The sequence below is a fragment of the Labeo rohita genome, chromosome 22, assembly GCF_022985175.1.
Source record: "Labeo rohita strain BAU-BD-2019 chromosome 22, IGBB_LRoh.1.0, whole genome shotgun sequence".
In the NCBI taxonomy this organism is placed as follows: Eukaryota; Metazoa; Chordata; class Actinopteri; order Cypriniformes; family Cyprinidae; genus Labeo; species Labeo rohita.
The window spans coordinates 35,900,625-35,972,713 of record NC_066890.1 but is presented as its reverse complement, the minus strand read 5'-3'; the positions used below and the strand labels follow the sequence as shown (position 1 = coordinate 35,972,713).

Genomic DNA, 72,089 nt, shown 5'->3' with positions numbered 1-72,089 from the left:
GTTGGATCAAATTTTAAGGCAGCTGGGTTACCCATTTGTTAAGTTTAGCAAACACAAATATCTAAGTTGTTACTTAGTACAACTTAACATTTCAAGTTGACTAAACTTATTTTAGATGATTGAACTTAAAATTTTAAGGCAGCAGGGTAACAAATTATTTTAAGCTGACTCAACAAATTGTGTTTTTTTGTGTATTTTTTACAGTGTACTACATAAAAAGCAACTTAGTTGCATTACTTTTACATTACTTTTTGTTAACAGAGTTGGGATTGCTTATTTGTTTTTAACAATGAAAACCCCCAAAGTTTATATTTGGCAACTGTAAAGTCCCTTTCACATTACCAAAAGTACCAAAATTAATAAACCTCAGGCTTAAGAAAGTGCCTCTGAATCTCACTTCCAATTTCTCTCAATATGGGACAGTAGAGATGTCAATGAACAAATGGGAAAACAAAGTAACTTGAGTTACTTATTTGAGTTACTTTACTACTTACTTAAAAAAAAATAATAATCTGATTACGTAACCCCAACGCTCATCCAGACTATTGATAAAACGCTATCAGACACACACTACTGTGTACAAACACAGCCAGTGCTCTGCTGCAGGCCGTCTGACCTGGCAAGGCATTAAACTAGGACACGTAACCTGACGAGAGCAGCCGCCCCTCCCGTCCCAAACTGACGGCGAGCTAAGCCTTCACTTCCTAGCAAGGTCTCAGCTCTGATCCTCGCTAATGCACAGGTAGCGCGCCAGACGTACTTTCTGACGCCGCTATTTTTACACACAAACACACTGGAAATAATCCACTTGATGACACAGCTAAATAAACACACTGTTTATTTGTTTTAATGGTGGGATACGTTATATGAGATGAGAAAATTTGTTAACGAAACAGGATTAGCTTGATTACTTCAGAAACACTTTAGTAGATTTTATAAAATGTTAGTCACATATTGCATTTCTGTACTTAAAAGGCTAAAGCTATTGTTTTTGCCACCATCTCTAAGCTGCATTTAACCTACATTTCAACATATGAGGTAAATTTTACATCTAGGCTGAAATCTAAGAGACAATGTAGGCATAAAATATCTGAAAATGCCTCCAGAAGAATTGCAAACCATGTCAAAATGCCCTTGCAGGAACAGCTGTGTATGTGTGAACACCTGGAAGTGAGATGATTCTGTAACAATATCTTCATTATCTTCTTCCACCTCATCGAGAATCGGTCAAACAACCGGCAAAACAGCTGATATTCACACAGAATTGCATGCTTAGAGATTCACTGCGACATATTTTGGCCTGCAGTGACTACAACACCAGAAAATGAACCAGCTGCTACTTAATGAAAAGTACTATGGTATTACCATGGTTTATTCTAGTATAAAAAAGGACGCAAAATGTGACGTGTCTGAAATGACTATTTACATTTACTGTTCGCAGGATTCGTTTAGCTCAAGATGGTGGGCATAAACTGGCACGATTTCACTGCAGCAATGCATGCGCAGATGCCAGTGTGACACACACACACACTCACACACACACATGTCTGGTTTATTATCTTTGTGGGGACTCTCCATAGGTGCAATGGTTTTTATACTTTCCACACTGTATTTTCTATCCCCTTACCCTAACCCTACCCCTAAACCTAACCCTTACAGGAAACTTTCTGCATTTTTACTTTCTCAAAAAAACTCATTCTGTATGATTTATACCTCAAGCCGGTCCCCACAATGTCAAAAATTTCAGGTTTTACTATCCTTGTGGGGACATTTGGTCCCCACAATGTAGCAAAAACAAGTACACACACACACACACACACACGTGGGGACATTTGGTCCCACACAATGCACACACACACGCACACACACACACACACACACACAGAGACTCACGTGTCAGCTGGTGCCGTCATGTCAGATAAACCTTGGATGTCAGCGAATCTGAGGTGATTCATTTTACAATCCCTATTAGAATTAGCTTTCAAAGGATTTGCGTTAAAACCAACAAAAAACACTAAACAAAGTAAAATTCACATTTATTTTAGTTTAAACAATGTTTGTTGACTATAAAACTTACCTATATACAATACATTATTCACATTACTGATCTAAAAATGCATATTTTAAAATTAAAAATTGGAAACCAATATTAAGGCCCGTTAATGTGAACGATAAAAAACGATTACGATAATTGCATTAGCGTCCACACCAACCGACAATAATGTTCTTTTTATTATAATCATGCACTGCAGATTTGTCATCTGCCACTTTAAATGTGCGAGTGTGGTGGGTGGATTCTGATTGGCTGTCAAAGTTTTTATCGTTCATCGGCAAGAAAGAATCATTTTGAAAGTGATTCTAACAATAGCGTTTCTCTGTGCCATTATTGTTACAGTTGTGATGTTGACTTTCGTACTCCCATAAAATCCATAAAATTCCGTAAAATTAAGATTATTAAAACTTTATAGTTTTATCCTCACAGTTTGTCATTGGTGTGAATGGGCCTATTTTTTATTTGTACTTTTCTTTTCAGAATTATCAAAGTGCAACCGAATTAGCAAAATTTGGGTGAAAATTTTTGCAACATTTTTGGATATTCAGAACAGAATCCCCTGTTGCTTGTCAGAGATCGCCATCATGGCTAGTAACACAGAAAAGATACTTTTATTGGTGGCATTTTGTTTTAAAGACCAGTTCTCACTATTAACTGGTTTCATATTATTAGCATATTAGATTTCAAGTGCAACGGAAACAGCAAAATTTTGGCGCAAAATTCTAAATAGTGCAGCGGTGTGTGAAACACGTTCACACAGATGTCACTTTTAAACCAATCAGCTTTCTGTTGGTTAACATGACAAACTTGAAATTTCGAAATCTGCATGGGAAACATTTACGGCATCAACCAATATTACGCCCTGTTAACACGTCATGTTGCAACATCAATTATATTAGCGTCCGACAATAAAGTTCTCTTTAATATAATCGTGCACTACAGATTTGTCATCTGCCACTTTAAATATGCAAGTTGGGTGTAATCTGATTGGCTGTCGATTTTTTTTTTGTTCACTAGCAAGAAAGAATCATTTTAAAAAGTGATTCTAACGATATTGTTTCTCTGTGCCATTATTGTTATAATTGTAATGTTGACTTCCCATCAAATCCGTAAAATTCCCGTAAAATTACGTAAAATTAAAGAGATTATTAAAACTTTATAGTTTTATCCTTACACTTTGTCATTGGTGTGAATGGGCCTTTAGAAGGTGATTTTTTTTTATTTTTACTCTTTTTTTAAAACTCTTTTCAGAATTGGCAAAGTGCAACGGAATTAGCAAAACTCAGGCAAAAAAATTTGAGCAAAATTGTCAATAGTGTAGCGATGTATGAAACACCTTCACAGAGATATCACTTTTAAACCAATTAGCTATCTCACACAAGCGAAATCTGCATGGAAACATTTGCGCCATTAACCGATATTAAGGCCCATTAATACAGGAGATAAATATAACAATTACGATAATTATATTAGTGTCCACACCAACGGTCGATAATGTTCTGTTTATTATAATCGTGCACTGCAGATATGTTGTCTGCCACTTTTAAATATGCAAGTTTGTCAAAGTTTATAGGCAAGAAAGAATAATTTTGAAAGTGATTCTAATTATATTGTTTCTCTGTGCCATTATTGTTATTATTAAATATTGTTGTAATTATAATGTTGACTTGCGTAAAATTCCATAAAATTTAAGAGATTATTAAAACTTTATAGTTTTATCCTTACAGTCTATCATTGGTGTAAATGGGCCTTCAGAAGGTAGTTGTTTTTTTTTTTTTTTTTTACTTTTTTTTTTTTTTTTTTTTTGCTTGTTTCTAAATTAGAAAAGTGCAACGGAATTAACATAATTTGGGCGAACATTTTCGGGCGAAATTGTAAACAGTGTAGCGATGTATTTTCGTCTGCCACTTTAAATGTGCGAGTTGGATGGATTCTGATTGGCTGCAAAGTTTTATCGCTCATCGGCAAGAAAGAACTAAGTGATTCTAACAATTCTATCATTTCTCTGTGCCATTATCGTTCCAGTTGTGATGTTGACTTTCGTATTCCCATCAAATCAGTAAAATTACCGTAAAATTCCACAAATTTCCGTAAAATTAAAGTGACTATTAAAACTTCATAGTTTTACCCAGTCCCACCAGTTTGTCATTGGTGTAAATGGGGCTTTAGATGGTGATTTTTTACTCTTTTTGCAAGCTAGGTCTAGATAGCTAGCAAAATCTTGGTGAAAATTTTCAGGCAAAATTGTCAATAGCATAGCATTTTTAACAATAAATGTGATAATATTGGAATATATTTTAATGCTTGAGTTTACCAATATAACTCACTCTGATTGGTTGCCAGAGCGTTGCTATGTGGTTGCTACGGTGTTCTGGAGATTAAATGTATGTGTGAATTAGAAAAATCTAATTCAAAACACTGATTATTTGTAATGCAAATATATCAGAATAAACACACACTTTGTCTGGTGTAAAAAGGAAGCTATCAAGAGGCCACATGCTGGGTAAACTCCCTCAGGACAGAGCACATGTGCCTCCGAAACCTGACACCACGAATTACAGTGTAGAGAATAAGAGCTAGACGCTGCTAACATGTCTGAGAGCATGATATGATGCTTATGAACACAATCAAAGTGAAAGTGAGATGTGTAGAGAAAAAGATTTAAAGAATATTGCATTCACAAATGAACTATTGGTGTGTTCAATCAGTGAGCCAATCAGTTGGGCTAAAAAAAGAAAAGCTGACTTCATAGAATTAACCCAGCATCTGGCCGAATGTGAGGTTGCCATTGACAACCAGCTTATGTCAGTGTCTAATGATTACTTAGGTGTGTTTCAAATCCTAGTGTGCCGACTACACAGGCAACATTTTAGGCACCATATGTGTGATCCTGAAATGCCAATTACAGAATGCATTGCAACAGCTTCATTTAAAATCTCAATACTGTATGGCATTCAGAAATAAAATAACTGAAACGGGCCATTTTACTCAAAAATTTTTATTCATTTTAATGCTTATTTGAATATTACACTGTTAGCTTGGCAACATGCTAACAACAAACTACTACATTCAATTGTGAATCATATCTCTTGTGTGCTCTTTGGTTATTTTGGTATTACATTGTGAGCTTAGCAACATGCTAACAACAAACTACCAAATTCAATTGTGAATCGTATCTCCTGTGTGCTATTTGCTTATTTCACTATTACATTGTTAGCTTAGCAACATGCTAACAGCAACTGTACTAATTCAGTTACGAATTGTACCTCCTGCATGTTATTTGCTTATTACGCTGTTAGCTTAGCAACTTGCTAAGAGCGAACTCTACTGAAATCAAATTCTGAATCACATCTTCTGTGTGCTATTTGCTCATTTCAATATTACGTTGTCAGCTTAGCAACATGCTAACAACAAGCTACTAGAATCAATTGCGAATCGAATCTCCTGTGTGCTATTTGCTTATATTGTTGTTAGCTTAGCAACATGCTAACAGCAACTGTACTAAATTCAATTACGAATTGTATCTCCTGCATGCTATTTGCTTATTACGCTGTTAGCTTAACAACATGCTAACAGCGAACTTTACTGAAATTAAATTCTGAATCGTATCTCCTGTGTGATATTTGCTAAATTCAGTGTTACGCTGTTAGCTTAGCAACATGCTAACAGCAACTGTACTAAAATCAATTGCGAATTGTATCTCCTCTGCTATTTGGTTATTTCAACAATTCGTTGTTAGCTTAGCATCGTGCTAACAAAAAAATCTACTGAAATCAATTGCGAAACGTATTTTCTGTTTCCTGTGTGCTGTTTGCTTATTTCAGTATTACGTTTTTAGCTTAGCAACATGCTAACAACAAGCTACTGGAATCAATTGCGAAACGTATTTTCTGTTTCCTGTGTGCTGTTTGCTTATTTCAGTATTACGTTTTTAGCTTAGCAACATGCTAACAACAAGCTACTGGAATCAATTGCGAATCAAATCTCCTGTGTGCTATTTGTTTATATCGTTGTTAGCTTAGCAACATGCTAACAGCAACTGTACTAAATTCAATTTTGAATTGTATCTCCTGCATGCTATTTGCTTATTACACTGTTAGCTTAGCAACATGCTAACAGCGAACTCTACTGAAATCAAATTCTGAATCGTGTCTCCTGTGTGCCATTTGCTAATTTCAATGTTACATTGTTAGCTTAGCAACATGCTAACAACAAACTCTACTAAAATCAATTGCGAATTGTATCTCCTCTGCTATTTGGTTATTTCAACAATTCATTGTTAGCTTAGCATCGTGCTAACAAAAAATCTACTGAAATCAATTGTAAAACGTATTTTCTGTTTCCTGTGTGCTGTTTGCTTATTTCACTACTAAACTGTTAGCTTAGCAACATGCTAACAACAAGCTACTAGAATCAATTGCGAATCGAATCTCCTGTGTGCTATTTGCTTATCGTTGTTAGCTTAGCAACATGCTAACAGCAACTGTACTAAATTCAATTGTGAATTGTATCTCCTCTGCTATTTGATTATTTCAACAATTCGTTGTTAGCTTAGCATCGTGCTAACAAAAAAATCTACTGAAATCAATTGCGAAACGTATTTTCTGTTTCCTGTGTGCTGTTTGCTTATTTCAGTATTACGTTTTTAGCTTAGCAACATGCTAACAACAAGCTACTGGAATCAATTGCGAATCAAATCTCCTGTGCTATTTGTTTATATCGTTGTTAGTTTAGCAACATGCTAACAGCAACTGTACTAAATTCAATTTTGAATTGTATCTCCTACATGCTATTTGCTTATTACGCTGTTAGCTTAGCAACATGCTAACAGCGAACTCTACTGAAATCAAACTGCGAATTGTATCTCCTATGTGTTATTTGCTCATTTCAGTATTACATTGTTACCTTAGCAAAATGCTAACAACAAACTCTACTGAAATCAATTGTGAATAGTAACATGCTAACAACAAACTCGTAAATTGAATTACGAATTGTATCTCCTGTGTGCTCTTTGTTTATTTCAGTATTATGCTGCTAGCTTAGCAATATGCTAACAACAAACTATTAAATTCAATTGTGAATGGTATCTCCTGGGTGCTATTTGATTATTTTAGTATTACGTAGTTAGCTTAGCAACATGCTAACAATAAACGCTTCTATATTCAATTGTGAATCGTATCTCCTGTATCTCTAATTGTATGACTAGCGCTGTTGTTCACGTAATGCATTCCAAATTAATCACTTACTGTCTTAAAAGGACGACAACATAGCTAGGGTAACTCTATGTTTCGGATTATAAGTATTATTAAAACGTCAGCACTGACAATATTTCCCTAGACGTAAACTTACAGATGCTACAATAAACCGAGACCTGACCTTCACTAGTCGCTGACAGACAGATGGAGAGAAAGGCTACCCCTCTCTCCAAGGACAAACACTTCCGCATGCCAAATGAATGATAGCAATGCATGCTAAAATGACACATACAGTGCACACTCATAGTTTAACCGGAGAGCAGAAGATTCAGAGCAAAGGTTTTCAGAGGAAACCCTCGTTTCGACACTTCCGAGCTTTGAATGCCGTCGTTACAGGAAGAGGAAGCGGCCGATCTGGCAGTACAAAAACTAACATGCTTTAAAAGTCAATAACCCCGTCTGAACCCGAATGATTTAATACTTTCCAAAGAGATTTCGAGCCTGATTCAGAGTGAGTGATTTCTAAAAAATGTAAGTAATATATTACTAAAACAAATGATATTATCATAAAAAATAAATATAAGCATTTTGAATTTTAAAATATATAATAAACAATTAAAAAAACAATTATAACATTTAATGGAAATAGAATAAGATGGCCTAAAATATCCATATTCTGCACATGTTAATCAAAAATATAGTAAAATATAGTATTTCTAAAAGCTGTCAGCTTGGTTTTAGAATTGGACAAGGATCATCATCAGCTGATTTTAATCAGTCTAACATTAACTTATGTAAATAAAGATATTTTTGAAAATAGACAAGTCAATACAGGTTGATCAGGTATTGATTCTTAACATTTGATCTCCTCTCCAATATTTTGGTTAAATACATCTGAAAGCTTCTAGAACATTCCACATGTCCACAATCCCGATTCGCACCAAGAAACACATTGTTTGAATAAAAAAAAATGCTTGAAATGTATCAAAACCCACCCTGAGAGCCCAACCTTTCCGATTATTCACAGAGGACATCAGAGAGGCCTCTGGGAATCTGGCCCCCGAACGTTGTACAAGCTTTTTCTCTTTGTGCACTGTGTCCTAAACATCTCAACCACCTTGTAGTTTATCTAAAAGACCTAAAGCTATAAATAAACCAGTAGTAAATCAATCACATCCATCAACGTGAACTAGGCCTGGGAATCATTTGTAGGGGCCCCATATGAATGAATGAAAGAATGAATGGATAAAATCCATTCAATTTTACAGTGAAACCAAACCTGATGTCAGTAATAGAGAGGCTCATGGCTAACTGAGTTTTTGAGCTGGTTTTCATCACTACTCACTTGTCGGTGGTCGCATCTGTCTGCGTACACAGAGCTCGTCTGTATGAAGATGCGCATCCTCCGGCGGCTGCTGTAGTATCTGTAGTATTTTTCCAATGGCGCCTTAGATTGGGTTTGCAAAACTCCTTTAACGCCCTCGAGAACCTAAACTGTAACATTTCAAACTCGACAGGCTACACAGGAATGATTTCCGACAATAATGCTGGTAATATTACACTGTAGGTTATGAGAATATCCGGTTTTTAGACAGTCGTGCCGGTTTCTTCCCTCGCCTCTCGGTGTGTATTCACGCGACAGAATGGAATCCGCCCACTGAAACGTTGCTAGCGCTTCATTGGTCGCCGTGACGTCACGGCGAACGGTGATTGGTTTAGGCGTGCGTCAATCATGATTATGACGCACTTCATAGAGAAGCTGGCCGTGTGCTGCGTGCTGTGCACTATACAATGCATACTGTTGTGTGTGAGAAAATACTATGTCAGACAGTGTGTAACAATAAACATGCGAGTCCAGTTATGGTCTCGGAAATAAATATTTTGAGCATCATTTCTGTATGGTCATTTCAAACGGCAAAAATACAGTAACAAATACAAATATTATATTACATTTAATTAATAATAATTATATTTATAAATATAAATATATTTATTATAAGAATTAATGATTGAATAACGTAATTAGATCTAATAAAATATAATTTGAATATTGTGATCCACTTTTTGTGTCAACTATATGTGTGTACATAATTGTTAAATATCTAAATATAAATGATTATAAATTATACTATAGATAATTAACGTTCACAAATGATAATTCGCAATTAAATGTTTAATATTCAATTTATTTTAATCCGTTTTTTTTGCATACAGTCTGAGCAAGTCAAGAAGACTACAATAATTGTATTATAGTTATAATAATAATATTTTAGTTATTAATAATAGTATTAATTCTTTTAATAAATATAATATTAAACGAATAATTTATTCTTATAATTAATATATAATAAATAATATCTAATCTAATCTAAGAAATTCTTATAATACTGATTCTTATAATAAACATTAATTCTTAAAATAATATATAATAAATCATGATGATATAATACATTTGTAAAATAAATAATATTATTAATTCTTATAATAAATATTATTTATTAATAATAATATATATTTTTAGAATAATATATATTTGTATTGATCCTATAGTAAACATTAATTATTAAAATCGTATATAATAAATCATATATTTTATAATATAATACATTACAATAAATAATATCATTAATTCTTATAATAAACATTATATAATAAATCATATATTATATAATAAATTCTTAAAATAAGTAATATTATTAATTCTTATAAAAATATTATTTATTAAAATGTATTAAATAATATATAATATAATATAATATATAATTTTTATAATACTTATATCATTGATCCTATAATAAACACTAATTATTAAAATCATATATAATAAAATCACATGTAATATAATAAATTGTTATAATAAATAATATAATTAATTCTTAAAATAAATATTTATTATTAAAATCATATATACTAAATCAAATATTTTATCAAAATATAATACAATAAATTATTTAATTAATTCTTATTATAAGCATTATATAATAAATCATATGACATAATCAATTAAATTAAATCATATTATTAATTCTTATAATAAATATTACTTATTAAAATAATATATAATAAATCATATATTTTATCAAAATATAATAAAATATAATATAATACTTTTATAATAAATAATATTAGTAATTTTTATATTAAACATTAATTAAAACCATATAATATAATATAATATAATATAATATAATATAATATAATATAATATAATATAATATAATAATTATTATTGCCTAAAAATTAAATCTATTTATTAATATTAATATATGACAAAATTCATTAATATTTACTTTTTGCAGTCTGAACGAATGACTCAAGAAGATTAAATTAATATATGGACTAATAGCCTAAATCTAAGCATGATACTTTAATATTAATTCATTAATATAATTTTACTGACTAATTATAAATACGTTTCATCAGACATTATTCATTATTATCTTCTTGATCTATATGTATTGGACTGCAAATGCAAATAATATATCAGTATATTAAATAAAATTATTAATATGATCAAACATAATATTTATTATAAGAATAGAAGGCAGTGTACAGCATTTATTGTACAGTTAAAGGTTAAAAAATACACTTGGTTCATTTATCACTGAAAATACAACGTCAAGCTGAGCACACTGCATTGTGGGATGCATACTGTCCACAGTATACATGGCAGGCGTGCAAAAATAGTAAGAGCAGTATGCTAATATATGATTTTAAACACATTCATGTAACGCTCTCCCATTGTGGCATTTCTTAAATAATGTATGACCGAAAAATGATGGCGTTCAGAAATAATAGTATGTTAATAAACACGCTGACCTTTAAATGAGGGGAGTTTTAGCCATTTGCTGATTATAACTGTTGCACATTTGTGAGAGTTTGCACATTTGTGAGACAATATTATGCTAAATTACAGACGTGCTGCCAGTTCACAGCGTGATAATGACTGCGACGAGAACCTGTGCATTCAAACTGTTACTCACTGGATGATTGGACTGCTATTATGAATATTATAATAGCTAATGCAAACACTGAATTCCTCCGCGAGCTCTAAAACTGTAGGTTAAACGTCAGACTGAAGAATGTGGCGGGACAAAACGGAGTTGTTGTTGAATGTGATTGCGAAACACTTATGAAAGCCTGCTTTGATCCAAAACAGCTACTTCTAGTAGACAGAAGTCACATTTAAAGGGATTCCTAACTAAGGTGTGTTTGTTTACAATTGTGCAAATCTGGTTTGTTCTTTTCTTTCACAGGCTCACAAAAATATATATACAGTTAGATGCTATTACTCATCATGCACATGTGCTTTGTACTGTATTTGTCGTTTAGGAAAGCGTTTAGGAAATCTTAGGCTATCTTGCCACCTTGTGGGCAATTTAGAAAATGACAGAATTTGACTTTTTTTAATAACTAGAAAATTTTGTTTATATAGTCAAATAGAGAACATACGTGTTTTAAAAGCTATATGCAATAATTATGTAGGATTAATTTTACATTTTTAACATTAAAAAGAATTTTAATAAAAATAATGACTAAATAATAAAATCTAACTGTAATATGTATTTATCTATTAGTAGATCGTTTTACTATTTTAGTGATATTTTAATATTTTAGTATACATTTATATATAAATAATTATGTAAAATATACAAGTATATATAATTGATTGTTGGATGTTTATTATTTATTATTTATTGCATTAAATATATTATGTATAATATTACGTTTAATACTATAATAAATATTTTTTGTATTTGTTTATGTCATATTCTTTATTACATTATATCTTTATTATATTGTATTATCATTTTAATGCACAATTCAAATGGATTTTAAAAGTGTTTAAAAGTATTTATACATATTTTAATATTTAAATATATACATATTTTTCTATTTGTTTATTTTGTATTCTGTATTTATTTTGTATTATGATTTCAATGCACAATACAATTCAAGTGGATAAAGTATTTATACATTTTTATACATATTTGTAATATTTAAATAAAAAAAATATATTTTACAAAAATACATTGATATATATTTTAGAATGGAAGGTTGTTTTTTTTGCCAATTTTAAATAAATCAACTAAAGTATAAAAAGAAAATCAAAACCATATTCATATTCTTTATTCATATTCTATATTATATTATATTATATTATATTATATTATATTATATTATATTATATTATATTATATTATATTATATTGTTATAGTATCAGTTTAATCACAACACAGTTCAGATGGATTTAAAAAAAATATTTGTAAATATTTATAAAAAATACATATTTTATATATATTATATAAATCAGTTAAATTATAAGAAAATCAAAACCATATACATATTCTTTATTATATTATATTATATTATATTATATTATATTATATTATATTATATTATGTTGTATTATATTATATTGTATTATATTATTATCATTTTAATGCACAAGACAATTCAAGTGGATTTAAAAAAATATTTATAAGTATTTATACATATTTTAATATTTAACTTAAAAATATATATTTTATAAAAATACATTGATATATATATTTTAAAAATACATACATACATGGAAGGTATTTTTTGCCAATTTTTAAATAAATCAATTAAATTGTAATAAGAAAATCAAAACCATATTCATATTCTTTAATATTATATTTTATTATATTATATTATATTATATTATTTTAATCCACAAGACAGTTTAAGTGGATTAAAAAAGTATTTATAAGTATTTATTTATATTTTAATAATTAAATAAAAATATAGATTTTATAAAAATACATTGATATATATCTAAAAAAATACATATATACATAAATACATGGAAGGTATTTCTGACAATTTTAAATAAATCTATTAAATTAAAAAAAAAAAATGACACTTTCATTATAGAAACTGTATGCAAAATATGTGCCAAAACTGAAAATGAAATTTCAATGTGACTGTGACTGATTGTTAGATACTGTTCATTTTTTATTATTTACAAATATTTTTGTACTTTTTGATTTCATTTTCTTTATATTGTATTATTATATTATATTGTATTATATTATATTATATTATTACAAAAGACAATTCAAGTAGATTTTAAAAGTAGTATATCCTGAATAAAACAGCAAACCTTAGCTCACCCACTTTCACAAACCCAGTGTTTCCTCCATCATCCCACATAGACAAGATCTGCAGAGTGAGATATCAGGAAACACATGCTCACGGTTAAACCCAGTCATGTAGCAGAGGCTTGGTGGGAAACCCTGCAAACCAAAATAAAGTTCAAGAAACCTTTATTAATCTTTTTTCTCCTTCTCCTTCGTCTTGAGGGGGTGCTGATATTTAGCTTTTTGGTTTTTTCTTTTATATGTATCTTTAACCTATATCTAAAAAAACCTAGCGCTGCATACGTAACTCAATCCCACTTCCACCAAGACAAAAGCCTGTATCACAGAGTGTTCACTGTTCGAAATGTTTCCGCCCACATTCAGGCACCGCCCACACATCTGGGTCACCACAGTGATCTAACTGCTCACACACACACGCACACGCACACACACACACACACGCGCGGGTTCTGTAGGTGCGTAGTGACGTCTCTCCTGAGGAACACCCGTGTAGGGCTTCTGTAGATCTGAGAGACGATGAACGCACAAGAAGTGTGTGTGTGTGTGAGTGTGTGTGTGTGTGGAGCGTGGGCGCATTTTTAGCATTAACGTATGTGTGTGACATAAACAGCACAGGAAGCTGCTTGGATCAGCTCGATTTTATAAACGCCTTCCAGATTATGAGCCGTGTTTTTTTAGGCCGCCTCTATAAATAAACAGTTTTAAGTTGTTATCTTGCTTACATAAAGTTAAACGGCGATGATAAGTGAAAATGGATAGTAAAGTTTTTTATTATCTATATCTTTTCATCCACCTTATTCTTTAAGCCTGGGGGTGAGACTTCCGGTTTATTAGCCGCAATATTAGCAAATGATAAAACTGTTTGCACTGCAAACCAGTGTGTTCATAATAAGATAATACATTAAAATATGTGGTAAGACACCAATTTGCAATATCAAGCAGCAAAACCAGTTTTGTACAGCTAAAAATAGGAAAAATAGAACGGCCATTCTTACGGAAAGAAAAACGGAAAGGTGGATATTTATTAATTCATTTATGTATTTATATACACAAGAGATCTTTCTGGTCCTCGAATCTGATTGGCTGAGAGGAGTGCGATATTCTAGTGATAGCGTTTTACCGTTGTATCACTCCACTTGCGGTTTTTCTCACTGCGAATGTTATGGCAGACGCCCAAATCCACTGTAATTTTATAAATAATACTGTTTTTGTGTCACGGAATGTAGTTTTTTTTTTTTTTTTTTTTTTTTTTTTTTTTTTTTAGGTGAGAATGTATCATTGTTATTATTAAAATATGTATTTATATTTATTTATATTTTTGTTAGGTAAACTATGTAGTTATTTGCTGTAAAATACGTAAATATTGTAAATACTGTAAAATAATGTATTTTGAATTATTAATAATAAAATATATATGTTATATATTAAATAAATATTGTTCAACATTTTATTATTCATTGTAAATATATACATTTTTTGGCCGCTTTGTTTATTGGTGTATTATCAACGCTATTTTGTATGTATTTTATGAGGTGACAAAATCATACAACCTCACTTTTTGATTTCTGTGACGGTTAAGTTTTAGCTGTGGTCCTTCATACGAATTCCTACGAATATGCCACCTCATAAGATGTGCGATTTTCCACAAATTGTATGAATTTGTACAAATTTGTACGAGGTTTTACAAATTGGTATGAATTAGCTACCTTGTCAAAAATATACAAATTGCTGTGAGATCGGGTTATATTACATGTAAAATATTAAATACAGAAATATAATTAATAATAAAGTATATATTTTTAAATCATTTAAATATATTTTTATAATTATTATTTGCTGTATTGGCTTATGTATTTATTTATTTTTTTCACAAATTGTCTAAATTCATACGAGTGAGGTCGTACAAATTCATATATATTAGCCACGTTGTCAAAAATGTACAAATTGCCATGAGATGGGGTTGGATATTAAATACTGAGTCATAATTAATTAATAATAAAGTATCTATTTTTATATTTTACAGTTCTTTCAGGTCCTTGAATCTGATTGGCTGAGGGGAGTGTGATATTCTAGTGATAGCAGAACTCCAACCGTTTTATTGTTTGCATCGCTCCGTTTGCAGTATTTCTCACAGTGAATGTCATAGTTGGTGCCAAATTCACTATGATTTTATCAATAATACTAATTCGTAAGAATTTGTACAACCTCACTCGTACAATTTTGTTTGATTTCTGTGACAATTGAGTTTTGTAAACGTGGTCTTTTGTTCGAATTCCTATGAATTTGCCACCTTGTAAAACACGCACGATGGTGCCAAATTTATTATGTATATTGATTATACATTTTATATACATTTTAAATATTGTTCAACATTTTATTATTTATTGTAAATATATTGCAATTATTTGTTGCTTCTGTTTGTTGCTGTATTATCAACACTATCTTACTGCCAATTTGTACGCATTTTACGAGGTCGCTAATTCATACAAATTCATACAACCTCATTTGTACAATTTTGTTCGATTTCTGTGACGATTAAGTTTTGTAGATGTGGTCCTTTGTATGAATTCCTATGAATTTGCCACTTCGTAAAATACATACGATTTTTTACAAACTGTATGATTTAGTACGAGAAAGGTTGTACGAATTTGTATGAATTAACCACCTTGTCAAAAATATACAAATTGCAGTGAGATTGGGTTGGTATTATATGTAAGATATTAAATACTGAATCATAATTAATAATAAAATATTTATATTTAATATATCACTTAAATATTGTTTCATATTTTATTATATATTGGATTAAATATATTATTATAATTATTATGCGCTATTTTTGCAAAACTACTGCATATGACTTAATTCTCAAAAGCATTGAAATATAGTTTCCTCCCATCACAGAAGTAGTGTGAGTGAATGCAAAGTTTTTCAGGAAACGCAAAAGTTTTGCGAGAAGTGTCATGTTTTCTTTTCCATTATCAGGTTTCTATAGAAAACATTTCAGGATTTAGGTTTCCATATTTTAATTTTGAAAATTAAGAAAACACTTTTCCAAAAAATCAGAGAAAATTCGTGAACTGTTTTTTTCCAGTTTGGTTTTATTTGTAGAACAATTTCACAAAGACAAGATAAAGAGTGAAACACACAACAAATGTGCATAGAAATGACCAGAACGACGGATTAGCACAGCTAACTAACAAAATGCCCACGTGTGACGAAAAAAAGTTTGGAAACTTTTTATTTTTCTGAAAAATTACAGTCACAATGTAACAGTTAACGCTTAACGACAGCAATATCGTACGCTGAGAATAAGGCTAGAGTTGCTGGTAACAAACACACAATAAACTTTATTTCCTAGTACTAACATCGAAACTGACGCAATCGCAAAAACACGCAAAGCTAATTCTACATATTCAGTATGCTTTTACGCTAAGTTCATCCTCAACGACAAACTGGTACGAACAGATGAATGTCATCATTTAACCTTATCAACTAATCTAAGGACTACACAACTGTTTTCTACGAAACTCCAGTGTTTCCGTCGAATAACGAATATCTTAAATAAAAATAGTTACAAATAAGACATGCAATCAAATAAACAAACAGATTATGTACAGAAAGATGCACTCTTGGACAATTTCTCTGTGTACACCGACCGCAAGACATTCATGTTTCTTTTTTTGTTCTAAAATTAGAAATAAAAATAAATCTTAACAATTAAAAATCTAAATAAATGGATCTCTAGGCATTTACAGTTCGTAAGGCCACACAGTTTCAGTACTAAATCCACTGAGCAAACAAAACGCAGGTTTCACTTGGAGGCTGGAGATGTTATCTGGAGTCCTCTGGCTCTGATTTAATGGTCTTCTTGTCCAGAAGCCCGGGCTCCTTTTGAGACCCATTTTCTGAAATAAAAATATAAAAGTTTAGAATTCTTTCCAGTTTAACATGTATCTTCAATTCTAAAATGAGGCAACAGTCAAATCAAGCAGAAGAACAACAAATATTTACTCTCCCTCACGCTATCTAGACGGCAAGAAAAAAAAAACCCCAAAAAAACAAACAAACAAAAAAAAGCGTGGATCCAGGACTTAAGATGTTTAATAATATGGGAACTCCTCAATTTTTTTTTCTTCAAACTTCAGTTGTAAGATGAGGCAATAGTCAAATTATTAAGAACAACAAATATTTACTCCCCCTTAGGCCATCTAAGATGTAAATGAGTTTGTTTCTTCATCAGATTTGGAGAAATTCAACATTACATCACTTGCTGACCAATAGATCCATTGTAGTGAATGGGTGCCGTCAGAATGAAAGTCCAAACAGCTAATAAAAACATCTCAAGTAATCTGCATGACCAGTCCATCAATTAACATCTTGTGAAGAAAAAAGCATGTTTGTAAGAAACAAATTCATCATTAAGGCGTTTTAACTTAAACCCATCATTTTTGACCTAAATATAACTCCACAATTTAGAAGTCCATCTTCTGTTGCCTTTTCACATCAAGATCTACCAATATCTTTGTTTAGAGCTGTTGCTTTTGCCTGTTTCTGTTTGTAAACTATGCTTGACCTGTGCATATTTCACTCCTGATTCAGACGAAACCATACTTTTGAAGTTAAAAACATCTTAATGGACTTGTTTCTTATAAACATGGTCCTTTTCTCTTCACAAGATGTTAATTGATGGATTGGAGTCATGTTTTGGATCACTGTGATGTTTTTATTAGCTGTTTGGACTCTCACTCTGACGGCACCCATTTACTACAATGGATCCACTGGTGAGCAAGTGATGCAATGCTAAATTTCTACAAATCTGTTCCGCTGAAGAAACAAATCTTGGATGGCCTGAGGGTGAGTACATTCTTATTTTTGGGTGAACTGTTTCTTTAAATTGTATGTACACAGTAAAAAATAAATACATAAATATAATAATGGAGCATGTTTTACAAGTTAATATTTTCTTTCCATTTTCTACTAAAAATTGCAAAAGAACAACAAATATTTACTCTCCCTCAGGCTAAGATGTAAATGAGTTTGTTTTTTTAGCATTATATCACTTGCTCACCAATGGATCCATTGCAATGAATGGGTGCCGTCAGAATGAGAGTCTAAACAGCTGATAAAAACATCTGATAAAAATGACACCAGTCCATCAATTAACATCTTGTGAAGGAAAAAAGCTGCATGTTCGTAAGAAACCGTAATTTTCAGAGCTGTTTTTCTTGACTGTTTTTGTTTGTAAATGATGCTTGACCTGTGCATATTTCTCTCCTGATTCAGATGAAATAATGTATTTTTAGCCGGTCTGAAGTTAAAAACATCTTAATGATGGATTTGTTTCTTATAAATATGTGCTTTTTCTTTTCACAAGATGTTAACTGATGTTCTGGAGTCATGTTTTCGATCATTGTGATGTTTTTATCATCTGTTTGGACTCTCATTCTGATGGCACCCATTCACTGCAATGGATCAATTAATGCGCAAGTGATGCAATGCTAAATTTCTACAAATCTGTTCTTATGAAGAAACATCTAAATTTTTTATTTTTGGGTGAATTGTTTCTTAAAATCATATGTACCCAGTAAAAAAATAAATAAAAAATAACAATAAATAACAATAAAAGACAATAATGGAGCATATTTTACAAGTAAATATTTTCTTTCCACGTTCTACTAAAAATCATTTCTACACACTTTTTTCAGTGTTTCTTTTAAATTGTTTTAAAAACAATTAATCAAGAGTAAAAGTCCAAATTTAACGTGTATTGAATCTGCTTGCTTACATAAGATTAGACGGCAATAATAAAAAAAAATGCATGGAACCAAGATTCAAGAAGTTTAATAATATGGAAACTCCTCCATTTTTTTCTTCAAACTTCAGTTGTAAAATGAGGCAATAGTCAAATTATTAAGAACAACACATATTTACTCCCCCTTAGGCCAACAAACTCTAAATGAGTTTGTTTTTTCATCAGATTCGGAGAAATTTAGCATTACATCACTTGCTCACCAGTGGATCCACTGCAGTGAATGGGTGCCGTCAGAATGAGAGTCTAAACAGCTAAAAAAAAAAACATCTCAAGTAATCCACACGACTTCAGTCCATCAATTAACATCTGGTAAAGAAAAAAGCTGCATGTTTGTAAGAAACAAATCCAACATCCAGGCATTTTAACTTGAAACGTCATTTGGCCTAAATATGTTTTGGATCATTGTGATGTTTTTATCAGTTGTTTGGACTCTCATTCTGACGGCACCCATTCACTGCAATGGATCCACTGGTAAGCAAGTGATGCAATGCTAAATTTTTACAAATCTGTTCTGATGAAAAAATACATCTCGGATGACCTTAAGGGTGAGTGCATTTTTAGTACATTTTAATTTTTGGGTGAACTGTTTCTTTAAATTTTATGTACACAGTTAAAAATAAATAAGTAAAATAATGGAACATGTTATACAAGTAAACATTTTCTTATACTTTCTTTCTACTAAGCGTATTTTCTACACATTTTTTATGTTTCTGGTGCATTGTGTGGTTTTAAAAACAATTAATCAAAAGTAAAAGAGCAAATGATGCAGGACAAAAAATCCAACTTCATTTTTAACTGTCTCAATTCTCATAACAGTTTCACTCTGCTGGAATTTTCAACACATTTCAGTCGTTTCCAGTAAACAAACACCTCTCGTAAGAGCTTACGCCAAAATAAAAGATGGTACTTTTTAGTGTTTCAAATCTATGTCACCAAATTGACAGTTGAGGCTATTAAGCGTATTTTTCAGATATTCAAATCAGTTCAAAAGACCAGTGTGATCAGTAAATGACACTGATTGACATCAGGCTCTGCCCACATTGGGGCGGAAGAAAAACCCGAAACGTCAAAAAGACGAGTAAATCCTCACCCCCTTCCTCACCTACTCGCGGTGCACGAACGCAGCTTGCGCAGGCAGGTAGGAGTTTCAGAGAGAAAGTGTTACCTTCATCGAGGACATTTGCATGCAAGAGATTGCATATATTACAAAAAAGTTCTCTGAAGCTCTGTTGATACGTGTGTTACGTTGACACATCAGGGTTTAATGGAGTGGTGTAGGTGTCAATGTGCCAGGATGATACTGAGATAAACCTGTGCCAATCCAGGCTACAGCATGCATGCAAAAACAGGGTCCAACCAGAGCCATTTTAATCTGTATACAGCGTTTCTTCGCCGGTTCTTTAAAGATTAATGCTCTACCTAGACAGCATTTGAAGGTTGTTCCAAAATGTAGGCGGCAACATTACGCTGCCTTCAGAGATATCACGTTTTGGCCAAATTTGAAGGCAGAACCACACGTATGCTTAGTGAATAGTGTGGCAGTCCCAGAATGCATGTCGACTAGAGTAAAACGGCACCCTGTGTGTCGCCGGTCATAGATTATGCACGTTATTTAAGGACGTATGAACGCATAGTATAAATAGTAAATAAACAGTGATGTCCCTACTGAAAAATAAATATACTAAAATGTATTTAAAATACATTTATTCCATACTAAGTATACTACAAATGCATTTACATATCATGTACTTAATAAAAATATCCTGCAATTGCACATTTAGTACTAAACTGGTATATTTAAATAAATATAATTAATTAATAAAAAAGTATATTTGATTGTGCTAAAGTGGAACTATTGCAAGTATACTTTAGGTAATAACATCGGTCTTTAAGTGCAAAATATTTAAAGATCATACAATCCTCATCAATAGTGACATTAAAACACATTTTAGGCTTAATATTAATAAATTATTTCTTTGTGCACAAGTAGTACTCCAAATAAAGGTTAATTTTTATATCAGTAAGTCTCAAGCGATTTGTCAGTAAATACGCTAATTGACTTGAACTATAAAATAAATGCATTTTAAATCTATTACTTTTTTACTAGCGGTAATACTGCAAGAAAAACAGTATTGCAACTTTTCAATTTTTTATAAGTTTATATACACTATAAAATAGTAAATTTTATAAGTTTATATACACTATAAAACATTGGTAAGATTTTAAAATATTTAAGTCTTTTCTGCTCAAAAGCTGCATTTATTTGATTAAACATGCAGTAAAAAATGCAAAAATTGTGAAATATTATTACAATTTAAAATAAATATGTTCGATTTTAATATATTGTAAAATGTAATTTATTCTTGTCATGCAAACCTACATTTTTTGCATCATAACTCCAGTCTTTATTGCTCCATAATCGGAAATCATTCTAAAACGCTCATTTAGTTTTTAAGAAAAATTTCTTATGATTATCAGTGTTGATTTTTTAGTTTAAAAAAAAATAAATTTATTTGAAACAGAAATCTTAGGTCACAATGCAAAAATCTTTGCTGTCAATTTTGATTAATTTAATGCATCTTTGGTGAATAGAAATACTAATTTCTTTCAATCTACAGTAGGTTTTGGAACAAAAATCTAAGATTTTGATGTTATGTTACAGGTTCTTTGCATTCTAGGTTCTTTAAAGAACCTGTAAATAGCATGCTTTTTATAGAACTTTTTATAGAACAAACATTTTAAACAAACGTTTGAATGCAGTTCAAACAAGTTTGAAACAAAACTTCAAAGTAATTCAAAACTACATACAGAATTCTTTTAAAAAATAAACATTTTTAAAAGTTAAAACAGTTTAAAGAAAAAAAACTTTTGAAACTAACTTTCAAGTGCGTTTGAAACTAAACTTAAAAGATTCAAACTTTGTTTCCAAACATCGTTCAAGCAACTTTGATACAAACATTTTAAACATTGTTTAAAAAGTATTAAAGTTCAAAGTAATTTAAAAACAGTTTCAAATGTTAAAACAGTTGAAAGAAAAATGTTTTGAAACAGTTTCAAACACATTTGAAACTTTCAGACAAAACTAAAATCATTCAAACATACATTGTTTACAAACAAGCAATGCTGAAACAAATATTTTAAACACTGTTTATAAACCATTCAAACCAAGTTCAAACATGTTTAACATAAACTTTCAACTAGAGAATTAAGGGCCAGATTTACTAACAGCTTGCGCCAAAGCAAACCGTCTTTTGGCGTTAGAATAGTAGGATTTACTAAAGACACACAGTGAAGAATTAGCGCTGAAAAGGCCTTGACCTTATTAAATATGCATTTGTGGGACTTTCCCTTCCAGACGCAAAATTTATGGGAGGAGAGTATTAAAATGAATCACGCAACGTGATTTACTAATGTTTACGCTCGTCAAATTACTGGTATTTGCACCAATTTTTAACGCCCCAAAAAAACATGTCTTAAAGCAGCGGGAATTTGCACTGCTCTTGATAGATTGCACTGGTCATTATGGAATTATGTGAAGAACTCGTGTTTTTGTGAGTACTAACCTGTGGTTGCCGTCATTCTCTCTTCAGACGTTTGTTGGTTATGATGTCGTTCCTCTGCGTTTTGTTTGTGATGTCGTTTGAGCTCATTGGCCAATTGCCTGCCCAGCGGCACATCTGTTAGGCGCAAATTTAGGGGTCTCTCACCTGTATTTAAGGATAGAAAGTTGCGTAAACTCAACTACTGATACGAACAATTCCAACAAATGCTAAGCAATGGTAAGCAATAAAGGAGAGGAGGAAAAATGTACCAGAGAGATGTGAGAGGCTGCTGTTGCAGTGTTGAGCAGTGGGAGCGAGGTATTTCAGTGCCGCAGTTGGAATCCGCCAGTCCAACGATTTGAGTCTCTCTTGGACCGCAGCGTCACGCAAGAGCTCCACCTGCTTGGCCAACAGAGAGTCCAGCTGTACCTGAATTTGAGAAAATGTTTACAAAAAAAGGTTTTAAAAGCAAATATTTTTTTAAACTAACATTTTAAACACACATATATTCAAAAGAATGTTCCAAACTAAGTTCAAACAATCTAGCTTTTGAAGAAAACTTAAAACATTCAAATGAACATTGTTTCCAAACATAATCTAGTTCAAGCAACTAAAAAAAAATAAAACATTTTAAACACTGTTTAAAAAAATGAAATTCAGACAAGTTTGACATAAACTTTCAAAGCGCTTTCAAAGTTTTTGAAAAGTTTCAAAAAAATGTTCAAACAATGTTAAAACGAAGTTCAAACAAGTTTAAAATACACTTTCAAAGAAAACTTTAAAAATGTAAAACAGTCTAGGCCACTTTGTAAAACTTATAAAACAAACATTATTTTGTTCAAACAAGTTTAAAATAAACATTTAAAGTTTAAACTATTAGCTTTCAAAAAACATTTAAACACTTTCAAACAACGTTAAAACAAAGTTCATATAATTTCGAAAGTACCTTTCAAACAAAACTTAAAACATTAAAATCAGTCTAAGCAACCTTGAAACAAACTTTTTAAACAAACGTTGTTTAAAAAACAAAGTTCAAACAATTTTTAAATAAACTAAGTTTAAACTAAAAAGCTTTCAAAAATCTAAAAAAATGAAATTCAAACAAGTTTGACTTAAACTTTCAAAGCGCTTTCAAAGTTTTAAAAAAAATCTGAAAAGTTAAAAAAAAACATTTAAACAAAATTATATGAACTTTATTTTAACGTTGTTTGAAAATAAACCACATTAAAACAAGGTTTATATAATTTTGAAAGTAACTTTCAAACAAAACTTAAAACATTAAAATCACAGTAAGCAACTAATTCTAAAAAGCTTTCAAAACATTTGAACATTTTCAAACCATGTTAAAACGAGGTTCAAACAAGTTTGAAATAAACTTTCAAACAAAACTTAAAACACTAAAATCACAGTCTAAAACATTTCAAACAAACATATATTCAAAAGAATGTTTCAATTCAAACAAAGTTCAAACAACTTTGAATCTAACTTTTAAAGAAAACCTTAAACATTCAAATGAACATTGTTTCCAAACATACTCTAGTTCAAGCAACTTAAAAAAAACACATTTTAAAAACTGTTTAAAGAACTTAAATTCAAACAAGTTTGACATAAACTTTCAAAGCTCTTTCAAAGTTTTAAAACAATTCTGAAAAGTTAAAAAAAAAAACATTTCAACAAATATATGAACTTTCTAAATTCGATGAACTTTTTAACGTTGTTCGAAAATACATTTTAAAAACCATGTTAAAACAAAGTTAACATAATTTTAAAAGTAACTTTCAAACAAAACTTAAAACATTAAAATTACAATCTGAGCAAGTCTGAAAAACTTTTTAAACATTGTTTAAACAATTTTGAAAAAAACATTAAAAGTTTAAACTAAATTATAAACGCTTTCAAAACACATTTTAAACATTTTCAAACAATGTTAAAACGAAGTTCAAACTAGGTTAAAATAAACTTTCAAATAAAACTTAAACATTAAAATCACAGTCTACGCAACTTTGTAAAACTTATTAAACATTGTTTAAAAAACAAAGGTCAAACAAGTTTAAAATAAACATTCAAAGTTTAAACTAAATTCTAAAAAACTTTCAAAAAACATTTAAATATTTTCAAACCATGTTAAAACAAAGTTCATATAATTTCGAAAGCACCTTTCAAACTAAACTTAAAACATTAAAATCAGTCTAAGCAACCCTGAAACAAACTTTTTAAACAAACACTGTTTAAAAAACAGTTTAAACAATTTTTAAATAAACTAAGTTTAAACTAAATTCTAAAAATCTTCAAACAATGTTAAAACAAATATCATAAAATGTTAAACTTTACAAAACTTTAAACATTAAAAATAGTCTAAGACCTTTGCAACAAACTTTTTAAACAAACATTGTTTAAAAAACAAAGTTCAAACAAGTTTGAAATAAACTTTCAACGATCTTTGACAGAACATTTAAACGAATTCTTCTGGAATTTTCAAACGTTGAAACAAAGTAAAAATAACTTCTAAACAAAGAAACATTGTTTCCAAACATAGTTCAAGCAATTTTAAAACAAACATTTTAAACAAACATTGTTTAATAAACTTCAATGTAGTTTAAATGAGTTGTGTGAAACAAACTTTCAAACAAGTTTGAAACGTTCAAACAAAACTTAAAAATTCAAAAAAACTTTTAAAATTTAAAAGTTACCAAATATAGTTCAAGCAACGTTGAAACAAACATTTTAAACAAACTTAGTTTAAAAAACATTTAAATTAAGTTCAACCAAGTTTGAAATGAAGTTTTAACGTTTTTTTAAATTAACATTCAAACAATATTCTCCTGAAAATAAAAAAACAATGAGAAAACAGTTTAAACTATTTTGAAACTATCAGACAAACAAACATACGTTTTGTGGTACATCCACTCAAAATACCTGTAGACTATGTCTGATTGTCTCCTCTCCTTTAGATTTAGCGATTGCTAGCTGCTCTTTCACCGTCTCCTGACGCGTATGAAGAACGTGAAGGGCCTCCTGTAGATCGTAGACCCCATCCTAAGAGAAAAGGAGAAAAAGTGAAAGAAAAAGATGAGCTCATTGAAACTTTCAATAAAATTAGCTGAGACTGAAGTGAGACCCTGAAGTGTATCTTCATGATGGCTTCGTTTATTTGCATCCCTGGTGCAACCATGACATTTGCACAAATGGAGAAAGCTGTTAGCACAAACTGAGTCATCACATCTGTAGTCCACAGTGCCTGAGGAGGTAAGTCACGCTGCTGCAGAGATGAACCATCCGAATAATCATATTTTATACTTTTGTAGCATTTACTCCCACCCCAAAAACTCCACTTATAATGTCATTCAAGGTTTTTGCACTAAAAATTTTTTTATTAATTAGTTCATGACCATTTTCCATCCTGTCTCTGAACCAAGAGACACACAATTACGCAAGCAAAGACCAAATATTTGGTAAACAGTTCTTTGCATAATATAGTAATGCATATAAAATTTGTTGTATGAAAATATACTGCTTAAATCTATGTGTTATATAAATATAAAACCATTTAAAAACCAAAGCTCATTGACCTCAACTATAAAGGAAATACTAAGGCTAATCAAATATACTATTTTATTTTTAAATAGGAGGCATAAAATCCTGAATATTTTGTGTAAGCTGTTTATAAAACCATTCAAATTTTATTTTATTATTAAAATTATATTTACTTTTTGTGAGTTTTGGAGGCATAAAATCCTAAATATTTTGTGTAAGCTGTTTATAAATTTATTCAAAAACACCAAAGCTCAAATACAATAGATCAGCAACATAAATACAGTATTTTATTTCTGAATATTAAACTAATACTTATATATATATTTTTTTTTTTAATTTGGATGCATGAAATACAAAGGAAAAAATCTGGTTCATAAAAACATTTTCAACTATTTTAAATCCATAAAGCTCATTGATATCAAACGTAAAAAGAAAAATAGTATTTTATTTTTTTATTTAAATTTAGTATTTTTTAGATCTTAAATGCATAAAATATTGAAGAATGATTTCTGTGTAAACTGTTTATAAAACCATGTTAAAAGCAAAGCTTACTGACGTCAAATATAAAGGAAATAGTAAAGTTAGGTAAAAGAGTATTTTATTTTTACATTTTATATTTATTGTAAAAATTATATTTACATTTTTTGAGTTTTGGATGCATGAAATCCTAAAGATTTTTGTGTAAACTGTTCATAAAACCATGTTAAAACCAAAGCTCACTGACCTCAGATATAAATATAAAATAAGTATAGAATTTTATTTTAAAATTGTAATTTATTATAAAAAATATATTTACTTTTTGGAGTTTTGGATGCATAAAATCTTAAAGATTTTCATGTAACCTGTTTATTAAAACAGCCCAAAAGCTCAAATATAAAAGATCCAGCTACATAAATACAATATTTAATTTGTGAATATTAAACAAATATTTATAACTTTTTTATTTGGATGCATAAAATCCCAAGGAAAAATTTTCCATAAAAACATTTTAAACCATTTTAAATCTATAAAACCCGTTGACATCAAATGAAAATAGTACAGTATACTAAAGCTTAAGAAATATAGTATTTTATGTTTAAGTTTTAAATTTAATATTAAAGCAGTAAGTACTTTTTTAGGTCTTAAACGCATAAAATTCTGAAGAATCATACATTTGTGTGTACATTTTTTATACAACCATTTTAAAACCATTTAAGTCAAATAAAAGAGTCATAGTGAAGCTTAGTTTTTAATATACCGGTAGTTTAATATATGTTTTAGCTTTTTTTATTTAAGTTTAGTATTTGAATATTTTTAGTCACTGTTGGATTCTTGAAATGATTTGGTCCATGTGCAATGTGCCAAAGTTCCTGTTTGTCTCTAACCAGTATTTTTGTTGTTATTCTAACAGATCTGCCATTGTCACCTCTGAACGAATTTTCACTTCGTGTCGCCCCTTGACAACCTCCGCATTTTCCTCTGAGGTCATCACACATGTGTGTGTGTGTGTGTGTGTGTGTGTGTGTGTGTGTCCATATATGACGTTAGACTCAGGCAGAGACAGCCACAGCCATGCGTGGGTAATTCAGTAAGCACCCACAGGATGATGTCAATTATGTGTTTCAGTCCACTGTGTACTTCTCCGCCTGTGCGAATGAATGATTGCACGTTTGTGCGCTAAGCTCTTCTTTATCCAGAGAACCCCACGAAAACAACTTCCGTTAAAAACAAGCTAAAATCGATCACAGAGTTTTAATTTGACGTCTTGAGAGCTTTGTTTGCAACGGTTTTGTTGACTTAGAAGCCCCACGGAGCTAGGAAAACAACGATAGCATTTACTTTTAGATGTTCACCCAGAGGCCCAACCCGTCACTCATGGGAAAAGCTGTGTGAATGCGACATTTCGGAGTGAATCATGACAGTAATTACTCTCCAGAGATTATTAACAGAGAGAGTGCACACACAAACACAGCGCTAATTCACACACAACGGGAAGGCGGCTGGCAATAAATATCATGACAGGAATGCAAAACTAATAAAGAAGTCTCGAGAAACCACCTGGAGCTCGAAATGATTGCAAAGCTGCGGCGTCTCATGCAAATAAAGCAATTTGTCACAGTGGGGTTTATGAATATGAACTGAATCTACAGAACTTACTTCAGATTTGATCCTCTTGGGAGATGGTTCATCTTCGTCGCCGCAGTGGGACCTGCAATGAAGATGTATTTTGAGCTTCCTACTTATTTTTAAACGGTAGGACTTCTCAATTAAATAACAAAAACTAGTGGAAGTACTAAATAGCTGACATGTGCAAACAGATGCTCTTTATACACTACCAGTCAAAAGTTTTTGAACAGTAAGATTCTCTCTTGCTTACCAAGCTTGCATTTATTTGATCTAAAGTACAGCAAAAACACTAAAATTCTAAAATATTTTTACTATTTAAAAAAACTCTTTTCTATTTGAATATATTTTAAAATGTAATTTATTCCTGTGATTGCAAAGCTGAATTTTCAGCATCGTTACTCCAGTCTTCAGTGTCACATGATCCTTCAGAAATCATTCTAATATGCTGATTTGCTGTTCAAGAAACATTTATTATTATTATCAATATTTAAAACAGTTGAATAAATTTTTTCAGGATTCTTTGATGAATAGAAAAATTCAAAGATCACCATTTATCTGAAATAAAAAGCTTTTGTAACATTATACGCTATACCATTCAAAAGCTTGGAACATTTTTTGGGAAAGAGATGATAGAAATTAATACTTTTATTTAGCAAGGACGCTTTAAATTGATCAAAAGTGATGATGAAGACATTTATAATGTTAATGTTTCTATTTCAGACAAATGTTCTTCTGAACTTTCTATTCATGAAAGAAACTTGAAAAAATTCTACTAATATATATATATGTATTTTTTTTTTTTTTTTTTGAGCAGCAAATCAGAATATTAGATCATTTGACTGGAGTAAAAATATTTAAAAATGTACTGTTTTTGCTGTAGTTTGGATCAAATAAATGCAGACTTGGTGAGCAGAAGAGACTTCTTTAAAAAACATTAAACATCTTACTGTTCAAAAACTTTTGACTGGTACTGTATGAACAAATAAAGACCACGAAAAGTGTCTAAAAACCAAAAACTTGAAGCAAAAAAGCCTTTGTGAATGTACATTTAGTAACGTGACATTTGCAAATGCTAGTTGATTTTTAAAAATTTGTTGTTATTGAACAAAAAAATATTCTTGTTTGTCCACTAAAATGCTCTTTAGATTGAGAACGTTCCTCACCCAATATTCCTGGCTACTATTTAAACAAAACAACTGTAACAACTGTTTTTCTATAGAATCAAAAATTGAAAAGAATTGCGTCTTACCTGCTGCTTCTGCGGTTGTATTTGTAAGTAACTTCGCGTGAAATCTGCCTGGCCAGTGAGAAAAGTTCATCTCTTCGGGTCAGCAGCGACAGATCTTTCATGCACAGTTGAGCAGATGCTTCATTGACCGTTAGCTACGCAAAAAAAGAACCAATGAAAATATCAATCGTTTAGTTTACACTCTTCAAAAATAAAAGTTCCAAAAAGAACGATTCGCGAAAAGTTCTTGAAGCAACCATTATGAAAAAGAACTTCTAAAGGTAAAAGGTCAATCAGTGACAATAAAACCTTTGTTTTCGAAGAGATAGTTCACCCAAAAATCGATAATGGTAGAAGATGTAATTTGGAGGAGAATAATTTTTCTTGGCGGACAAAAAGTATTCTCGTAGCTTCGTAAAATTATGGTTGAACCACTGATGTCACATGGACTGTTGCCCCGATGTCCTTACTACTTTTCTGGGCCTGGGAACATTTCGGTTGCATTGCTGTTTACGCAGGGTGAGAAAGTTCTCAGATTTCATCAAAAATATCTTAATTTGTGTTCTGAAGATGAACAAAGGTCTTACAGCTTTGGAACGACATGAGGGTGAGTAATTAATGACTGAATTTTAATTTTTGGGCAACTATCCCGACTTTGCATCTACCAGAAGAGACAAACCTACCTCGTGCATCGTAAGCTGTCGCCCGTCCCGCCTCTTAGAATCGAACCGCCCGTAGATGGCGCTGTATTTCCGAATCTCCGCCTCCTTCTGTGGATCATCTTCGCTCATCTCGCAGATGTGGCCGATCATCTTGCTGAGCTTCTTATTGGCGCGAATGTGTTCTTTGACTTCCATGGGGACGCTCTTGGGCAACGTCTGGGCTAGTCGCTCTACGCACTCTGTCACGCACTGGACGGCGGCAGAATCGAGAACGTCGAGAGCATCGTGAGGTGAACATGGAGAACAGGCTCCAGACGGAGATAGACTATGCTCGCTCTCGCTTCCCCAAAAACGACTCTCGCTAGCCCCTTGTAGAGGAGAGCACCCTGGCGTCCCGTCCCTGCTGAGATCCAGTCTTCCAGGACTGGGGCTTGTGGGTAATAACGCCCTGGGAACCGCAAGCTGGTTCTGTTGCCCATTGTTGTGGGAACCTTCGGGTAGCTTGTATACCGGTATACTGCAAACGGGAAGAGAGGTCAAGGGTTGGTTGAAGATGGAAGGGTTGGTGACCCAATCCCGTAGAGCCTTCTGGAGTCTTCGAACGTGAAGGGGTTTGGTCGCCATTCCGACAAGGGCCATAATCTCGAGGAACTCTTCCTCGCCAGCCTCACAGAGCTGTTGCACATCATCACCACCCTGCTGGATGAAGGCTTCGTAGTAGCAGAGCAAGTTGGCCTTCTGCAGGATTCGGTACAGTTGCAGCTCGCCCAAGGAACGTGGCAGGAGCACTGACATGGCTATAAATGCAAACACAAAGCGTTATCATTTCAAGAAAGTCACCATGAAGCAATTAGTCTCCACTTTTAATGTACTTTTATAGAAGAACCATTTTTGGTTCCCCAAAGAACCTTTCTTACCCATTTCCACCAAGGCAGTTCAAAGTGCTGGCTTGCAGCCAGAGCCTAGTTTCAAATTGGTTCTTTGTCTTTCGACACCCAAAGCACCAGCTTAGAACCAGGAAAAGTGGTTCGTAAGTAGCACCAAAACATTGCTGGTCTAGAAGTAAGAACCGCTTCTGTCAGGGGCTAATGCCAGGGTTTCCGTGACCAACAAGACGAAGAGCAGCTTTTGAAACAGCAGCTAAACATAAACATGTTGGATTCGCCTTGTTTGGATGCCGCTGCAGGTTTGCAAAGCCTTTGTTGATATTAGGCTTTTTTGGGATGTGTTGGCGCTGTGCAGACCGCTCGACGTGTGGTGTTGAAGTACCACGAGAGCAATTCTACAGCTTAAATCAGGGGAGCCCAAACTCAGTCCAGGAGGGCCAATGTCCTACAGCTAGTTTTGCTCCAACTAGCCTCAACACACCTAGCAGGAAGTCTCTAGTATGCCTAGTAAGAGCTTGATTAGCTGGTTCAGGTGTGTCTAACTGGAGTTACACAAAGCTTTCTTTACACAAAGCGTAGGAACTGGAAAGGTTCTTTAAGGAACCTAAAGCGGTTCTTCTATGGCAGGGGAGCCCAAACTCTGTCCTGGATGGCTCCTGTCCTGTAGAATTTAGCGTCAACCCCAATTAGACACCTGAACCAGCTAATCAAGCTCTTACTAGGCATACTAGAAATTTCCCAACAGGTGTGGCCTTTCAGGCCTATCTACGGCATAGCAGCGAAAACCCCTTCCAGAACCTTCATTTTTGGAAAAATCATTGCCAAAACTTTTGGAGAGAACATTTTATGGACTGTCCAAGGCTATAACAACAAAATAAAAAATTAACAAAAAAAAAAAGAGCAATGCCATAGAACAACTATTTTAGGTTCCCCAAAGAACCTGTCAGTGAACAGCTCTTAGAAGAACATTTAAGTTTTCTAAACAGTCTTTTTGCAGTATAAAGAATCTTTCATGGATGTTAAAGATTCTTCATGGATTCATAGCCATGACAGTAAAGAATCTTTATTTTTAAGGGTTTGTGAAGCTGATGTGTTTTTGTTTGCATCTCCAGTAATGGAGAGTGACATCAACAGAAGCTTCTTTACTAGTTTCAGTGGTTTGATGAAGAACCTTTAACATCCATGGAAGCTTTCCATTGCACAACAGCTTCTTTATAGTGGAAACGGTTCTTCAGATTATTACAATGTTCTTTACACAAAAAAAACCCTAAAATAGTTCTTGCACAGCATTGCTGCGAAAACCTCTTCCAGAACCTTTAGTTTTATGAGTGAAGAGCATTTATCCATCTCTTGTTGACCATATAATTAAGCTTAGACCATATAATTACACAAAACTTTTAGAGTGAACATTTTATGGACTGCCCAAGGCTACAGTATATAACAACAAAATAACAAAAAAAATGTGATAATTCTGACCCTGGACCACAAAACCATAAGTCATAAGTAGCACAGGAATATTTGTAGCAATAGCCAACAAACCGCTGTATGGGTCAGAAAAAAGCGTTTTTTCTTTTATGCCAAAAATCATCAAGATATTAAGTAAAAAACAGGTTCCAAGAATATATTTTGTAAATTTCCTACCGTAAATATATATAAACTTCACATGCATTGCTAAGAACGTCATTTGGACAACTTCAAAGGCGATTTTCTCAATATTTAGATTTTTTTGCACCCTCAGATTCCAGATGTTCAATAGTTGTATCTCGGGCAATTATTGTCCTATACTAACAAACCATAAATCAACAGAAAGCTTATTTATTCAGATGCATAAATCTCAATTTCCAAAAATGTACCCTTATGACTGGTTTTGTGGCTCAGGGTCATATATTTCAACTTTGACAGGAATGAAAACAAAGCTGTGAGGGATAGAAATACAGTTTGTTCAATGCATGACAACTGATTAGCTGATGAAACATCCTTCCAACAAAACTTTCAGCAAACAAAACCTCTAAAAACACTTTTAAAATTGTGAAAATTACACAATCTAGTGGCAGTACACAGTTTTCAATAATCTAAAATTCAGTCAGCCCTAAGGTCTATACATCACTTCACACAACTTGTAAACTTTCAGTGCATTCAACGCTCAAACTGGACACGAGAATCCTGCATTTACAAAAACTGGAAATCAATGCAGTCGCTGCCCAACTCTTCAACTGAAAACGAATGACCTATCAATTTATCTAATGTTTACAGTAAGCAGTAAAAAGATGTTTACATCTGCATTTTAACATTGTTGTTTTAACATTATAAAAAAAATTCTACACTTTTCTATTAAAGCAGTTATTTAGCATTTGTTTTTATTCCAATTGACTTCATTTAAACCTCAAGTGCACATAGGTAAGGTTCAAACCCATTAACCCGATCTTTCACCATTACACCACATTTAAATGCAATTGCGAATAACCTGTCACACATAAGTTGCAAACACAGCTGTGTTCTCCACAGAAACACGGACAGGTTCCTAGAAACTCACCTGAGAAGATCTCAAAACTATTGCTTCACATGCACCTGGGAATCTCTATGACATCAAAGCATGCAAATAACTCGGATATTGAGTCTACATACACGCAACTAGGTCAAATCATCTTGCTTCGATTGCACGTCTATGTATTAAACGTTTATATTAGTCCTCGGGTTGACGTACCTCTCTTTCGCAGCTGGTGCGCCCGACTACTCCCGGTGCTCGCCGCTGTCTCGAGGCAGCGCTCCGCCTCTTGCACAGGAGAGAAAGCGCGTTGAAGGCTCATCTGTGCTGTCTCTCTCTCTCGCACTCTTTCTCTCTGTCTTGTGCGGGGATATTCCGATGTAAGCTGCATTGCTCTCTCACTCCCACGCGCAGGTTTGACGCAAATCCTCGCGTGGGCGGTGCTGAGCGCGTGGGACGGAGTACCGAGAGAGAAACAGAGAAGACCTAAACGGTCACACAGGGTAAAACACACATTCATGATGACATATTGAAAAATATTAATCTGTAATACAGTGTTTTTTTTCGTCATGAACCCACACAGCCTTCAGTACAGCATATGCGTGTTTTTGTGGCGGCCATGTTCATACATGTAAATAAGGGAACCCCGGGAAAGTTGGCGCACTTTTTACTACAGTAAATGTTTATCATGGTTAGGTAGGTTTGGTTTTGATAGTCAGTTTCAGCGTAAATACATCCTTGAATGACGGTTTTCGGTGTTGTAGTTCAGTCAAAGATTAAAATATGATGAAATTTTACTCACCCTCAGGTCATACAAGACGTAGATGAATTTGCTTCTTCACGAAACAGATTTGGAGAAATTTAGCATTACGTCACTTGCTCATCAATGGATCTTCTGCAGTGAATGGGTGCCGTCAAAATGAAAGTCAGCTGATTTAAAACATGATAATAATAAGAAATCCAAAGGACTCCAGGCTGTCAATAAACGTCCTATGAAGCGAAAAGCTGCGCTTTTGTAAATAACAAATTTATCATTATGGTGTTTTAAGTTGCTTTTAGCCAAAAGAGTCAATAATCTGACGCTTCCTACGATTAAAAAGTCCATCCGCTGTTGTCTTCTAACATCAAAATCCATCCATATATTTGTTTAAAATAGTTTTGGACTGTTTTCACTTGTAAATGGTTCTTAATCTGTCCATATATTTCTCTCCTGATTCAGCCCGGCAGGCACTGGACGTCTATGTAACGTCAGGTTGATGTTGGACATGATGTCGGACAGACGTTGCATTTTGGTTGAGAATGAAAATCGTCAGTATTTGACGTCAATTTGACGCTGACTTAATGTTGGATTTTGGTTCCACGACCTAAAAACAACAAAATATCAACGTCAGCTGACATTGGTATTGGACATCAATTTAACGTTGACATTAAACGTTGAATTTACATTGAATTTTGGTCAGCCGATGTCGCAACCGAAATTTAACCAAATGTGACCCTGGACCACAAAACCAGTCATAAGGGTCCATTTTTCAAAACTGAGATTTGTACATCATCTGAAACCTGAATAAATAAGCTTTCCATGAATGTATGGTTTGTTGGGATTGGACAATATTTGACTGAGATACAACTATGAGAATATGTGGAATCTGACGGTGCAAACAAATCAAAATATTGAGAAAATCGCCTTTAAAGTTGTCCAAATGAAGTTCTTAATAACGCACATTACTAATCAAAAATTAAGTTTTGATATATTTCGAGTAGGAATTTTACAAAATATCTTCATGGAACATGATCTTTACTCAATTTCCTAATGATTTTTGGCATAAAAGAAAAATCAATAATTTTGACCCATACAATGTATTTTTGGCTACTGCTACAAATAAACCCCAGTGACTTAAGACTGGTTTTGTGGTCCAGAGTCACAAATATCAACGTCTTATGACGTTGTGTGCCTGCTGGGAGATTAGACTTTTTCATTCTGACAACACCTGTAATAATCCACAAGTAATCTACACAACCCCAGTCCATCAATTAATGTCCTGTGAAACAAGAAGCTGCATGTTTGTAAGTAACAAATCCATCATGGCGTTTTAACAAAAAGTTGCTTCTAGCCAAGAGTCGATAATCTATCTATATGTTTGTTTTGGAATTGTTTTGGGCTGTTTTCACTTGTAAATAGTTCTTAATCTGTCCATATATTTCTCACCTGATTCAGATTTAACTTGAAAAGTTGTTGACAGCACCTATTCACTCCAGAGGATCCATCAAGTTAAAACACCATAATTACCATAATAAGTACCATAGATTTGTTACTTATAAACATGCAGCTTTTCACTTCACAGGACATTCACTGATAGATTGGAGTCGAGTGGATTATAATGTTTTTATCAGCTGTTTGGACTCTCATTCTGACAGCACCCATTCACTGCAGAGGATCCGCTGTTCAGCAAGTGACGTAATGCTAAATTTCTCCAAATCTTGTTCCATGAAGAAACAAGCTCAGACACATCTTGGAAAGCCTGAAGGTGAGTAAATTTTAGCATTACGTCACTTGCTCGACAGTGGATCCTCTGCAGTAAATGGGTGCCGTCAGAATGCGAGTCCAAACAGCTGATATTAACGTCATAATAATCCACAAGTAATCCACACAATTGCAATCTATCAATTAATGTCCTGTGAAATGAAAAGCTACGCATTTGTAAGTAACAAATCTATCATTATGGTGTTTTAACTTTAAAAGTTGTTGACGGCACCCATTCACTGCAAAAGATCCATTGGTGAGTGAGTGATGTAATGCTAAATTTCTCCAAATCTTGTTCCATGAATAAACAAGCTCAGACACATCTTGAAAAGCCTGAAGGTGAGTAAATTTTAGCATTACATCACTTGCTCGACAGTGGATCCTCTGCAGTAAATGGGTGCCGTCAGAATGCAAGTCCAAACAGCTGATATTAACGTCATAATAATCCACAAGTAATCCACACAATTGCAATCTATCAGTTAATGTCCTGTGAAATGAAAAGCTACGCATTTGTAAGTAACAAATCTATCATTATGGTGTTTTAACTTTAAAAGTTGTTGACGGCACCCATTCACTGCAGAAGATCCATTGGTGAGTGAGTGATGTAATGCTAAATTTCTCCAAATCTGTTCCCATGAAGAAACAAGCTCAGATACATCTTGAAAGGCCTGAAGGTGAGTAAGTTTTAGCATTACATCACTTGCTTAACCGGGCATCCCCTGCAGTGAATGGGTGCCGTCATAATGAGAGTTCAAATAGCTGATAAAAACATCATAATCCACACGTCTGCAGTCTATCAGTTAATGTCCTGTAAAGCGAAAAGCTGCATGTTTGTAAGTAACAAATCCATCATTATGGTGTTGCTGACGGCACCTATTTGCTGCAGAGGATCCATTGGTGAGCGAGTGATGTAATGCTAAATTTCTCCAAATTTGTTCCCATGAAGAAACAAGTTCATCTACATATTGGAAGGCCTGAATGTGAGTACATTTTAGCATTACGTCACTTGCTCAACAGTGGAAGGGTGCCATCAGAATGTGAGTCCAAACAGCTGATAAAAACATCAAAATAATCCACAAGTAATCCACACAATTGCAATCTATTAATTAATGTCCTGTGAAGTGAAAAGCTATGCATTTGTAAGCAACAAATCTATCATTATGGTGTTTTAACTTTAAAAGTTGCTGACGACACCCATTCACTGCAGTGGATTCATTCGACTCCAGGCCATCAATTAGCATCCTGTGAAGCGAAAAGCTGCGTGTTTGTAAATTACAAATCCATTATTATGGTGTTTTAACTTTATCATACTGACTTTTAGACTTTTCATTCTGACGGCACCCATTCACTGCAAAGTATCCATTGGTGAGCAAATGATGTAATGCTAAATTTCTCCAACTCTGCTCCCATGAAGAAACAAGTTCATCTACATCTTGGAAGGCTTGAACGTGAGTAAATTTTAGCATTATGTCACTTGCTCAACAGTGGATCCTCTGCAGTGAATGGGTGCCGTCAGAATGCGAGTATCCACACAACTGCTGTCTATTAATTAATGTCCTGTTAAGTGAAAAACTGTGTTTGTGAGTAACAAATCCATCATTATGGTGTTTTAACTTTAAAAGTTGCTGATGGCACCCATTCACTGCAGAGGATCCATTAGCGAAGGCTAAAGTTCTCCAAATCTGTTCCCATGAAGAAACAAGCTCAGATACATCTTGGAAATGCCTGAAGGTGAGTACATTTTCAGCAAATTTAAATTTTTTGGTGTGAACTATTTCTTTTTCTAATTTTAACATTTAAATTCGCAAAGCAACTACATATTTATATTTGAATTGCCCTATGTTAAAAATGCTACCAGTTTAAGAACACTATGTCATCTTCTGTGTGACTTTTTCATTTTTGTTTTCAGAACTGCATGCTGTAATGTCCAAATATTGCATCACTTTTTGCAACTCATAATGCAGGCTGCATTCATGCATCGTGTGACAGTTGTTTTCGTCCCCAGACAGTAAACCCCACAGGAAATTCACTCACGCCCTCGAGCGCAAAATCCCCTCGAAACCCACTTGAGTATACAGCTATACAAATGTACATTCAAAATAGTCCGAATTTTTTTCCGTCATGCACCTCAGTAAATTTACAGCTTTAAATAAACACCTAAACCAACATCACAGCAAAGTCTACCAGAAAAAAACTTAAATAATGCTTTGTTTTTCCCCCACACAAGCTTGAAAAATGCACAAGCTGCATATTAAAGTGAAACATAATCATGTATCTAAAGGCTGGATCTTTAGATAGAGGGGCGCATCAGCAGCCTCCCATCTGCCTGAGCATCTTGAGCTATTTTGGGAAGGAGGCTGGGCACAGCAAACAGCCCCTGGGAGGAAGTGCGTGGTGGTTGCTGTCATCCCCCACTTTCGTGTTGGTCTATTCCTCAAAACAAAAGCTTTTCCAAGGCGGTTTCCATCTTATGTGACAAAAATGACAAGCGACAGCACTTCGCCTGCAATCACGGATCTCTTTACTGGGGTTTCGTAAAGCGTATCTGCTCTCAAGGGAATGTGATGATTTTCTGTTTTGCTATCACGGTGTCTTCTCTTGCTCTTGTAAACAATGTGCATATTATCATTGTATATTCATTCATGTAAATAACATTTGTGGAATGTTTCACCTGAAACGTGTTGCAAAGGATGTGCTAACAAATGGGATAACGTTAAGAGCGTTAAGTATAATTATACATCTTAAACAATAATTATACATCTTAAATAACGTAAAATGTACATTTAGATGAAAAAAGCGCATTTGAAGAATGACTACAATTTTTAGTTTTATCACAAAAATTAAGTATGTACATAAACGTAAATGTACATTAAGATAAAACGTTTTAAAAACATTGTAAAGAACGTGTTAAAAAATGGCATTACGTTTTTTAAATATTGTGAAAATGTACATTTAAAAAATACCTAAACGTAAAATGTACATTTAGGTCAAACGTTTTAAAAACATTTAAAACGATGCGTTAACAAATGCCACAACGTTTCTTCAATGTTGCGAAAAAGCGTATTTGAAAAAAAAAATTGTTGTATCTGAAAAATGAAGAATATGTACATACCTAAACGTTAATCTACATTAAGATAAAACGTTTTAAAAACGTTGCAAAGAAAGCGTTAACAAATGCAAAAAAAAAAAAAAAATGTTTGAAAATGTGTACATACTTAAATATTTTAAAAACGTTGCGAAAGGTGTTAACAAATGGCATAACGTTTCTTAATGCGAAAAACGCATTTGAAAAATGACTATTTACATATCTTAATGTAAAATGTACATTTAGGTTAAACATTTTAAAAACATTTAAAACAATGCATTAACAAACGCCACAACGTTTCTTCAATGTTGCGAAAAGCGTATTTGAAAAAGAATTATTTTTTTGTGTGTTAACAAATGCCATACACTGTAAAAAAAAACTCATTTTTAAAAAGTTTTCAACTTTTTAAGGTTTCAACTTAAAAAAAGTAAGTGTTAGTGCTGCATTAAAATTTTAAGTTTAGTCAACATGAAATATTAAGTTGTACTACATGAAAACGTAGATATTTGAGTTGAGTAAACTTAAAATTTTAGAGTAGCATGAACACTTAGTTTTTAAGTTGAAACTACTTTTTTTAAATGTTTTTTTTAGTGTAACGTTTCTATAACGTTGCGAAAAACGCATTTGAAAAATTACTATTTACTTATCTTATTGTAAAATGTACATTTAGATGAAAAAAGCATATTTGGAAAATGACTAAAAATATTGGTCTTTTGTATCTGATACATGAAGACGATATGTACATACCTAAACGTAAAATGTACATTTAGGTTAAAAACGCAAATTGCGCAGCATTTCTTCAACATTGCGAAAAAGTGCATTTGAAAAATGACTACAATTTTTTTTTGCATTATCACAAAAATGAAGACAATATGTACATACCTAAATGTAAAATGTACATTCAGTTGAAACCTTTTAATAATGTTGAAAAGTATGCATCAACAAATGGCATAACTTTACTTCAGTGTTTCAACTAACAAAACGTATAAAACTACTTCAGCGCTGCGACTAAAGTATTTGAAAAAAAATTCTGTAGTGATACAAATTTACGATAATATTTACATACCTCAAATGATGTAAAATGTATTTGAAAAAAATACATTTTTTCGGTTGTATCACAAAAAGATAATATGTACATACCTAAACGTAAAAGGTATGTTTAGAGGAAACTTTTTAAAAACGTTGCAAAGGATGTAAAAAAAAAAAAACGTTTCTTCAACGTTGTGAAAACAGCGTATTTGAAAAATTACTACATATCTTCTTACAAAAATAAAGACATACATATCTTAGAAATGTAAAGTGTACATTTAGATGAAACATTTTAAAAACATCACAAATGATGCATTAACAAGTGGCAAAACACTTCTCCAAGCGCATTTGAAAAATGACAACAAATTTTCTCTATTTAGTACAAAAATACGTACATACCTTAAAATGTACATTTGGATGAAACGTTTAAAAAAAAACGTCAAAAATGATGCCAACATATACACCTACATACTTACATTTAATATTTAAATACAAGATCATGTATATGTATATATACAAATGTACATATATATATATATATATATATATATATGCACACCGTACATGATCTGTTTCCATCTGGAAATAGATGACCTCTAACACAAACCTGAGAAACATAAGGATAGAAAGGGAGCGAGAGAAAAAAGGGGGGGTGGCGAAGAAAAACAAAACAAAACTAAGAATCCTTTAATTTGCTCAGCCTATGCGAGTCAAGCGTGTCTTCCTACTCAAACACACCCACGCACACTTGGCCGCCCACGTATATATGCACATGCACATAAACATAGGCACTCACTAGCAGATCAGCTGGGACCAGTCACAGCCAAAGGTCCCAGCTGATCTGCTATCCACAGCAGGTGACTGGCAGCTGAAGGTGGACCTGGGGAGGCAACTGAAGTTTCCAGACCACATCACCAGCACAACACTCAGGCCAGACATGGTCCTAACATCAGAGAGTACAAAGCAAGTGGTGTTACTGGAACTCACAGTCCCCTGGGAAGACAGGATTGAGGAAGCTTTTGAGCGGAAAAAGGCGAAGTATCTGGATCTGGTGGAGGACTGCAGGCGGAAGGGGTGGAGGGCCCGCTGTGAGCCAATTGAGGTTGGCTGCAGAGGATTCCCAGGACAGAGCCTGCACAGATCACTCAGGCTGCTTGGAATCAGAGGTGCTCAAGAAAGGAAAGCCACCAGAAACATCTGCGAGGCAGCGGAGAAAGCCTCTAGGTGGCTGTGGATTAAAAGGGGAGACGTATGGCTTAGTGCGCTGCTTGGACACAAGTCGGGGTCTGATCATCCCGGCTGGGTCGCCCAGGTGAGGGTGTCTGATGATCTAAGACCCGAAACACCCTGTGACCCTGGGTTCATCACTGAGGATGTGTCCAAGCTGCACCACTTAGGTGTTTCTTATAACTATCTTTCTGGCACAGCCAGTGACATCCAGGAAAGGCTGGATGACGACTACGAACAGTGTAGTGACGGCTGGAGAGACAGTGGACAGCTCGGAGAGACGGCAACCGGGGCAGCAAGGGTTAGCACCCCAAGCTGCAGCTCCCGTGAGGGGTGCACCCAACTAAGCTACAGAAAGCCCTAATGAAAGATACCCCCAGGGGTGCCCGAGAGGGGGGGAGGATGAGCACCCCACACGGACGGACCTTTTGGTGCAGAACATGAGCAACGGTTTAACGACAATGAGAGTAACCTGTATGTGTGGCAAAAGCTGCAAGAACCTTAAAGGTCTGAAGATCCATCAGACGAAAATGGGCTGTATGAGGAGGGAGCAAGCTGAACAACGCACAGAGGCAGTGCAAAGCACGGCCCCTGGTGAGACGGAGGAGGAGCAGGACCCGGAGTCAACCCACAGTGTTCAGAACCTCCAAGCTCAGCGTGCTCCACCCAACAATCCATCCGAACATCGCAGGGTCTTGTGGCCAGCGGCACACAAGGAGACTGAGTGGCGCCAGTTCGACGAAGATGTAGATGGTGCCTTGGAAGCATCATCGAAAGGGAGTGTGGACCAGCAGCTCCAAACGATGTGCACCTTCATCATCTGCATCGGTGCTGAGCGGTTTGGTATCAAACAGCCAAAGGCCAAGACCATAGCTAGACCCAACAGGCGAGAGAACAAGATCACTGCACTCAGGAGAGACTTGAAGTCCTTGAAACAACGTTTTAAGAAGGCGAGCGAGGAAGAAAAGCCCGCCCTGGCTGAGCTCCGGGACATCTTCAGGAAAAAGCTCATCTCCCTACGTCGTGCTGAGTGGCATAGGAGGAAGGGTAGAGAGAGGGCCCGCAAGCGCACTGCCTTCGTAGCTAACCCTTTTGGGTTTACGAAGAAGCTGCTTGGGCAGAAGCGGAGTGGGACCCTCATGTGCACAGAAGACGACATCAACCGCCATCTCTCTGAAACATACAGTGACCGGCTGAGGGAGGAAGACCTGGGCCCCTGCAGAGAACTAATTTCACCACCACTACCATCCAGCCAATTTAACACCAAAGAGCCAACGCTGGCAGAGGTCAAGAACACGGTCAGGGCTGCACGGACCAGTGCAGCACCAGGGCCGAGTGGCGTGCCATACAAGGTGTACAAGCACTGCCCAAGACTTCTGCAGAGGCTGTGGAGAATCATCAGGGTAGTATGGCGAAGAGGCAGGGTAGCCAAGCAGTGGAGGTATGCCGAAGGTGTGTGGATACCAAAGGAGGAAAACGCAAGTGACATCTCGCAGTTCCGTACCATCTCACTGCTCAGCGTTGAGGGCAAGATCTTTTTCAAGATCCTGGCCAATCGTATGACCGATTTCCTCCTGAGGAATTCATACATTGACACCAGTGTGCAGAAGGGAGGAGTTCCAGGCTTCCCGGGCTGCATTGAACACACTGGAGTGGTCACCCAGCTGATCCGAGAGGCCAGAGAGAACCGAGGAGATTTGTCAGTCATCTGGTTGGATCTAGCAAATGCCTACGGATCAATTCCCCACAAGCTGGTGACAAAAGCCCTGACGATGCACCATGTTCCGCAGAAGATCACAGAGCTCATACAGGACTATTACAGTAGTTTTAGTATGAGATTTACATCTGGATCTATAACATCAGCATGGCACCACCTAGAAAAAGGCATCATCACTGGTTGCACCATATCAGTGTCGCTGTTTGCCCTAGCGATGACCATGCTTGTCAAGGCGGCAGAAGCGGAATGCAGAGGGCCTCTCTCCAGATCTGGCACTCGCCAACCGCCAATCAGAGCCTTTATGGATGACCTAACAGTCACAACAACATCAGTGCCAGGGTGCCGCTGGCTCCTGAAAGGTCTGGAAAGGCTAACATCTTGGGCGAGAATGACATTCAAGCCAGCTAAATGCCGGTCCCTTGTGTTGAGGAAGGGGAGAGTTGAGGACAAATTCCGCTTCTATATGAACGGTCTCCAAATACCATCATTGACGGAGAAGCCGGTGAAGAGCTTGGGGAAGCTCTTTGACGTGACTTTGAGAGACACAGTAGCAATCCAGGCCATGCATGCAGAGCTGAAAACTTGGCTTGCAGCAGTGGACAGGTCAGGCCTCCCCGGGAAATTTAAAGCATGGATATATCAGCATGGCATTCTGCCAAGGCTTTTGTGGCCACTGTTGATGTACCAGGTCCCAATAACAACGGTGGAGACCCTGGAGAGAAACATCAGCCAGTTCCTGCGCAGGTGGCTGGGTCTGCCGAAGAGCCTGAGCTGTATTGCCCTGTATGGGCACACCAACAAGCTCCAGCTCCCGTTCTCAGGCCTCACAGAGGAATTTAAAGTAACAAGAGCCAGGGAGGTGTTACTGTATAGAGACTCACTCGACACCAGAGTCTCCTCGGCAGGCATAGAGGTCAGGACTGGAAGGAAGTGGAGGGCGCAGGAGGCAGTCCAGCTGGCAGAGGCAAGGTTGCGGCATGGTGTGCTAGTAGGGTCTGTGGCGGTTGGGCGAGCAGGACTCGGCTGCCATAAAACGCCGCGCTATGACAGAGCGCAGGGGAGGGATAGACGGCAGATGGTTCAGGGCGAGGTCCGAGCAGAGGTGGAAGAGGAGCGGCGCAGTAAAACGGTGGCTATGCGTCAGCAGGGAGCTTGGACCAATTGGGAACATGCACTGACTCGGAAAATCACCTGGTCAGAACTTTGGAGGTCAGAGCCAGCAAGACTCAAGTTTCTGATCCAGTCAGTGTATGATGTCCTACCGAGCCCAGCTAATTTGCATTGCTGGGGGCTAGCGGAAGCACCATCCTGTCCTCTGTGCCCTGCAAGAGGGTCGCTGGAGCACATCTTGAGCTGCTGCCCGAAAGCACTGGGAGAGGGGAGGTACCGATGGCGCCATGACCAGGTGCTGAAGGCAGTAGCTGATACCATCTGTGCCGGAATCCAGCAAATCAAGCACCAGCCCCAGCAAGGCCATACATTGTTTTCGTCAGGGCCGGGGAGAAGCCTCAGTCACAGCCAAAGGTCCCAGCTGATCTGCTATCCACAGCAGGTGACTGGCAGCTGAAGGTGGACCTGGGGAGGCAACTGAAGTTTCCAGACCACATCACCAGCACAACACTCAGGCCAGACATGGTCCTAACATCAGAGAGTACAAAGCAAGTGGTGTTACTGGAACTCACAGTCCCCTGGGAAGACAGGATTGAGGAAGCTTTTGAGCGGAAAAAGGCGAAGTATCTGGATCTGGTGGAGGACTGCAGGCGGAAGGGGTGGAGGGCCCGCTGTGAGCCAATTGAGGTTGGCTGCAGAGGATTCCCAGGACAGAGCCTGCACAGATCACTCAGGCTGCTTGGAATCAGAGGTGCTCAAGAAAGGAAAGCCACCAGAAACATCTGCGAGGCAGCGGAGAAAGCCTCTAGGTGGCTGTGGATTAAAAGGGGAGACGTATGGCTTAGTGCGCTGCTTGGACACAAGTCGGGGTCTGATCATCCCCGGCTGGGTCGCCCAGGTGAGGGTGTCTGATGATCTAAGACCCGAAACACCCTGTGACCCTGGGTTCATCACTGAGGATGTGTCCAAGCTGCACCACTTAGGTGTTTCTTATAACTTAAATAACGTAAAATGTACATTTAGATGAAAAAAGCGCATTTGAAGAATGACTACAATTTTTAGTTTTATCACAAAAATTAAGTATGTACATAAACGTAAATGTACATTAAGATAAAACGTTTTAAAAACATTGTAAAGAACGTGTTAAAAAATGGCATTACGTTTTTTTAAATATTGTGAAAATGTACATTTAAAAAATACCTAAACGTAAAATGTACATTTAGGTCAAACGTTTTAAAAACATTTAAAACGATGCGTTAACAAATGCCACAACGTTTCTTCAATGTTGCGAAAAAGCGTATTTGAAAAAAAAAATTGTTGTATCTGAAAAATGAAGAATATGTACATACCTAAACGTTAATCTACATTAAGATAAAACGTTTTAAAAACGTTGCAAAGAAAGCGTTAACAAATGCAAAAAAAAAAAAATGTTTGAAAATGTGTACATACTTAAATATTTTAAAAACGTTGCGAAAGGTGTTAACAAATGGCATAACGTTTCTTAATGCGAAAAAACGCATTTGAAAAATGACTATTTACATATCTTAATGTAAAATGTACATTTAGGTTAAACATTTTAAAAACATTTAAAACAATGCATTAACAAACGCCACAACGTTTCTTCAATGTTGCGAAAAAGCGTATTTGAAAAAGAATTATTTTTTTGTGTGTTAACAAATGCCATACACTGTAAAAAAACAACTCATTTTTAAAAAGTTTTCAACTTTTTAAGGTTTCAACTTAAAAAAAAGTAAGTGTTAGTGCTGCATTAAAATTTTAAGTTTAGTCAACATGAAATATTAAGTTGTACTACATGAAAACGTAGATATTTGAGTTGAGTAAACTTAAAATTTTAGAGTAGCATGAACACTTAGTTTTTAAGTTGAAACTACTTTTTTTAAATGTTTTTTTTAGTGTAACGTTTCTATAACGTTGCGAAAAACGCATTTGAAAAATTACTATTTACTTATCTTATTGTAAAATGTACATTTAGATGAAAAAAGCATATTTGGAAAATGACTAAAAATATTGGTCTTTTGTATCTGATACATGAAGACGATATGTACATACCTAAACGTAAAATGTACATTTAGGTTAAAAACGCAAATTGCGCAGCATTTCTTCAACATTGCGAAAAAGTGCATTTGAAAAATGACTACAATTTTTTTTTGCATTATCACAAAAATGAAGACAATATGTACATACCTAAATGTAAAATGTACATTCAGTTGAAACCTTTTAATAATGTTGAAAAGTATGCATCAACAAATGGCATAACTTTACTTCAGTGTTTCAACTAACAAAACGTATAAAACTACTTCAGCGCTGCGACTAAAGTATTTGAAAAAAAATTCTGTAGTGATACAAATTTACGATAATATTTACATACCTCAAATGATGTAAAATGTATTTGAAAAAATACATTTTTTCGGTTGTATCACAAAAAAGATAATATGTACATACCTAAACGTAAAAGGTATGTTTAGAGGAAACTTTTTAAAAACGTTGCAAAGGATGTAAAAAAAAAAAAACGTTTCTTCAACGTTGTGAAAACAGCGTATTTGAAAAATTACTACATATCTTCTTACAAAAATAAAGACATACATATCTTAGAAATGTAAAGTGTACATTTAGATGAAACATTTTAAAAACATCACAAATGATGCATTAACAAGTGGCAAAACACTTCTCCAAGCGCATTTGAAAAATGACAACAAATTTTCTCTATTTAGTACAAAAATACGTACATACCTTAAAATGTACATTTGGATGAAACGTTTACGTCAAAAATGATGCCAACATATACACCTACATACTTACATTTAATATTTAAATACAAGATCATGTATATGTATATATACAAATGTACATATATATATATATATATATATATATATATGCACACCGTACATGATCTGTTTCCATCTGGAAATAGATGACCTCTAACACAAACCTGAGAAACATAAGGATAGAAAGGGAGCGAGAGAAAAAAGGGGGGGTGGCGAAGAAAAACAAAACAAAACTAAGAATCCTTTAATTTGCTCAGCCTATGCGAGTCAAGCGTGTCTTCCTACTCAAACACACCCACGCACACTTGGCCGCCCACGTATATATGCACATGCACATAAACATAGGCACTTTGTGACGTGCAAACACATCCTGGTGTGTGTGTGTGTATGTGCGTGTATAGGGGCCCCCTGCTCAGAGTGGGTGTTGTCATTGCAGGGTAGGGCTGTTGAGAGTGTGTGCGTGGGGTTTGCGGTTTTTAATGGGTAAGCTGACAGTTACTCAGAAAATCCTCTTTCTTCCTTTTTTGGCATGCAGCTTCACGCTCACATTCAGATTTAATTAATTGACTCTAGTTTTAACACACAGAAGACATTTCTGTCTATAATGATTTGGTGATCTTGTCAGAGAGTCAAACAGTAATGAACTGATGGCTTTCATGGATGGAATAAACAAATAAAGGTCATTCACTATGAATCAGGGAGAGTTTGAGCTGCAATATGTAAATATTTACATGTTATATAAATAGAAACAAAATATGTTCATATTGCATATTGTTATATATATATATATATACACACGTGTGTGTTTACAGTTAGTAAATAATAAATAAATAAAATAGTCAAATATATGTTATGCAAATGTAATTAATTTATTATAATTATAATGTATTAATTATAAATTTAGTACATATTTAAGCTAATTAAAATAAACACCATAAATATGAAAATATATTTTTTGTACAGTTTAAATAAACATTTTTACAGTTTAAATAATTATATTAATCAATTTAATTATTTAATTATTAATTGAATGACTGCATTTTATATGCCTATAAAATTAAATAATAACATTTCTTGTAATGTAATTAAATTAATTCACAATTTAAGTTATTAATTGAATTAGTAATTTAAATTTTATATTTGAAGTTTTATATTCATATAAAATTTTGCGTTTATATTTAGTAAATTATTCTGATAATTAATATGCAATGCAACTGATTCAAATGTAAGATATATAATTGATTAACTGAATTAATAAATTGAAAATTTGTATTGAAATTTTATTTACATAAACTTCAGCTTTTGTTTAGTAAATAATTAATTAATAAATTACAATTAAAATGCAATGCAAATAATTAAAATGCAATTTACGTAACAGAAATTCTTAACTGAACTAATACAATTAATCATTTAACTAATTTATAATTTAATTTAAATTATTAGTTGAATTACTATATAATTGGAATTTTATATTTATATGAAATTAATTAATAAAATTTCTTTTAATGTAATTAATTTAAACTAATAAACTAATTTAAATAATTAATTGAATTAGTAATTTGAAATTTTTATTTCAATTTTTATATTCTATAAAATTCTGCTTTTATATTTAGTAAATAATTATGATAATTAAGATGCAGTGCAAATGATTACAATGTAAATTACGTAATATACAGAAATTCTTAACTGAATTAATAAATTGAAAATTTATATTTAAATTTTTATATTTATATAAACTTTTGCATTTATATTTAGTAAATAATTACAATAACTAAAATGCAATGCAAATGATTAAAATATAATTTAAGTAATATATAGAAGTGATTAAATTAATACAATTTATTAAGAATTTAATTAATTTATAATTTAAATTAAATGATTAATTGAATTACTAAATTGAAATTTTATATTCATATAAAATTACTTAATAAAATTACTTTTAATGTAATTAATTTTAATTTATTTAATATAAAATGTTGCTTTTATATTTAGTAAATAATTATGATAATTAGGTTGCAATGCAAATGATTTAATTGTAATTTACGTAATATATAGAAATTCTTAATTGAATAAATTAAAATTTTATATTTAAATATTTATATTTACACAAACTTTATCTTTTATTTTTAGTAAATAATTACAATAATTAAAATGCAATGTATATAACTAAAATATAATTTAAGTAATATAGAGAATTTATTAATTGAATTAGTAAATAACTGATATTTTATAATTTTTAGATTTTGTAAACTTTTGCTTTTATCTTTAGGACATAATTACAATATTTAAGACTGTTTGTATATGTATATACATACATACAATCTTAATTATTGTAATTATTTCCTAAAGATAAAAGCAAAAGTTTACAAAATGTAAAAATTAAATAGTAAATAAAATAAAAGCACATAAAATAGTATATAATTAAAATATTTAAAAATGTAATGACAATTACATAAATATTTTACATACTTAAATTACATAACATTCAAAATGTACAAATCTTATATAGATACTTAAAATTTGATTACAGTAACTACGACCTACTTTATTTTATAAACTTTTATAAAATTAGGTGTTAACATTTAGTAAATAATTAAAATGTACTTTTATTAATACAAATATATATATATATATATTTTTTTTTTTTTTCAGAATTATGTTTAGTGTAACTTAGATTTTATTTGGATGCCTTTGTTTATTGCCAAACTGTATACAGTTCTCTATATTTTTTACGATATTGTTGCTTGAAATAACTTGACACTTCTCAATTCATAATAAAAGTAATTGTTAAACATCTGCCTTGCCACATCTGGACATGATGGAAAAACAGTTTAAGCATGTTAAAGTCAACAGATTATTGTTAACATATTCAACTAATAACTTTAGCATCCAGGACCAGACCTATTTGTACGGTTTTGACCTGTACGGGCCTTCATAAGAATCGAAACACTGTCCGTACTGAACAAAACATACAAACATAAGCAGTGACGTGTGTCAGATTACCATGGCGATGTCAGCGTTTCTGCACTGCGTCGATCCTGTATAGCGTGCCTTTATTTGGCAGGATTAGGTGGCGTGCTTTTGGCGCGCTTTAAGATTGTGGATGCCACAAAATAACTCAGAGTGTGAAATGGATTACTGGCTGGGGTTTTAACCACGGATTATCTGACAGCAATTTACATGCAGACGCACCAACGTCAACACACACACACGCACGCACGCACGCACACTCATATTTGCCTGGTTATTAGCCCCCTTATGTCTGATACAATGCACGAACACCTCCACTGACCTTCAATGCCCGATCGCAACCAACTAGGGGAGAGCGTGTGGGCGAGAGTGACAGACACAGAGCGAGAGAGAGAGAAAGAGATCATGCTATCCTCGTTGAACTGTCAAGAGCACGATAATGCCCACCTATTTCATATATATATCGTTCTATAACTCAGGGTTTGTTCAAATCACTAATGCCGAGAATTAAACTACTGAACTAGATATTTCTATAGCATTGAAGAGTAATTAGCTGAGGAAGTGGATTTGTTTACTGTAGTCAAATTGAAATGTTCAAAGCGGGTGTCATAAGGCATGTAAACAGACCAGGAACATTTTAAAATAAGCGGTCCATTCATAAATTCGTACGAATTCACCTTTCCACGCTGTGGAAATACAACCGGAAGACAGAAGACAACGAACGCAGCGTGAAAAAGGGGCGGGGCTACATCAAGTCGGTTCATTAGCCGCTATAGGGAAATGATGAGAAGAATAGCTACGTGCAGTGTTTGCTCTACAAACCAGTGTGTTCATAATTAAGATAATACATTAAAATAATATGGTAAGACACACCAATTTGCAATATTAAGAAGCAAAACGTGCTGTTTTGTATAGCTAAAAATAGCTAGACGCAGATGAGACCGGAAACCAGACCCATAAAATTTACAAATGGCCATTACATGTAACAAAATTACGTGTTATTCGCAAAAACATTTATACAGCCCAAATAAAACATTTTGGAGATAATGTAAAAAATACCTCCTCAGTCTGTTAGCCGCGAAATGTTGGTACCTCAAACGTATATAACATTTTTTACTATGAAAACCAAACTGCAATGTTTGTGTAAAATTTGGTTCAGGTTTTAAAATGTAATGTGTATATTAAAATAAAATCGTTTCAAGTGAAGTGTTATCACAACATAACTTTTCTTCTGCATTTTGAAGAAGCATATTACTTTAAAAATTACGTTTTACGTATTAAGTACACAGGACAAAAATGATGGCACAACCATGACTGGATAGCAACATGCAAAAAAAAAAAAAAAAAAAAAAAAATCAATTTAGCAACTACATTGCAACAACCTATAATACAATGTTGCATTTTGGTTGCAGCTATGTCGCAGTACAGCATTTTAAAATTGCAAAAACATCCATATTTTGGATGTGAAAATACCTGTCTGGTGAGTTTTCTACACTATGCAATTTGCAATTGTTTTTAATCAACATTTATAAAATATCGCAAAATCTGTAATGGAAGTGCATCTGCAAAATTTTGGTGTCACCTGGCGTACATAAAAGTCACATGATCATACTTTAATGTACTATAACCCCCAAGAAACACCTTATATGTGAACGCACTGCGCTGCTTCGCTAAAGATACACACCTATGTCTCCATTTCTGCATTTTTCTCCGTATAATGGACTGATGTGGTGCCCCGATTTTGAACTTCCAAAAAGCAGTTTAAATGCGGTTGTAATCGATCCCAGTCGAGGAACAAGGGTCTTATCTAGCGAAACGATCGGTTATTTTCATTTGAAAAAAATACAATTTAAATACTTTTTAATCTCAAATGCTCATCTTGCCTTTCTCTCTTTATGAACTCTGTGTATTCTGACTCAAGACAGTTAGGGTATGTCGAAAAACTCCAATCGTATTTTCTTCCTCAACTTCAACAATCATTTCAAAATCATCCTACATCGCTGCAGAAGTACCAACCCAGTATTTGCAACGTGAACATGCAAAGAAGATCAAACACCCTTGGCAAAAAAGGTAAAACAGCGATATAGGACGATTTCGAAGTTGAAGAGTTCAAGAAGAACATGAGATGGGAGTTTTTCGACAATTGTTTTTAATCGACATTTATAAAACATCACAAAAGCTAATGAAAGAGGTCACCTGGTGTACGTAAAAGTCACAAGATCATTCTTTAATGCACTACAACCTAAAAAAACAAACAAAAAAAAACTTAAACGTGGACGCTTGTGCTGCTTCGCTAAAGATACACACCTACATCTCCTTCAATTAAAACAACATACATAAACCTACCAACATCCATCGCCATGACTTATCGCAAGAGTAAGTTTTAGACGCGTAACGTTGCCTAATGGAAATGCCGTCATTTCGCAATTGTTTTTAATCAACATTTATAAAATATTGCAGAGGTTTTGCATAAATCTATGGATTGGAAGTGGAGGTTAATGAAATAGGTCACCTGGCATATGTAAAATTCACATGATCATTCTTTAATGCAGTATAACCTCTAAGGAACACTGTACTAAGGAACGCTACTTCGCTAAAGACACGCCTACGTCACCTTCAATTAAATTACGTTTTAGTTGCATTACATCGGTTAATGGAAACATCGCAATTTCGCAATTGTTTTTAATCTACATCTGTAAAATATAGCAAAATTTTGTGTAAATCTGTAATGGAGGTTCACTTAATGAAACAGGTCACCTGGTGTATGTAAAACTCACATGATCATTCTTCAGTGCACTATAAACGGCAAGAAACACCTTAAACGTGGACGCTCCATGCTCCTTCGCTAAAGATACATGCCTGCGTCTCCTTAGATTAAAAATAGCAGCTAGTGCGTTGGCTGTGATATATACGTAAACCTACCAATATCCGTCACCATGATTTATCGCAAGAGCAAAAAAATACGTTTTAGACGCAAAATATCACTTAATGGAAATGTCATTGCTCTTTTTATTAAAGACAGTGGCAACATTACTTTTTACTGGCATAACATTGGTTAATGAAAACGCAATCGTTATTTTTTTTAATCGACATAAAATATTGCAAAGGTTTTGCTCAAGTCTGTGATGGAAATGCCAACTTGATTTCACAGCAATTCGTACATATTTTTATGAGGTGGCAAAATAAGGTCGTACGAGTGAGGTTCTACGAATTCGTAAGATTTGCGCTAAATCGTACATATTACACAAGTTCCCCAATTCGTATGAATCTGTATGAATTACCTTCCCCTAACCCCGCCCGTGGGATCTAGACAAAGCATTCGAATTCGTACAAATTAGCCAATCCGTAAAATGCGTACAAATTGATCGTGTGGTAGCGTTGGAAATTAAGCTAATGAAACGTTTCACATATGTTACAAGGGACGTGTTAATAAATGTCAGAATGTTTTTTCAATATTCTGAAAAAAACAAGCACATTAATTTAGTTAGATAACATCTGTCGTATTAGGTACATACGATTATTATTATTATTTTTTTTTTTAGGAAATCTAGACCTCTAAATTCATCTTATTGTCACCTCTAAATCCCCCTTAAATCTAACGAAGTGAATTAATCAGTCGAAAAGCATCAAGACACTTTACCTGCCACAGTTTTGACATTTCAAAGGCTTTATCTCGACATGAAAGCTTCTGCGTGCACCGTGAATAATGTGACATTTCTTCACGAACAAAGAACCGAGAAAGGAACAATGGAAATTCTGAGATCTGACAAACAAAAGACTCATTAGACAAGAGCAACATAATTGAAGATAATAAACTCAATCGCCCCTTTGAAATGCAGTAAACACATCAGGCGTGGTGATTATCATTTGAGGCTTTGATGTTTGGCCCTTCAGCTTTGAGAAATGAGGCCCAAGAGAAACGGCCCCACCCACAACCCCGCCCACCACGTTGGAGGAAATCCTGACTCAATTAATCAGGGCCGAGAAAATAAGCCATAAATTTAATGTGATTCAACACAGAGTTGACTCGAAATGAAGTACAACCCTGACGAGCATCTCTGCAGAAACCTTTTCCTGAGTTTGGTGTTGTCTGAACATCAACCACAGCCCACAATGGCGGCAAAACAGCATAAAAAAACTCAGGGTTTCATCTCAACGTGTCCAACTCAATAATATCTGCAGTCCAATCCTCAGTAGATCTATTCGCCTTTCACATGCCACTGAGCGTGACTTACTTTTCTTGTATTTCAGCTCAGTGTGCATAACAAATTCATAATTTATTATAAACCAGCATCTGTTTATATGACATCTTCTATGACCTCCACCTATTCAGTGCATTTCACTGTAATTGTATCATGTTTAGACACTCATTAGTTGCTTTACTTGGCATATCACTTCTTTGCAGAGGTCAGAGGTTGGGATGGATATTCAGCTTCCCCTTTATGAGGATGCATTTGCCTGCTTTTTAAATGCATCCGAAATTACTTTTCCCCAATAATCCCTTTCCTCTGGCTGGATCTTCGCTTTCGGAATTTCAGAATAGGCGTCGACTGCCCACACTCGGCTGCCGTGTGGGAACAGTGTTTATGGGCCGCTGAAATTTTCACACAGAATGCCACACTATTCTCTGGATCAGCACAATCTCAGTTGTGGTTAGAAACCTGCAGCTATTTTTTGGAGAAAATGGTGGTAAATATGCACTGTGAAACAAAGAAGTCTCTAAGACGAGGAAAAAGGTGACCGACAAACCTTGAGAGATCCTGCTTGTATTGGAGTGAAAAGTACGGTCAACAATTTTTTTGTAAATTGAACATTTATCTTTGTTTTAAAGGTGGTCCAAATTACCTTAAAACAATACTGTGACACTACTATATAAAAAGTATGATATTGTGATGGCAAATGTCCAAAGAACATGGTAATAACATAATCTTGCTCGTTACTGTAGATATAATAAAAATTAGTTAATACAATTAGTTCAATTTCATTATTCGGAAGGCTCTTAGATCATGTTTTTTTCCATTATTTCATGGAGAAACAGCCCCCCTGAACATTAAACAAAACAAAAAAATGTAAATAAAATAAAAAAATAAAAACACATATCTGAACTAAACAAAAAAGGACAAAACAAAAGTCATTAAAAAAAAAAAAAAAAAAAAAAAAAAAAAAAAAAAAAAAGCAAAACAAAACCACCCCCCCAAAACACTAAACAAAAAGAGCAAGAGAAACAAAAACTAAACTTGAATGAACTAAACAAAAAAGGACAAAACAAAAAGGCATGAAATAAAAACGAGCCCCCCTTCAAAGAAACTAAACAAAAAAGCAAGAGAAACAAAAAACAAAACTTGACTGAACTAAACAAAAAAAGGACAAAACAAAAGACATGAAATAAAAATGACCCCCCCAAAGAAACTAAACAAAAAACAAAACTTGACTGAACTAAACAAAAAAGACAAAACAAAAGGCATGAAATAAAGGCCAAACCCCCTCAAAGAAACTAAACAAACAAGCAAGAGAAACAAAAAACAAAACTTGACTGAACTAAACAAAAAGGACAAAACAAAAGTTATGAAAAAAAATAAAAAATACCCACCCAAAATAACAAAAAGAGCAAGAGAAACAAAAGAAAAACCTAACTGTACTAAACAAAAAAGGACAAAACATGAAAAAATAAACTGAACAAAACCAACCCATCCCCCTCTAAAAAAAAAACCTAAACAAAATCAGCAAGAGAAACAAACAAAAAACGAAACTGAACTGAACTAAACAAAGGACGAAACAAAAGCTATGAAAAACAAAACTAAAAAAACTGAACTAAAACTAAAAAGGACAAAACAAAAACAGGATGAAGAAAAACCCTAAGCCAAAAAAAAAAAAAAAAAAAAAAAACACAATGAAAAATTTAGTAGGGAAAAGCAGCCAGAGAATCCCTACTAAAGGCTCTTGGATAATGCTATTCCCATTCAAAGTTTATCTGTATGAGAATCTGAGTCAGGCAGTGTTTCTGGTGTGTGAGCGTGGCAGCTGTCTACATTAATATATGTCAGAGAGCAGCTGTAGTCACCTGCAATCTCTCCACACCACTTTCACAGCGCATGACTCAGCCCTTCCAATCCAAACCAAACAGCCTAACGTTTGTCAGATTGACTCCATGCCCACAAATAATTATGCTAGTAATTCCCACAGAGCTATTAATGTAGAAGAATTAAAGATAAACATTATTAAAAGGATGAGGCTATTTGAGATGATTTCCCACCTGGATCCTACAAGTAATGCGATTCTAATGCTAGTGTGGGCATGAACAATATTTCTGTCACGACAACTCTCGGAGGGATGCAAGAAATACTGCTGCTGCACATGTAACACATATGAATAACTCCCATATAGTAAACACGAATCACGTCGTAGCAGATCTATACAGGTGGAGCTGGGGAAGGTGGAGGGTTTCTGAAGCATGCTACTGCAGCAAGCATTATGCTTTCAGTTCAAATATAAATCTTATACAGTATTATAGTTTGTCCATCTAAAATGGTAATTGTGCATTAACAGCCATCAACCATGTTGGTACGCAAATATGCGCTCTGAACGTATTATGGCGCATTTTCTTATTTTGGTCACACACGCGGACCTGCAGACCACTTATGTGCACCCCTGTCTAGAATGACAAAATGCAACAAAACAAAACACAAAACCAGCATGAAATAAAATAAAGTTAAACTACAGGCTTGTTTACACCAAGAACAATATCTATAAACATAATATTATCCACATCAGCGGACGATATTGTCTGTTTAGTCTAAGTGCATGCACGTCTGCCACTTTAAATTCTCGAGCTTGTTATAGCAGGATTGATTCTGATTGGGTGTCAATGTTTTTATCATTCATTAGCTGGAATAAATCATTCTGAAAGTGTTTCCGACTGTATTGTTTCTCTGTGGTTTGTTGTTACAGTTGTAACAGCTCTGCTATTCTTTAATATTGAGAAAGATTTTTCAATATTGAGACAACAAACAAACAATAGAAACAAAACAAGAACACAAAACAACAGAAGACAAACTTGAGCTAAACAAAAAAGGCAAAAACAAAAAACAATATATCAAAAATCCAACATTAAAACAAACCAAATAAAAAAATAAAAAAAACTGAACAAAAAAGAAACAAAACAAAAATAGGCAAACAAACCGAACTAAACAAAAATGACATAAAACAAAACATAAAACCAAAGCCAAAAACATAAAATAAAATTACCAAATGCTACAAAACAAAACACTACACAAACAAAGTTAAACAAAAATCCAACATTAAAACAAACCAAATAAAAAACTAAAAGAAACAAAAAAAGGGCAAAATGACATGAAACAAAAAAAACTGAACTGAACTAAACAAAAAGTGAAAAAATCCAGATAAATGAAAAACTTGAGACAAAAACAAAACTGTATTGAACAAAAAAACCCACCAAAATGACACTGAACTAAACAAAAATGACAGAAGTAAACACCTCCCCCCCTCCAAAAAAAAAAAAAAAAACATAAAATAAAAATAAAAAATAAAAACTGAACCGAACTAAACAAAAAAGGCACCCCCAAAAACGAAACTGAATGAAACAAAACAAAATGAAAAACAAGAGAAACAAAACTGAATTGAACAAAAACCCCACCATAACGAAAGTGAAACAAACAAAAATGACAAAAAACTAAACAAGAAACCAAACCCCCCAAAAAATAAAATAAATAAAATTAAATTGTGAAATGACCAAATGCTACAAAACACTACATTAAACAAACAAAAATAAACCATACAATATAATTCAAACGTAAATAAAACTCCAACATTAAAACAATCCAAATGAAAAACCAAACAACAAAGAAACAAAAAAGGGGAAAATAACATGAAACAAAGCAAAAAACTGAACTGAACTAAACAAAAAGGGCAAAAAAGCCAGACAAAAACAAAACTGAATTGAACAAAAAAACCCACCAAAACGAAAATGAAGTAAACATAAAGAAAAAATAATCATTAACTTGTGTAAAATCAAACCAAACAACTGTAGCAAAACAATCACTGATGTTTCAGACAACCAAATAAGCATTTTGTTTTCATATATATTTACTTTTCTTGTCTCATTTCTGTCTTTTTTTGAAACACTGTGATATCATAAATTGCATTGAACCGATTTCCGACACTTGGCACAGCATTGTTGCGGGGCATATTGCGTTAGTGACAGCTAATCCCACCGGAGATGAAATCTGTGCTGTGAGTGGGTGTGTGCTGCAAATAAGGTGTTTGATTCCACAGAAAGAAATGAATTCTGGGAATCAAAAGAAGCTACATCTACATGTTGAGCAAACATTTTAGCAGGTAAATCAAGTTATTACCAAGAAACCACCGTACTCAGCAAGCAAAGCATTATGGTCCTGTTTCCATGAGAACAGCAGACGTCTGCCCTCAACTGTCGGCTAATCATCGACTAGGTCAAGCGGACCAGATGATCTAGTGCTGGTGTCTTTAATGATGAGAAAAGTGACACACACAAAACTAAATACAGAAGAAACCCCCTTGAAAAAGTCTCGTTTACACTTACATCATAAGTGAAAGTGTGAAAGCAAACATCCCTGTTATTTACAAATGACACAAAGTTGACATTAGTAAGTGTAATTAATCAGGATTCCCCTTTTCAAATTCACATACAGTGTATCACAAGGAAGATATTTACTATTATTACAGGCTTGGTAGAGCTCAATTGTAAATGGGCAAAATGCCCAAGCTCTGCTGCCCTCTACAGGCCAAAGAAAGTCAAAACAGGCACATGTTAGTTTAAAACCTGCCAGGCTTTATTTATAGGATGTGCAAAACACCTGGAAATAAGTTAGAAATCATACAGAGGCCACATATACAGTACTTTCCTCTCCCTTGTATTTTCCCCACATAGTCCGTAAAAACTCTTCACAAAATAAAATCACTGTGAAGAGAAAATACCCACGGGTTACCGGGTCACTTTGTCACTTTGTGCCATCAGCTGTTTGGTTGTAATGCAGGCTGTGTGTCCCATGTTGGGAATTCCAGCTGTGGCGCGGCCCCTGGGGGCCCGGGGTCCTCCCGGGACTGGAGCCCGCTGGGAGTGCTTTCCTGCTGAGTAGCATCGCTGAAGACGGGAGGTGATTGGTCTTCTCGGGAGTCCGACGGGACCTCATCTGTGTCCTAATAAATAAAACAGTTTAATGTAATTAAAGAGATTTATAACATTACAAAAGATTTCTGTTACAAATGCTGTTTTTGAGCTTTCTAATCAGTTTCAGAGTTTTCCCCTCCTACAAATCTACAGTTGAAGTCAAAATTTTACACACACCTTGCAGAATCTGAAAGATGTTCATTATTTTACCAAAATAAGAGGGATCATACAAAATGCATGTTATGTTTTTATTTAGTTCTGACCTGAATAAGATCTCACATACAAGACATTTACATATAGTCCACAAGAGAATAATAGTTTTTAATTTATAAAAATGACTCCATACACATGATTCTTAATATTGCGTTGTTACCTGAGTGATCCACGGCTGTGTTTTTTTTGTTTAGTGATAGTTGTTCATGAGTCCCTTGTTTGTCCTGAACAGTTAAACTGTCTGCTGTTCTTCAAAAACATCCTTCAAGTCCCACAAATTCTTTGGTTTTCAACATTTTTGTGCATATGAACCCTTTCCAACATTGACTGTATAATTTTGAGATCCATCTTTTTCACACTGAGAACAATTGAGGGACTCATATGCAACTATTACAGAAGGTTCAAACACTCACTGATGCTACAAAACAAAACACTTCACTAAACAAACAAAAATAAACCAACATGAAATAAAACAAACTTAAAGATCCAACATTAAAACAAACCAAAAGAAAAAAACGTAACTAAACTAAATAAAGAAACAAAAAGGGCAAAATGACATGAAACAAAACAAAAAAACTGAACTAAACAAACAGGCCAAAAAAGCCAGACAAAATGTAAAACTTTAGACGAAAACAAAACTGAATTGAACAAAAAACCCACGAAAAAAAGGGAAGTAAAATAAACAAAAATGACAAAAAAACTAAACATGAAACCAAACCCAAATAAGAAAAATAAATGTGAAATGACCAAATGCTACAAAACAAAACACAAACAAAAATAAACCAACATGAAATAAAACAAACTTAAACAAAAATCCAACATTAAAACAAACCAAAAAAAACTCAACCAAACTAAACAAAGAAACAAAAATGACATGAAACAAAAAAAAAAAAAACAGAACTGAAAAAAAAAAAAAAAAAAAAAAAAAAAAAAGGGGGCAAAAATTTGTTCGTGAGTCCCTTGTTTGTTCTGAACAGTTAAACTGTCTGCTGTTCTTCAGAAAAATCATTCAGGTCCCACAAATTCTTTGGTTTTTCAGCATTTTTGTGTATTTGAATCCTTTTCAACAATGACTGTATGATTTTAAGATCCATCTTTTCACAATGAGGACAACTGAGGGACTCTTACGCAACTATTACAGAAGATACAAACACTCACTGATGCTTCAGAAGAAAAAAAACAATGCATTGAGAGTTGGGGGTGAAAACTTTTGAACAGAAGAAGATTTTTCTTATTTTGCCTAAATATCATATTTTTTTCATTTAGTACTGCCCTTCAGAAGCTACAGAAGATACTTTCCCATACTTTCCCAGAAGACAAAATAAGTGAAATTTACCCTGATTTTCAAATTCAAAAAGTTTTTACCCTCAGGCTCTTAATGCATTGTTTTTACTTCTGAAGCATCAGTGAGCGTTTGAACCTTCTGTAATAGTTGCATATGAGTCCCTCAGTTGTCCTCAGTGTGAAAAGATGGATCTCAAAATCATACAGTCATTGTTGAAAAGGGTTCAAATACACAAAAATGCTGAAAAACCAAAGAACTTGTGGGACCTCAAGGATTTTTCTGAAGAACAGCAGGTTTAACTGTTCAGGACAAACATGAGGGCTCATGAACAACTATCACTAAACAAAAAAACACAGCTGTGGATCATTGAGGTAACAACAATATTAAGAATCAAGTGTATGACTTAAAGTGTGTAACTTTTGAAGTATTATTTTCTCTTGTGGACTATATGTAAACATCTTTTATGTGAAATATCTTATTCAGGTCAGTACTAAATAAGAAATAACACACATTTTGTATGATCTCTCTTATTTTGGTAAAGTAATTAACATTTTGCAGATTCTGCAAGGGGTATGTAAACTTTTGACTTCAACTGTACAGTTTTCAATTTCAACTAAATCTACACATTCTCACCTTTCTGCCACAGAATGCATGAAAAAGAGAGAGAAAACACTCAACGACAGTACTATTATGAAAACATTTAGATGGCATGTTTAGACCATTCTCCTCTTATTTTCCCATGATCCTCTGCGTTACCTGAAGGGACAGGACCTCGACAGGGGTCTTTGCTATGACGACCATCTCTCTGATTTGGTAGAACAAGAGAGCGACTGTAACCCACGGCGAACCGGACGGAACCCAAGCGGGCTTGTTCAGATCTTCCTGCTCTTCCTGGTGCCGCGTTTTCCGAGCCGGAAGTTTGGGTTCGGGTCGAGCGGGTGCCGCCACGTCTGTTGTGTTCTGAACCAGGTCAATGGTCGCTATGGGAACAGGACTGGACGGGATAGGAATGTTCTCTGCTAGCATCTTGTCCTCTGTGAGGTAAAAAGGAAGAAACACACTAAATTGAAGGAACTTATGAAAAAACTTGAAACCACATTTAAGATTTTCATAGTTTAACAGATTAGTTCAATCATTAATTAAAATTTCCTAATAATTGACACCCCGTGTCATCCAAAATGTTCATGTCTTTTTGTCTTCAGCTGAAAAGAAATTAAGGTTTTTTGGAAAACATTCCAGGATTTTTCTCCATATAGTGGACTTCAATGGTGACCAACGGGTTAAAGGTCCAAACTGCAGTTTCATTGCAGCTTCAAATGGCTCTACATGATCCCAGCAGAGGAATAAGGGTCTGATCTACTGAAACGATCTGTCATTTTCTTAAAAAAAAAAAATATATATATATATATATTTTTTTTTTTACCACAAGTGCTCATCTTGCACTAGCTCTGCAATGCATGTCTACAGCTTCACGCATTACATAATCATGGAAAGATCATTTGGAAAGGTCACACGCCCTTGGTTCTTCGTTTGTGTACTTCGGTTCAAAAAGGTAGGGTAGGGGAAAAACTCCATCTCATTTTCTTTGGACCTTCAACCCACTGATCTCCAATGAAGTCCACTATATGGAGAAAAATTTTGGAATGTTTTCCTCAAAAACCTTCAATTCTTTTCGACTGAAGAAAGAAAGACAAACATCTTGGATGATGTAGAAGTGAGTAAATTATCAGGAAATTTTTATTCTGGTGAACTAATTATTTAAATAAACTATCCATTAGTAGGCTAAAACAGTTTATTGAAGCTTCAAATCTAACGTTAAAACATGAATGAATCAGAAAATCATCTGAATGAACCTCTGCACTAAACTTGGACATACTGGAGACATTTTAGTTTATTTGAGCACACAAAAAAAACCCAATTATTTGGAAAAGACACATTTGTTTTTACTGCAGTTATTGCTATTATTTTGGAATTTTTTTTTAATTAAATTACTGAAAATGTACTTAAATTCAATTATATTATATTAAACACTACCAGTCAAAAGTTTTTGAACAGTAAGATTTTTTTTATGTTTTTTGAAAAAGTCTCTTCTACTCACCAAGCCTGTTTATTTGATCCAAAATACAGCAAAAACAGTAAAATTTTGAAATATTTTTACTATTTAAAATAACTGCTTTCTATTTTAATACATTTTAAAATGTTATTTATTTTTGTGATTTCAAAGCTGATCTTTTTTAGCATGATTACTCCAGTCACATGATCCTTCAGAAATCATTCTAATAATTTGCTGCTCAAAACATTTATTATAATAATAATTATTATTATGTTGAATAGATGAATAGAAAGTTCAGAAGAACAGCATTTATCTGAAATAGAAATCTTTTGTAACATTATAAATGTCTTTATCATCACTTTTGATCAATTTAAAGCATCCTTGCTAAATAAAAGTATTAATTTATATCATTTCTTCCCCCCCTCAAAAAATGTATAATAATAAACTGACTCCAAGCTATTGAATAGTGTAATGTATAATGTTACAGTTTTTTTTTTTTTTTTCCTTCAGATAAATGCTTATCTTTCGACTGGAAGACTGGAGTAAAGATGCTGAAAATCTAGCTTTGATCACAAGAATAAATTACATTTTAAAATATATTTAAATAGAAAACAGTTATTTTTAATAGTAAAAATATTTCAACATTTTACTGCTTTGCTGTATTTTGGATCAAATAAATGCAGTCTTGATGAGCAGAAGAGACTTCTTTAAAACAAAAAAACATTAAAAATCTTACTGTTCAAAAACTTTTGAACTGAACTGAACTTAACAGAAACAAAAGGTAAAAAATCCAATCTAACCCGGACACCTAAAAACCAAACCCCAAAAAATTAAACAAAAACCTAAAACTAAGCAAAACAAACGTATTTCAGGTCTTATTTTAAAAAATTAGCACTGTCCGAAATCTTGTTACTTACCTTTTTTCTCATTCTGGCCAGTGATGCACATAATAAATGAAAAGATGAGCAAAATAACTAGCGATGTCATTCCTATTCCCCTGAACGTTTCAGCAGCACCTGAAAAACAAGACAGCCTCTTCTTTATACACATAGCGGCATTCGTAATATCATGTGGTTACAAAAATAATAGACTTTGTTTACATACCAAAGTAGTTGACAAATACTCCGCCAACCATCGCCCCACAGCCCCTGCCCAGGCCGAGGTGGAGACCCTGCAGGATGCCTTGAGCGGACGTCCGGAGAGGTGAAGGTACGGCCGCGCTCAAGTACGAGATACACGCCGCCCATACAGATGCATGCGTTATGCCTGCACAGATACACAATGTTTATTATACAGCATAATAGAAGGCTTAAAGGAAATTTAGCATTACATCACTTGCTCAACAACAGAATGCATTGCAGTGAATGGGTGCCGTCAGAATGAGAGTCCAAACAGCTGATAAAAACATCACAATAATCCTCAAGCAATCGAAACGACACCTCTAGTTCATCAATTAATGTCTTGTGAAGAGAAATGTTGCGTGTTTGTAAGAAACAAATCTATCATTAAGGCATTTTAACTTTAAACCCTCAATTCGGGCCATAATCCAAAATGATCTTCCTCCATTGGAAAAAGTCCACCTTCTGTTGTCCTCTCACATATTCGTTTAGAACTGTTTTAGCTTATAAATGGCGCTTGATGCAGATTTTTCTCCTGATCCAGAAGAGATTTCTTTTTCAATAGAGAAAGCAATATTATGGATTATGGATAATAAAAGACTTTTTTTTTTTTTTTTTTCAAAACATGCATCTTTTTTGCGTGGATTATTGTGATGTTTTTATCAGCTGTTTGGACTCTCATTCTGATGGCACCCATTCACTGCAAAGGATTTATTGGGGGATTTATTATTTATTGAAGAACTCTTCTACATCTTGAATTGAAATGTTTATTTTGGGTGAACTTTCTGTAAGTGTCATTCATTCAATCATTCAGAAATAGGTAAATAAAATTGTATGTTTTTTTTTTGTTTTTTTTTAAGTATATATAGAGAGAAGGTAGCAAACAAGTCGGTAACAGTATGGACATTTCTTTAAATAGATGAAATGTAAACAGACTAGCTCCAGGTCTTCATTCCTAAGTCTCTCCAACGCATCTACATGTTTGTTTTCTTCTCGATTGTTTTGCCACAGGAAAGGGCGTTGGAACTGACAGTGTCAAACTGACTTTATTTCCTCTCCTGAAATGAACCCCGGCCTTTATTTTTTGGCATGCATATCTTTACTTTTACAACGATTGTGTACACACAGACCACATTTACAGAATTGAATGACTGTAGACACTTTTTGGATTGAGATTGAGAACTCATTGACAAGCCATTTCTACCTTGCAGCACTTCCATGGGCAACACAGTCCAGGCATTCTTCAGATACGAGATATAGAGGTAGCGCGCTGTGTTGCAGGCCAGGCCGATGTACAAAACCCTAAAAGAAAAAAACAAGACACAGTTATTAAAAATACAAGCACTGATCTCCAAAAAACATCTCAAGAATATGTCAGTCTCATATTTCACCCTCTTGTAAAGGATCCCAACTAAGTTTAATTTTTTTATGCAAATGCAAATATAAGCCAGAATTGTTGTCAATTTTGTGGATTTTCTAAAGTGCCTTGTGCGTGTCATGATGACTCATTATATTAACTTCCTCTGATCAAAATGAGATTTAACCGCATAGTCATATCTCAAAAATCCTAACAGCTTATTGAGGTCATCTTTTAAAGATGCATCTATAAAACATTCAAATGTCGAACAGGAAGTTCCTTCAATTTTGAACTGCCTCTTACGAGAAATTGTAAACGAGTCAAGGAGGGATTATACAGTGTAGATTCATACTGCTCTGTTAGTCATTAAAATGCTTTTCTTCATAATTTAAACTAATAACTCAACTTGAACACCGAAGAGCATGAATGTTTCGCTCTCTGTAAAAGGAGCCAAGCAGTGGACACTGTAGCTGCTGTGCAGTGCATTCTGGACCTGTGCCACTGCTGACAGAAAAAGGCTTTGTGCTTTTGAGCCAGGCCTTTTAACCAAACAATGCCTCACTGATCCCAGTGCAGACCTACAGAGTCGCATGACAGCGCCATGCACAAAGACGCACTGATTCAAGGTCAGGATCAAATAAGATGGAGTCACATGGTGCAGTGAGGTGGTTTGGATTACCTGGACAAGTCTGGCCTGTGACTGGAATAAACTACTATGTTGGTTTGGTTCTAAATTCTAGCGAGCTGTCTTGTGGCCTACATAAGCATCAACCTTCCAAAATAGTTTCTTCGAAAGTAACTAAAATGAAACCTAATGAGTCATTTAAAATACTGACAGTTGATTTCAGTAGAATTTGATGTTAGCATATAGCTAAGCTAGCAGCCTGAAACACCAATAAGAACAACAGCAACAAATATATGTAACACCTATATTACCTAGCAGCCATACTGAATACCCTAACAACCATATAAAAACATATACTCTGGGATTACTTTACAATTACTTTTTACTTTGGGATTACATTACTTTAAAGACAAAAGCAATGCCACCTTACGTACTGTTCAAAATTATATTCAAAATGAGATTTAGAACTCAACCAAAAACTGGACCAAGATTCGGAATTGAACCGGACCAAAGTTCAGATCAAAATCAAGGATCAGAGCTAAACCGGACCAAGATTCAGATCTGGATCAAGATTCACAACTAAACCAGATCAAGATTCAGATCTGGATCAAGATTCAAGGCTAAACTGGACCACGACTCAGACGTGAATCAAAATTCAGGACTAAACCTTACATATTGTTTAAAATGAAGAAACTTCTAAGTCAACTTGACTTTTGTGCCCACTTTTAATTCTTTAAAATAATGTTTAGGTAGCCACTTTAATAGTGTTTGAATCACAGCCTTTGAATGGTTATAGACAATTTGTAGGCCATTGTACTTTATATAATGTTGTATTAACTTAAGTGATATTTTAAGTTGACTGGCCAAAATACAGCTGAATGGAAATGGATCAAGATTCAGATCTGGATCAAAATTCAGTACTGAACCTGACTAAGATTTAGATCTGAATCTAGATTCAGAACTGAACCAGACCAAGATTCAGATCTGGATCAAGATTCAGAACTGAACCAGTCCAAAGCCCGTTTTCACAGACAGGGCCTAAATTAAGCTAGGACTAGGCCACAGTTCAATTAGGATTTTAAAGTAATTTTTATAAACATGTTTTAGAAAAAAACATTACTGGTGTGCTCTGACATATTTCAAGATCAACCAATTAAAGTTTCTTTCAGCTGAAACAGCTCAGATTTACATTTTAGTTGAGGACTAGTTTTAAGCCTTGTCTGTGAAACCGGGGGAAGATTCAGAACTGAACTGGACCAAGATTCAGATCTGAACCGGACCAAGATTCAGATCTGAACCGGACCAAGATTCAGATCTGGATCAAGATTCAGGACTAAATGGGACCAAAATTCAGATCTGAATCAAGTTTAAATCTTGATCGATATTTAGGACTAAAACGGACTAAGATTCAGCTCTGAATCAAGATTTGGGACTAAACCTTACACATTTTTCAAAATAAAGAATCTTAGTCAACTTGACTTTTGTGCCAGCTTTTAATTCTTCAAAACGGTTTAGGTAGCCACCTTAATAGTGTTTGAATCACAGGCAATGAATGGTTAATGACAACAATTTGTAGGCCGTTGTACTTTATATAACGTTGTATTGCCCTAAGTAATATTTTAAGATAGTTGAAGATTTAGAAATCAACCAAAAAAAAAAAAAAAAAAAAAAAAAAAAAAAAAACAGACCAAGATTAAGTTTTGAAATAAGATCAAGAACCGAACAAGACCAAGACTCAGGTCTAAATCAAGATTCAGAACTGAACCGGACCAAGATTCAGATCTAGATCAAGATTCAAGGCTAAACTGGCCCAAGAATCAAATCTGAATCAAAATTCAGAATTAAACTGGACCAAGACTCAGAAATGAATCAAAATGTAGGACTAAATCTTACATATTGTTCAAAATGAAGAATCTTCTAAGTCAGCTTGACTTTTGTGCCTATTTTTAATTCTTTAAAATAATGTTTAGGTAGCCACTTTAATAGTGTTTGAATCACAGCCTTTGAACGGTTAAAGACAATCTGTAGGCCATTGTACTTTATATATGACCTTGGACCACAAAACCAGTCATGTCAATTTTTCGAAATTGAGCTTTATATACCATCTGAAAGCTGAATAAATAAACTTTCCATCGATGTATGGTTTGTTAAGATAGAACAATATTTGGCCGAGATATAACTATTTCAGTGTATGGAATCTGAGGGTGGAAAAAAAAAAAATCAAAATATTGAGAAAATCGCCTTTAAAGTTGTCCAAATTAAGTTCTTTGCAATGCATATTACAAATCAAAAATTAAGTTTTGATATATTTACAGTAGGAAATTTAGCTTTACATAATTCCTAATGATTTTTGGCATAAAAGAAAAATCTATAATTTTGACCCATACAATGTATTTTTTGCTATTGCTACAAATATACCCCAGCAACTTAAGACTGGTTTTGTGGTCCAGGGTCACATATATTGTTGTATTACCTTAAGTAATATTTAAAGTTGACTGGCCAAAATACAGCTGAACTGAAATGGACCAAGATTCAGAAATAAACCAGACCAAGATTCAGATCTGGATCAAGATTCAGGACTGAACCGGACTAAGATTTAGATCTGAATCTAGATTCAGACCTGAACCGGACCAAGATTCAGATCTGAATAAAGATTCAGAACTTAACCAGACTAAGATTTAGATCTGAATCAAGACTCAGAACCGAACCAGACCATTCTAATTTGCTTAAGCTGACAAGGAATCACAGGAAGCTCACCTGATGTGTCCCACCAGTTCGATGAATTTATGGCTGGTAAAATAGGCAGCAAGCTCCGACACATGACTCAGGACAGAACAAATACCAAACAGCGTTGTGGATCCTGTCAAGTCCTGTAAATGCCAGTAAAGGAATGTAAAAACAAACCCATAGCCAAAGCCCATAAACCAGGCCACGAATAACACAGTGCTGTACTGTACACCGCACAGCAGTCGCATCAAGTCCCAGAAGTGGAACTCCTCAACGTGGACGATTGTTGGGGTCTCAGAGTTCTCCGTTCCAGGGGAACCGCTAGGTTGAGCGTTTTGCTGCTGGTTGCCAGCCTCATTTCCTTCACTCCTGCTTTGGTGCTGAACGTCAAACTTAAACTGAGTGGCAACGATCAGAGCGATTCCCATTAATACGCCGAACACAACAAAGGCAATACGGTAGCTCTTGTAATTTTCCATGTAGCATTCCATGTTGCCAATGACAAGGTTGGTGCTAGTGTGGTCGATCCAAATGCCGACGCAGAGCATGGCGATACCCCATCCTAGAGATCCCCACATTCGCTGAAGACCATAGCGGTCACGATGTGGACCCAGGTACTGCAGTGTCACCTAAAACAATCCAAATAAACCTATTTTAGACTTGGTGAATAACTCGTCTACCAAAATGGTGTTGGAACTGGTGCTTGAAGTCCTAAGAACAGGGGTGTCCTAGAGGGCTGGTGTCCTGCAGAGTTTAACTCCAACTTGCCTGGAAGTTTCTATCATGCTTAGTAAGGATGAGCTAAACTCTGCAGGACACCGGTCCTCCAGGACCAAGTTTGGACACACCTGCCTAAGAACATCTTGATATTCCAGTCTTCCCAGGGTTGACTCTATGTTCCTTTGTTACCCAAATTCTGATATGATACTACATAAATAACCCCATGGCCACTGACATTAGCTTGGTTTGAGGGTCAAGCATGGAGACCATCTGCAGTGGAAACAAGTGGAGTGGTTCCAGATTGGGAACTGGATTAAGCACAGACACCAGCACCCTGAGGGTGAAAAAGTGACTGTGGTTTGGTCTTATGTCTAACATCTAAATACAATGGACGTATTGTCCTATATCCCTTATGAAGTTCTGCTTATTCAAATCTTTCGTTCTAAGAACTAAAAATAATGGACGTTTCAGGACTCATGGCCTATAACGGGGTGCCCAAACTTGGTCCTGGAGGGCCGGTGTCCTGCACAGTTTAGCTCCAAGACCAATTAAACACATCTGACCCAGCTAATCAAGGTTTTACTAGGCATACTAGAAACTTAAGTGTGGTGAGGCAAGTTGGAGCTAAAATCTGCAGGACACCGGCCCTCCAGGACCAAATTTGGGCACCCCTGGCCTATAAGATGGACACTACTAATTGATCTGCCTTGATATTGTGATTATTTTGAGGAAAAAACATAAAGAGTTACATACCGTATCCACAATAGTAATGGCTGGAGCACTAAAAAACTCGCCAATGATGATGACGAGCAGAATCAGCAGGAATATGGCGCGAACCTGGTCCATGTTATATTCTGGAGGTTGGTTTGGTTTGGTTGTAGTACTTTGAGTAGTGGTGTCAGATGTGGTGTTGAGGGTTGATGTTGAGATGGAGGTGCTTGAGTTGGGCCTCATGGTGGTGGTGGTGGTGGTTTGGTCAGATTGTGTCACGTTAGGTAATTCTTCAGGTGCCACAGTAAAACTTGAGTTGGAATCCCGTTTGAACCGATGTTCTTCAGAGGAGAGGATGGTTCGCCAAGAATAATGTCCAATCAGATCCCTGCGGCGTCTCATCTGGTTTGTTGACGGGACGGAACTGCTGCTGAGGTAGAATGTCTCGTTAGATCCGGTAGTGTGGGCAGTCGGTACCATAGCTGTGGTTGTCGGGAGGTTCTCCTCTTTGCACTTCATGTCCGGCGGTTGCACAATGCCAATCCCAGAATTAAAAAGCAGCCAGCATAACATTGAGAACAACAAGACTGCTTTACCTTTCCTGAAACGATCTGCGACAATGCCCCAAAAAGGGGCGCTACAGAACTCAATGAAATAACGTATTCCCACTAAGAGACCACTTTGGGTGGGACTCATCCCCAGCTGCTTATAGTACAGTGCAAGAAGGGGATGGAGGGAACCATATGCAGCATAGAAGAACAAATAAAACACTTTTGATACAAGAAGGCGGGGGTTGACCCGCAGGAGCAATCGTTCACAGCAGCTTATGTCGTGTTGAGGGGATGGAGTCGGTACTGTGTCGTTGGATACACTGTCCTCAGACGGTTGCGAAGGCCGATCTGATTGAATCTCAAGCGACAGGCGGTCGAAACGCTCAAGGTGTCTCCTCTTTAGCTCCTCTTCGTCGTCAGTTAAGATAGCTACACGGTCGTCAGCCATCTTTGCTGGGGTGCTGATATTTCTAAAGTCGGGTTAAAGATAATAGTAATATTTTAAATGCCTAAAATGTGTTAAAAGCTGCATACAGTATGACCGGAAGCATAAGTACAAAAGGATCCATTCTGATTTCAGAATGATTCAAAAATACGAAGAATTATGTAGAAAAAAAACCCGTTAGATACGAAGACATAATATTAGACCACTTTACAGCACAATTATGGCATCAAAAACTTATATGAACACTTTTTGCATGTCAAGTATGGCATACTAAATTCAACTCTTATACTATTACTGCAGTGCAAGTATACTATATAGTATGCAAATGCAATTTATGCTTGAAATACCCTGATGACCTACTGCAGTTGGCAAAACATCTGTATTTATTTCCAAAACGATAACTTGACGAGGTCATGTGACAACAATGTAGCATATTACAATATGAAAAGTTTATCGGTGCATACTGAACAGTGTTTCATTTTAAAAAGTAAACAGTGTACAGTGTATGCTGTGCCGTATTCACTAAGTAGTAAGCAAATAATACTTTACAAATATAACGTGAACATGACCATGATATTTATTGTTGAGTGACGTAGTGAAGGTTTATGGCGCGCCTGTCTAAAACTGTCCTACTTTCACGGAAGTATCAGCGCTTCCTTTACTGATATGTCATTTATTAAAAGACAAACGGTATACTTATTCGGCAAAGTCTTTCAGCTCTTTCTAAAAACCACTTTGTTCTGTTTCTTATGAGAACATATGCGGCTAAAACAGGAAGACAGTTCACAAAAGCCGTCTTATATTCAAGAAATGCAGGAAATGGAGAAGAAAAGTCGAGAACAAGCAAATGCGGTGTATATAACTGCATATTTACAGTAAAATAAACGCAGGCATGTTATATAAAAACAGTCCTTGTGTATTTACCTGTAGCCTCGGGAGTTTCAGGTGAGTCGGTCACTTTGGAACAGACGGGTTTCGATGATGAAGTTGATTTTCTTCCATTTCCGATGAATGTTTGTTTACTGGACGGTGTTTTG

The 72,089-nt window shown here is 34.4% G+C and overlaps 4 protein-coding genes across 7 annotated transcripts in view; 1 reads left to right on the top strand and 3 right to left on the bottom strand.

Annotated features, from left to right (window-relative positions):
- glsa (glutaminase a) overlaps positions 1-8,892 on the bottom strand; it is a 33,420-nt gene extending 24,528 nt beyond the window's left edge. For all 3 annotated transcript variants that reach the window (XM_051095058.1, XM_051095059.1, XM_051095060.1), the window contains exon 1: positions 8,594-8,892. In XM_051095058.1, the coding sequence (XP_050951015.1) occupies positions 8,594-8,751 (158 nt within the window). In that variant the 5' untranslated portion in view covers positions 8,752-8,892. The remainder of the gene's footprint in view (positions 1-8,593) is intronic.
- A 7,563-nt stretch (positions 8,893-16,455) lies between these two features.
- On the bottom strand, positions 16,456-34,108 carry nab1a (NGFI-A binding protein 1a (EGR1 binding protein 1)). 2 transcript variants are annotated; one of them, XM_051095061.1, is made up of 8 exons: positions 33,853-34,108; positions 30,283-31,058; positions 29,621-29,754; positions 28,402-28,453; positions 25,648-25,767; positions 23,001-23,160; positions 22,753-22,896; positions 16,456-17,282 (listed from the first exon to the last, which is right to left on the bottom strand). In XM_051095061.1, exons 1-8 carry the CDS (start codon positions 34,022-34,024, stop codon positions 17,209-17,211), a joined length of 1,632 nt encoding a protein of 543 aa, XP_050951018.1. In that variant the 5' UTR covers positions 34,025-34,108; the 3' UTR covers positions 16,456-17,208. The 2 variants fall into 2 exon arrangements, with proteins under 2 accessions (XP_050951018.1, XP_050951019.1); XM_051095062.1 differs by lacking the exon at positions 33,853-34,108 and adding an exon at positions 33,682-33,846.
- Positions 34,109-41,580: 7,472 nt separating this feature from the next.
- LOC127153802 (uncharacterized) lies at positions 41,581-45,310 on the top strand. The gene is given in 2 exon segments (XM_051095052.1): positions 41,581-44,689; positions 44,692-45,310. Coding segments are annotated over 2 exon segments (3,297 nt in total). The 5' UTR covers positions 41,581-41,935; the 3' UTR covers positions 45,235-45,310.
- Positions 45,311-59,070: 13,760 nt separating this feature from the next.
- Positions 59,071-72,089, bottom strand: part of mfsd6a (major facilitator superfamily domain containing 6a) — a 13,165-nt gene continuing 146 nt past the window's right edge. The window contains exons 1-8 of the mRNA XM_051095056.1: positions 71,977-72,089; positions 70,099-71,077; positions 68,656-69,254; positions 65,121-65,218; positions 63,903-64,064; positions 63,716-63,814; positions 61,502-61,779; positions 59,071-59,276 (exon numbers count right to left, since the gene is read on the bottom strand). The exon at positions 71,977-72,089 is cut by the window's right edge and continues 146 nt beyond it. Coding sequence (XP_050951013.1) covers positions 59,091-59,276; positions 61,502-61,779; positions 63,716-63,814; positions 63,903-64,064; positions 65,121-65,218; positions 68,656-69,254; positions 70,099-71,055 — 2,379 coding nt within the window. The 5' untranslated portion in view covers positions 71,056-71,077; positions 71,977-72,089 and the 3' untranslated portion in view covers positions 59,071-59,090. The remainder of the gene's footprint in view (positions 59,277-61,501; positions 61,780-63,715; positions 63,815-63,902; positions 64,065-65,120; positions 65,219-68,655; positions 69,255-70,098; positions 71,078-71,976) is intronic.

What these genes read in the sequence shown, in the direction of transcription:
- nab1a (XM_051095061.1), bottom strand. Translation starts at nt 34,024, where the DNA reads ATGCAGCTTACATCGGAATATCCCCGCACAAGACAGAGAGAAAGAGTG. An exon ending in GACAGCTTACGATGCACGAG is followed by an intron (nt 29,755 to 30,282) that starts GTAGGTTTGTCT and finishes TTTTTTGCGTAG; the next exon opens with CTAACGGTCAATGAAGCATC. An exon ending in CAGCCTCTCACATCTCTCTG is followed by an intron (nt 22,897 to 23,000) that starts GTACATTTTTCC and finishes CCTTAAATACAG; the next exon opens with GTGAGAGACCCCTAAATTTG.